Source organism: Dipteris shenzhenensis, chromosome 29, assembly GCF_047967505.1.
Source record: "Dipteris shenzhenensis isolate YYH24624 ecotype China chromosome 29, Dip_SZ_1.0, whole genome shotgun sequence".
NCBI classification, from domain to species: Eukaryota; Viridiplantae; Streptophyta; class Polypodiopsida; order Gleicheniales; family Dipteridaceae; genus Dipteris; species Dipteris shenzhenensis.
Genome location: NC_141624.1, coordinates 34,085,345 through 34,157,433, shown reverse-complemented (window position 1 = coordinate 34,157,433; position 72,089 = coordinate 34,085,345). Strand labels below are relative to the sequence as shown.

Here is a 72,089-nt window from a genome sequence, read left to right as displayed (position 1 = left end):
CAAAATAGGCCACTACTTGGCAAACGGGGTTGCCTCTAGATAAAGCCCTCAAGAGGGACAAAGCCTGCATACTCATCAAGGAAACAACACCATATCAACTAATTGCATGCTAGCTATACTGCATGGGCAAGGATGGAATCATGCATAGATGCGTGTGCAAGCACTAATACATCAAGGTGCTTGAAGAAGCACATTTCGAGATAGCAGGCGGTCACTTTGCCGTCCAACGTTATGACACGTAAAGTGTTGCAGGTTGGCCTTTGGTGGCCGACTCTCTTTGGAGATGCAGCTGAGTTTATCAAGCGATGCGACCCCTACCAAAGAATACAAATCCCACATAAAGTGAAAATGATGCCCCTAACAGGAATATTAACCGATCAACCATTTGAGAAATGGGGCATAGACTTTATTGGACTGATAAGCCTAGCGACTAAAGGAATAAGGGCCGTATATATTATCTTGGCCATAGATTATTTCACCAAATGGGTGGAAGGGAGAGCCACAAGAAAAGTCAATGCACGATCCACAACTAAGTTTTTATACGAGCAAGTCATCGCACAGTTTGGGTGTCCCTTAGAATTGGTAAGTGATCAAGGAACTCATTTCCTCAACGAAATTATAGCGATCCTGACCAGTGAATTCATGATCATACATAGAAAGTTGACGCCATACTACCCCAAGGCAAACGGCCTAGCTGAGAGCTCGAAAAAAGCATGCTGCAACATTATAACTTGCACTGTCAAACTCAGTTGTACCGATTGGGAGCACAAGCTCATCACAGCCTTGTGGGCCTATCGAACATCGTACGAAGTGGCCACGAATTGCACCCCCTTCAGCCTATCCTTTGGGGTGGAAGCAATTATGCCAATGGAATATGTCATGCCAGCCTTCATATTACAGTCAAGGAAAGGCGCATCGAAAATGCCTTGGCGGAGCGCTTAATCAATCTTGAACACTAGACGAGACAAGATTGCGTGCAACCTATTGCCTCCAGGTGGAGAAGAAAAATGGTTCGACTGTAACCTCAAAAACAAGGACCTTGAGGAAGGAGATCTCGCACTCCTCTATAGTGTCCACAACACCAAACAAAAAAATTCAATACAGTGGCAAGGGTCCCTACTACGTAGTGGAAATTACTCTGCAAGGGGAATGATGAATAGCTAACCTAGATGGAGTGGAAATGGACGACTATCTTAACGAGAGAAAATTGAAAAGATACTATGGCCCCCTCACCTTGCAGAACCTCAAGGCCATCCATAGGGAAAAGGAGCTTAAGGCCAAAGTTTGCCCGGATGAAATGCTAGGCCATCGAAGAAGCCAAGGCATGCAATGCCAAGATTAAACAATGTAAGCTATTGGCCTTACTCCTTAAGGCAACATCATTGATGAACTAACGGCCAGCTAGGTTGAATGTCCAATTGTAGGGCCCGAGCTTACGCATCCAAGCACTCATGGAGCGAGCCATAACTTCATCTCTTGTGAATTATGGGAAACATTGCAGGTACCCCTAAACCTATTGTGGCTTCAGTCCACGCCATCAACGGTCAACTTTTAAGCACATTAGGGTATGTGGACGTGAAACTAATGCTTGCTCACCACAGGAAGTAGAGATTCATTTTTATGTTCTCCCATAGAGGCGAGTGATGAACAGTACCTTTGGTGAACTGCCAAATCGACTGGAGGGCTAGAACAACATTTCTCACGAATGGGGGGAGGACTGTAGTAATTTCACTTTGTGAACTTCATCCCACCCCCCCCACAATACCACCACTTGCTAGAGGCATGGAAATTTTAAATGAAGACAATTCCAAGGCCCCAGCAACCTCCAACACTCCTAGTCCCCACCCTCGGAAGGAAGTCTAGGCCCGGACAATACAAAGTTCTAATCACAGTGACAATAGGGCTGTGCTGCAAGCTACTCTGCCACCCCTACCACCCACTTAGAAATGCCGTGAACAATAGCTACAAGAAGCCATTCTCTGTGCACAACACCACTTCAACAGTAGTTGACAACCCGAAAGGACCAAAGTAAGGGAATGGTCTCCGATCCCTTCTTGGCCTACACCAACACACGGGCAACCTCATCTAAGGGAAGAGCTTGACGCCACCAATCGCCTCGACTGCCAGGACCGACGAATTCACCCTCCAAGCACAGTGGCCACACAAGCGTTGGGTCGCCACAAAGATCTTGGAAGCTCAGTGCTACTACCAAGGCGAGCAGGCCACTTGGGTCCAGAAACTTTTGACGGCACCAAATGCGTGATCCCAACTCGTTGGGGTTTATAAGGTAGTAACACAAGAACTTGTGTCAAATCTAGATGTAGTTCCACAAGAACCTACCCTCGAGCCCATTGCGACAAACAGGCCCCCAAGCCCTTGGAGTGCCATGATTCCACGAATAGTGCAACTCAAGGAGAAGGTCGCCCAAGTCATCGAGGAAGCAACACGAGAACCGACCACTAGAAAGGGGGTAGCTACACAAGAACCTTCCTCCAGCTCTGTGTGCATGCCATTAAAGGACACCTTACTCACAATAGAGCACTCACAGTGCTACTCAGACAGCCCACCTACTACATCAAGGGTCACAGTACCACAAGAACCTGTTTCCACATTGGTTATAGCCACACAAGAACCCGCATACCTTACCTCAAAAGAGTTCCATCAGAGTGAACAGCACAGCACTAATACACACGTGACAACTAAGATGAGGCACAAACTCAAGAGTCAACACGTGCTCTACTTGGCTGACGACACGGTATGCTACTGCTTAGCATTCATCTCCATTGCATTCCACATAATCACCAAGTCCAGGTCTAGGTGAGTCTGTATGATAGGCGTATCACCACCAGCTCACAAGTCCCTAGTATGCCAATGCACCGAATCACATTCATGGTCAGCATTAGGTGAATACAACCAGTACCTCTCTTGTGCATTATCTTCATGTTCTGCATCCTGGCATGTTGACCTCACAAGTCTATTCGTCGACACCTAGTCCATTCACCTCCTTTTTCCCTTCGCACGATGCCCTCAACATCCACAACCCCCTCCTTTTCCTTTTTTTCCTTTTTTCCTTCTTCCTCTTCTACCCTTTTTTCCTCTCCCTCCCTCTTTCTTCCCCCACCCCCCTTCTAGCTATCCTCCACTCTCCTCTAGGCACAACTCAGCATGCATGACAGCCACATGCTTATAGTCACTGCACAAGCTACAGGGTAAACCACCATCGATAGAGTGGAGGAGTATCAAACCAAGGCCGAAGAGCTGGAAGTCTCCGTCACCAAGCTCAAGGACGAGCTTTCTGCTAGTGAACCAAACCCTCATGGACTAGTTGGACAAGAAAGAATCCAGCCTTCATACTGTGGAAGAATGCATGGTGCAAGCCTAGGAGCAGTAAGCCAGACTCATGGAGGGATTCGACTGGAAAATCCAAACCCTCCAATATCTCTTATCACAGGAGCGTGCCCTTACCATAACTGTGCAGGTAAAAAATGAGTGACTGCGTATCTCTAACCGCCTAGAGGAATTTGCATTGGAAGACAGAGAACAACAAGAGTTCTAGATGTACCAGGAGGTCTCCCCACAACTCACCACATACACTCTCGCCCCATGCATTGTCCCCCAAACACTCCAAATGCACTTCGATGCACTCCATGCACAAAACCTCATCTTCCACATAGACCTCACTGCCCCCCTTCCTGCCAAGACACTCCAAACATTCTTCGCCCTTGCAATCCCAACCATTGTCACCCCGTCCTCGCCATGTCATATTTCTCCCTCGATCTTTAGCCTACCAACCTCTCCCTCCTCTACCCCTCCGACCTTCAAACCCTTACTGCACACCCTATCCTGCTCAACTTTTAGGTATGGTGCCGGGTCATCACAGAGTCCTCCAATTATCCACAGATGATGAAGTGATGCAACTAGCCAATCCCGATGAACTCAGCCCATGGGTTTGCACTCTCAACGGCCTTCAAGCTGATATCAACTGGATGCAGACCTACCACTATCCAAACACAAGGGCACCTAGTTGCGTACCGCTCCACTACCTACCATCCCCTCGGCATAATCATTATGTATAACTGGGTGCTACAAGCTCTCCAAGACTCTCTCGAGTTCTTGGTAAGCAATTTTGACACTAATCATGTAGCATACCCCAAAGAGGTTGCCGAGGAGGAAGGGTAGGAAGCCATAGCAGTCTTCAACTCTAGCACCCCTTCACCCTGCCAAAATCCCACAACCGCCTCCTATTGATCCCGCCCAACCCCCACAACAACCTATCAATCCTGTCTCGCCTCCAATACCCTGCACAAACCTCCCCGAGTACTCCTCCAACATAAGCTCTGCACAACATTGGACCTCCCAGTCCATCTCCTCTAATGCTCCTCTCGACCTTCTGGAGGAGGCACTCAACACGCTCCTCAAGCCGAACACAGCTACATTCATAAATCTAGGCATTATCTACTTGCAAGTAACTAAAACCAAAAATAATTTCCAGGTCATAATAATCACTCTTCTTGCATGTTGATACAAAATTTCATTACCATTGAAATGTCAGCTTTTGATGAATTAGTAAACCTCTAAGGAGTAGAGGTCTTTGCTAAGGTTATGAAGGGGATGGAGGCAGTGTGCCATGTGGTGCAATTTGTGAGGAGCTTCTATGTGGCTGTATAAAAGGTGGCAGTCACCTTTTTTGAGGTGTGTGCAAGCATGGAAGGGTCATGAGCCCTTCAGCTGTCATGGGAGTCGACCTTCACGAGTCTCTAAGGGCAACCAACGGGTCGCACCTCTTCGAGCTACTGGCTGGCTACACTGGCATGAGTCTTCGGCTCTTCACGACTGCATGCAGATCATCGTGCCTCCATATAGCAATCTTGGAGCAGATGGCTTATGTGTGTAGAAGAGCTCGTAGTGCTGGAAACGCTTATTTTTCCATGTGATAGGAGAACCAGTTGTACAGAGATGCAACAAGCCCCATAGGGATGAGCATTTGTTAGTGTGTGTGGAGTGAGTTTGTATCAAGAAGATTGCAATAAAGTATTTCCATATTTTCGTGTTTATCTCCTCTTATCATTGCATGCATGCATCATTTCTAACATATGGTATCAAAGCGGGATGACTTGTAGAGAGAGTGTTGAAGAATTCTCTGTGTACTCAAGCGAAGGCCTCATGCACATGAGAAATCGACATCTACTTGTGAAGAAAACTATTCTCATAAGGTCACCATATTTTGAGATTATTAAAGCTCCTAGACATCTCAAGAGACCTTGAAGTAATTGGAGGAGAGAGGTACCTACAATCGATGTACTTGTCAATCTGTGTCGACAACTACTATTATAGTAATGGATGTATGGTCGAAGCCCACCAAGTTTGGTCTTCCCGATACTTCGGTGGTAAAGTTTGATGGCAGAAACTTTACCTCTTGGTAGTTGTTTGTTCGCTTGCTATTCATGGAGAAAGGCTTGTGGGGGGTCATGTCTAAGAAGAAGCCTACAAACAAGTAAGGGCTCGAAAAATGCAAGCATGGGATCTGAAGAATGAAAAAGTGTTAGGTATGCTGGGTCAAGCACTTGAGATGGACTTTTTTCATCATGTTGATATTACTAAGATTGCTGCTCGAAATTGGAGCATGCTTGAGACAGTGTTCAGAGCTAGAGTGCGCAATTCGAAGATAATGTTGAAGGAAGAATTGTTTGCATTACAAATGGGTGATGAAGATTCTCTGGCTACTCATCTGAATAGAATGCAATCCATTATGAAGCAACGGCAGGCACTCAACGTATGCATTGAGGATGATGATGCTAAGGCAATCTTACTCATGAGTCTTCCATCACGATATGCGTAGGTTGTCACAATCCTGAGGCTTAATTCTAAATCACTTACCTTATATGATATTGTTGCTATGCTATTAAGCGAGGAAAGGCAAGCGGAAATGATTCAACAAGCTACATGAGATCAAGCCTTCTTAGTGAAAGATAAGGCCAAAGGTAAGAAGAAGGATTCTACATGCAACTACTGTGGACAAGAAGGACACACTGAGAATAATTGTTACAAGAAAGCATTCGATCTAAAGCAAGGGATGAGCAAACAAGCATGTCTAGTAGAAGAAAAGGAAGGGAGTACATCTGCAACATTAGTGATTGATTTGGAGGAGCATGACAATTGTTATACTTTTTGATTGAGAGTAGTACTCTTGCTCTAGGTGGCAATTATGTGTGTAATAAGTCATACTTTTTTGTGTTTCACCCCTTCTCAGTTTATGGGGGGTATGTTAGCTTTTGATGAATTAGTAAACCTCTAAGGAGGGGAGGTCTTTGCTAAGGTTGTGAAGGGGATGGAGGCAATGTGCCATGTGGTGCAATTTGTGAGGAGCTTCTACATGGTTCTATAAAAGGTGGCGGTCACCTTCTCTGAGGTGTGTGCAAGCATGGAAGGGTCATGAGCCCTTCAGCTCTCATGGGAGTCAACCTTCACGAGTCTCTAAGGGTGACCAATGGGTCGCACCTCTTCAAGCTACTAGCTGGCAATGTTGGCGTAAGTCTTTGGCTCTTCACGAACGACTGCATGCAAATCACTGTGCCTCTATTATTTGGAGCAGACGCCTTGTGTGTGTAGAAGAGCTAGTAGTGTTAGAAGCTCTTATTTTTCCTTGTGATATGAGAGCCAGTTGTACACAGATGCAACAAGCCCCGTAGGGATGATCATTTGTTGGTTAGCATGTGTGGAGTGAGTTTGTATCAAGAAGGTCGCAATAAAGTATTGCCACCTTTTCGTGTTTATCTTCTCTTATCATTGCATGCATGCATCATTTCTAACATGAAAAGATATGAAAATTTACACACTATGGTATAAAAACAACAAGAGATCGTATATAGTGCAAAACAAAAGATATATCATTTTTAACATATTTAGACCACCATCAAAGACCTATAAAGTGCTACTTAAGATTTATATTAAAAAAAATTATACATGTTCCAAACAAAAATAATAGTATATTAATAGGTGACTTCAATATTGACATCTTACAAAAAACAACACAATCATCAACCCTATAACAAAACATGAATAATCTCAATTGCAAGGTGCAATTCAAGGTGACCATATCAATTTAAAGAGCACAACTAGATCGCATTCTAACCAACATAACAATCCAAGATATTAAAGTTGTAGCCGCATATGCATACTGGACATATCAAGCCATGAAAATAATGCAACTTGTCTTACAAAAATAATTCCTCACCACTGCAAACACATACTAATTTATATATTCATAAATATCCAAAAAATAAAAAAGGTAGGCCCATAGTGGTTGTGCCACCTTATTTTTTCGCAAAACTAGTGAGCTCTTGCAAAGAAACAACTTTGTGAAGCATTTGAGGGTTGAAAAAGACATAGATCCACATTTTCACCAAGCTTCATTTCCCACCATATCATTAGGGCTTCATTCATTTCCCACCATGTTTAGCTGAGATACAGCTTTAGTGGTTGTGAGATGTGCATGGGTAGATGCACACGGACGCTTAGGATATTCTTGAGATGACCACAGACTTTTATCGACAGCTATTCCAATCCGAGGAGTCTCCCTTGGTTCTTGTAGCCCAAGAGGCAGTGTGGAATTAGGTTCCAATAGTAATACCGTCGAGTTTGAGCAGGTAGTTAGAGGCATTGTTCGTTGATGAGGAGCTTTGGGAGGCCCTCAAGTCCCTCCCACCTCAAAAGTTCCCTCCCACCTCAGAAGTGCCTTGGTGAGGCGACTTCACCCCCGGCATTATTTCATAGCTTTTGGGAGCTTATTTTCACCCCACTGTGGCGCCTAGCTTGTCAAGAGATCTTTGCCTCATGCTCACTTCTCAGTCACTGTTGAGCCGGGGTTGGATTTGTTTGATCCCAAAAAGGTGAGATAGTTCAGACATTCACCATAGTGGAGGCTGATCACCTTACTGGACGGACACTGCATACAAGGTTTTAGCCAAGGTCTTGAGCTTGCGGTAAAGACCCCACCTTTTCAACATCATCCATGGCGGCAATGGATTGGGCTTGGGAGGAGTCACAACCTCTAGCTATCCTTCTCAAGAAAGGATCTTTCTTCAAGAGATCTGTGATAGGGGATGCCCTTTTGGCAAAGTGACATACGAAATGCATAAAGAAAGAGGAGGGAAATGTTGGCCAACTATTTAAAGATAGATGTGTGTGACTTTATCATGAATATGTCATGGATTGGCTCTGGGTCAATGACAATATAACATGGATATTATTGTCACAAATCAGCAGGAATGTGTATGACCGACATTATCTCCCTTAGTTGTGCAGTCATGGAAAAGGGCATGAAATGTGATATAATGGTTGTCAAATCTACTGTGTAGCTTTGGATTGAAGCATTAACTCATGGCACTACTTGCCGAGATGCAAGAAGGCTCTCCCATGCTCCCCCAAATCTAGCTGAAGATTGTTTGTGTTTTCCTTGGATCATTTTAACAAGCATATGATAATTAGAATTCCTATGTGGTTGTTGGCCTACCCTTGTAGGGATAGGTCTTAGTAACATTTCCAGGCTGTCGCTCGATCTCCACACGTGCTTCTTGTCTTCAGACAGTGGAACAGTGGCATTGGTTATAAGCGCAGTCGTGTTGTGGATGCTGCTAATTGCACATGGCGTCGTGCCTACGCTTCCAAACACAAGTGATCTCATTTATGTATAAAGCGAGGTGGACACGGTTGGCTGTGGTACGTTGTTGTTTGTTCGATCTTGCACGATATATTGGAGTGTCAAAATGTTTGCAAAAATGGCAAGCTTAGAAGCTTTTGGAGAGTCGATTGATACCAACAACGATAACGTGGGTGGCGTCTGTTCATCAAAGCATGGTTGTTGTTCGTAGCTTTCCATACATTCCTTAATTCATACCTCGTTTTTCTAAATTGTGCTATGCAGGGACTGAAGGAGGAATGAGAGAGGCTTGCGATGTGGGTTTCAAAGAAGTGAATTCAGACTTGGCAAAGATTGGAGGCGGAGGAGAAATGGAGCCAATCGGTGTAGGTATAGCCGAAGGACTTTGGATCCTGAGTATGTAGGACAGAGACGTGCTAATAGTATTGCGTGACGGTACATCCCGCTTTGTAATGTTTGGCAAAAAGCCTGCTGCTATTGCTTCACTCCTCCTGTGCGGAAGCTTCACCTTTTTGTGAACGTTGTTGTATATGCAGGCGGGCTAGTGTCTTGCTCAGCAAAGTGCACTATTCAGACAACATCGCCCGCTGCACAGAACAACATTCCCATAGACCTCACGAAAGGGAAGCGTCGAGCAAGCGATAACGTGGTTTTGACCATAAACGCCCATGCAAAAGCCTTCGTGAAAGTTTTGAGAGCGTCGCTTCCCAAGGGTATACCGAGGGTAAGAAGCTTTGAATTGCATATATATTTTTGATATTTCTAGATCGCGCATTGTTTTTTTGGTGGCCTATTTGTAAAGTTATTGTCCATCCCAAAGATTGACGTTTTTGCCTCATGTTAGTACAAAAAAAACTTACGCATCAAAGGCACCTGCAGGACTATGAAATGTACCATGGTGTTGTACGTAGGTCCTGTGAATGAAGCTATTGATTTCGAAGATTATATCGAGGATAGTGTATCTTTTGTTATGTAATCATACGACACAGCGGTGTAGAGCTAACAATCACCACTTGATATATACTATGCTTTTGAAATAAAGGCTTCTAGAATAAAGCATGGTTTCTTTTTTTTGGATGTGTGCACACAATTTGGTAGTCAAACATATGAAATGCTCACACAACCCCCCTACCAAAGAAAAACGTTGAAGTGATTCTGTCATTTATTTACTGCTCATAGATTATAGCAATGCCTTTGAATATTTCCAAAGGCACTTTCCTCGTGCTCAACAAGTATAAATGCATTAGGAGCGAGAAAGTCTAGGTTTCAAAATGATGTTCATGTGCCCCGAAGGATTGATTCCAAACCCTAAAGCATTGGTGCCTGCCATTCCTAAGGTTGGTAGCTCAAACACGCTACCGGTCCTAAAAATTGCTGAGTTGTCAAAGTATATCAACCACCGTTTTGCCTTTGACGAGTGTGTTGTGGCTCTATATGGAACACTTAAGGCAAGAGATGCTAATTACCTTACGTACATGCACGTTGACCTTACCGACTCTGCATGCTATGAGATGATTACTTTGCAAGTTTCCCACAATTATGTTTTCCAGCTAAGAGACATTGTGGAAATCGATGAGTTTTACCGTATTGAGGGCCCCTCCATAGCCAAGAAATCCCTTGGTGAGGGTGGGACTTGTGATGTGTCTTTGCATGTGGATGCTACAACCAGTGTTGTAAAAGCAGAGCCATTTGATTAAAAACTCTACTTTGTGCTTGAGAAATCCATTAGTGTGTATGTTCCATGGGTCATGCAACAAATGCAAAATGGGGGCATCCCATTCACTTCGGTTATGGAAACCATCGCTTTCGTGATAGTGAAGGTTGACTTGGATAGCCCTACAACTGAACAAATAATAATAGCCAATGGGCCTAGCCCCAAAGACCACACCATAGTAAGCTCCTGTCTCTTGAGCTTTTTTCTAGAATGCCGAATGCAAAAAACTATAGTTTGACAGTGCGTGTTTGCCTAGTTATCTTGTGTAGCAGATCGATGACCCCTTTTATCGCACTTGGTTCAAGAATTCCATGACATCGGTATTGTAATGTATATGGCCCGAAACATCTCATACATGCATGCAAGGCATGCTCTTGCCATCTTTGATTTTATGGTCCTTATTGCTGCAGTCCCAGAGGGTAGGCTACGCGAGAGGTTGTTGGCTGCCTTTGCACGGCAGGTTTTTGACCTCGGGTATGACCAAAAGGTAACCTCAACAAAAGAAAATTTCCTGCGAACTGGTCCACTACTAACACATCTGCGTTAACTATTGGTCAACTACCCCTTTCATTAACTCTTCTTCTCGGCCTTGCAAGTAAATGGTGTATTGCATTTCAATGACCAAATGACCTCAATGGTCCACTAGTGGAGTTCCAATGTGGTGAATGCACGGGTTCTCATGTGAGCCGTGATCACTCCCATCCATTTTGCTACATCTGTGACAATGCGCAAGAAATTGTTCGGAAGCAATTGGAGAGAAAGGGGCAAAATCCTCTTGGGCATTTGTTTTGCTGGGTTGCAAAGTTGAAGGCATGGTGTCATACAAGAGACAAAGAGAGCCTCCATCTTTAGAGAGAAATGCTTAACAAAAGACAAAAGCTTTAGGATAAAAGACAAAAACATTTAGGACCTCCACAAGTAAACAAAAACCTTAAACCCTAAACACATTAGAAGCCCTTAAACTTCTAGTAACCCACATTTAAGCCTCATACTGACCATAATTTGCAAGGTCAAATTGACCAAATGAACTAACTTCAAAACTATGGCCCTAATTAGCAACTCACTAACCAACTCATCCCTTAGGACCCTTGCAGGGCCAAAAAATAACTCAAAGACTTCATGTCACACGACAAACTCCAACAAATAGTAAAAGGACCAACTACAATATACGGATCCACTCTCGACCACATCTAGATAAACAAATCTATGACCAGCACACAAACTGGGACAAGAGTTACCTACTGGTTGGATCACTCCTTGCCAAACTAAGAAACACAAACCACGGCACCAACTATAAACATAAATTTAGGACAAAAAAAGAACTACACTTTACCTCTCTAGCAAAAAAACATTAACATCCATGGGCAGGCCAATTGGAGAAACTCCACATTGTTGCCCTGCAAGGGTCCTAAGGGATGACTTGGTTAGTGAGTTGCTAATGAGGGCCATAGTTTTGAAGTTAGTTCATTTGGTCAATTTGACCTTACAAATTGTGATTAGTATGAGGCTTAAATGTGGGTTAGTATAAGTTTAAGGGCTTTTAATGTGTTTAGGGTTTAAGGTTTTTCTTTGCTTGTGGAGGTCCTAAATGCTTTTTTGTCTTTTATCCTAAAGCTTTTGTCTTTTGTTAAGTATCTCTCTCTAAAGATGGAGGCTCTCTTTGTCCCTTGCATGACACCACATTTATATTACTTTTGCCAAAATAGGCACTCGTCCCCACTTTTAATTAATGGCCTCATTTACCTTTCTCGATATTCCTTCACCTTCACTTTTTTTGCTTTTCCTTTCCTTCTAATTTACTCCTATCGTTTCCTTTCACAGGTTATTCAAAATATTTATTGAGCTACTTACACTTGGACTTATAATGACACTCCAAAAGGCAGGGCCATACCTTGTTTTGATTACTGCTCTTTGTGTCTCGTCTTGGTTAAAAAGAAATTGGTTCTTTCTTTTGGCTTACCAATCTTGTTGTGAAGGATGGTGCAATATATCTTAGTAGCTGGCTGTGGTCTCTTCACCATTGTTTTTTCACCTTCCTTTTTTGTGCACATTTGGGGTGATTAGGATGAAAGACAAAATTTTGTCTTGTTTGTAGTTTTCCAATGGAGGAAGAGGAGGATTACTACTTGATCCTCGGCCTAATAGCTGGACTGCAAGGGGAGAATATCACTTCAGTTGCAGCAATACACAAAGCATACCATGCTCGAGCATTGGTTTGCCACCCTGAAAAAAGGCATGATGATCCTCTTGCAAGTAATTAAACTCTGTTGCGCTGATTGAATAAATGATTGTGTAGCTTGTCAAGATCTATCTAATGAAAAGATAGCTGCATCACCATGGTTTTGAGTTCAAGCCATATGTTCGATTCAACATATTTTGTTGCATAGTTTCCTAGTCATTTTTTGAGAAAACTGATTGCTGGTTTTATACATTTCACTCAAACTACATTGATACTATCTTTCTTTATAGCTGTTGAATTTCCTGAACTACAAAAGGCATATGATGTGTTATCTGATGAAAATCCTCGCAAAGCTTATGATGACCTGCTCAATGTCAAGAAGGCCAGATTAGAAAGAGAAAATCAGATCAGCTCCAAGCGAAGAAAGATGATGAAGGATCTCGCAGAGCGTGAGCATGCCTTTGAAGCCCAACATAAAGAAAAGGCTGAAGAAGAAAGGGCTTCCAAGCGTTTGCAAGAGAAAATAGCATGGATTTGTGGCATGCGTCGTTAAAAGGTTTCTCATGGCATGTTTCTTGAATCAGATAAACAGCTAAACACAGACAAGTCAATAACATTAGCCAAGGGAGTGGAAACGATAGACAGGTATCATGGCTGCCATGAGACAGTGGAGGTAGTGACTATTCTGCAGTTGATTGAAAAGTATTTTCCAGCGGTTTGGAAGGGTTGAAGACATTGTTATTCGACCAAAGAATGCCAATAAGAAAAGCTCTACATCGGTGGTTATGAGTTCAAAAGAAGAAGTGGTAAATACGATCAATGTAGACCTAGCCTGTCCTTGTTGTGGAATTTGATGTGCTTTGTTAGCTACTTTTAGTATGAGTAGTTTCTAATGTGCTTCTCGGCTTGTATGCTACCTATGATGTGAAAATAGTTTCTAATCCTGATCGCTTTCTGGCTTGGAGTAGGTTGCTGCCACAAAGAGTCATTGTGGAGATACTATAAATCCTTTGCTTGTTGTGCCTTTGGTAGCTCACAGTGCTTCGGGTGAAAACTTTGCCTCAGTAGTAGCTACTACATGAAATAGCACTCATGCAGAGGGGAGTTTGGGCAATATAATTGGTTCTGGTTACCATGACTATGAAGATGCCATTCTCAAAAAGATGCAAAAAGTAAGTTCTCACCGGCTTATCATCTACCATAGTTGCAACAGCTAGAACCGATAAATTTTCTGAAAAACTGAATGACATTCAGATTGCACCTAATGGAAAACTAGCAACAGTCAAATTGCACAATTCTATAGGTTCTCTCGTCAAAAAGAGCTATAATACAAGAAAAGTAATGAAGAAACTCTGCTCTATCTTGTCATTAGTCTTTAGTAGTTTGAACTTGGGTATGTTTAGGATCCTTGAATGTAGAATCAAAATAGGTTTGTTCTATTTTTAAAGGTCATTTGCTCTTAGGTACCTATTTAGTTTTGGTTTTTCGCCAGCCCCTTATATTATTAGAGTTAAATATTAATTAGTTAAATAAATGAATAACTAATTTAAAAATAACGAGAATAATTCTTTCCTTGTTGGTGTTTCATTTGTTTTATGATATGTGTATTGCTTTATCTTTGTTTCCTTGTGTTAACACGAGTGTTTCTTTTGTTTTGGATTTTTAACATAATTTAATTCCCGTCACAGACATCGGCCTTGGTAGGGGTAGGTTGTTGGGGTCTGTACGGCTCAGGTCAGATAGAGACAGGGTCCTTTGGGCCTGTTTGTAGGCCGCCTTTGAGAGGCACTGTTCGTGGCTATTACAGGGGGTGCGAGACAGTTTAGGCCTGCCCTCGGGCTCTTTTGCTTCTGCCAAGTGGTTGACACATGGGCACCACCTAGGTGCCTAGTTGGGGGGGGGGGGCAACCAGGCCCCTAACCATTCGGTGACTTGGCATTGGGTCGACAGCCTAGCCGGCTTGTTGGCCAGACTGGCTAAGAGGGTTTGATATTCCATTCAATGAAGCAATCATCTGCAGTCACAAAGGTCCTCATGCAAGAAACACATGCTCTTGAATAGACCCCTACATAGGCATTTGCCCAAATTTAGTGACGTTGCAGAGCTCTAGTGCATTTCCATAGCCCAAACTCTCGCCCCATAAAGGAGGAGACCACAGTCAAGTGTATTTGTTAAGGACATCTAATCCCCCTTTTGGATGCCACCTACAAGATCTTAGCTAAAGTCTTGAGTTTGTGGTTTGACCCCATCTAACTGACATTATCCATGATACTCGGACAGGTTTTGTCCAAGAACGCAGCAGCTTGAACAACATCTTCACTTTTAGGGAGGCTGTGGATTGGGCATGGGAGAAGTCTTAGCCTATCGTAGTCCTCCTCTTAGACTTCGAGAAGGCTTATGATAGGGTGGATTGATTTTTTTTGGAGGGCACCATGTAGAGAATGCCCAGGGAGTGTTCTTAGATGCTTGTTGGGATGGTATATGGGGAGGCCTTTCCTCTTTCCCATTCAGTGTGCCAAGCTGCACTCTTGCTCCATTTTTTCTCCTCTTTGTGTCTAGGCTATTTTCAGCGCTCTTAGGTGGTAGGCCTCACCGGGATGTGCCTTCCAATTTGGCAAGACGCTCTAGACTTAAAGTTTGCAGATGATACGGTCCTTTTTATGAGGACACATTAGAGAGAGTCTAGAGGGAGTTTGTACTGCCAGGCTTTTGGAGCCAAATATTAACTGGATCGAATTAGTCTTGTTGGTGTTTCACAAGGGCTTGGTGCATGCAACACAATCTCTTCTGATTCGACCCCAAGTGGAGTTGCAAGATTAGAGCCTTGGAAGATCTTGCTTCAACAAGGGCTTCTTAGGGATAACCCCTAGTCAGGAGGATAGTGGTAGCAATCTCATTGGTGGATCTTTGAGCGCCAGCCCCTTCTCTGGCATCCTGAGGTCTGTGATCAGGAGGGATACATATTGGCACAACAACAAATGCAGATTTTGTAGGGTGCAATGGGATAGTGGCTTGGCTAGATGCCTTGGATCGTTGAGCTAGAGCCCCCGAAACGGAGGCACATGCCAAGAGCCTCTCTCACCTGAGAGGGGCAGGTACGAGGATTTTGGAGCTATACGCGATGATCCCGCGTCCTATGGTCTATACAGAGTGGGGCCAAGACGGAAGGTGACCAGGGGACCCTGGATATGCTCAAGTGGCAAAGGATAAGGGTAGTACTCGAGTGGCAAAGGATAAGGTGACCAGGGGGCCCTGGATATGCTCAAGTGGCAAAGGATAAGGGTAGTACTCAAGTCCATGGCCCCTCCCTACGATTGGCCCTACATAGAGTGTCAGGGCCGTGCGTAAGGGTGTTGGAGTTTGCCACTTGATGTTCCAAATTAGAATTTGATTGGCCTTGGAGATGTATTCCTTGTGTACGCCTCTTTGTTTGAGCTTGGTTTAAGGCGGGTTTCACAGCCATCCGTGCGAACTTGCCTCGTGCAAGCTTGTCAGGGGTTTTCCACAACCGTTCGCTTGCCGTGCAAAAGAAGAATAAACTAGCAGGTAAGTGACGTGCAGGCAAGGAACAAAAGTTGGGCGGCGTCACAATCTTGGCCAAGAGAGTGTCTAACAGAATACTAGTGTATGATGTCTGATGATGTCATTTAATAAGCTTGGTGAAAGCGCATCAGCTCGTGGCGGACGTGCTCTCCGGCAGGCGAGCCCCTTTCTGTTGTGCAGAGATGATCAACAACCGCTAGGAGGAGATGCGTGCGAGGTCTCAACAAATCACAAAAGTAGGTTTTGCTCGAGAATTTGCCGATCTTTTTGCTAAAATATAACCAAATTGCCTAAAATTTTACAGAGTTTACAAAATTGAGAAAATATGTTTTAAGGGTGAAAATGAAGATGCTGCAGGTTCACTCAAAACCCTAATTTTGGGTTGTGAGTGAAAAAGGGGGACAAAATATCTGAGCAACTGAACTGACTCTTTTGTTCATCATCATCTTCTTCATCTTCTTCATTTCAATTTTTACATCTCATTCTGATGCATTTCTTGCTTCAATCTCCGTAGAATTTCTTCCATTTCCCCTCCTTTCGATCGTCGATTCCGTTTCGATCGATCCCTTCCATCTTCCTGCCTTCCGAAAATCCGTCCCTTTGATGGATTGACCTCCTCCCATGGAAATTAAATGGCCCCGAGAACACTCCCAATGGCTCTCCAATGTCCGAACCATGCAGCGCCGCATCAAAGATCGCCTCCGCATCACCTCCTCCTCCTACGTTTTCCTGCGCCAAATGCAGCGCTCCGGCAAGGCTGTCGCTTACGCCAAGGCTACTGGCCTCGTCGGAGCTCGAGTCTTTAAAGGAAACGTCGTCTTTTCCCGGGCTTTGCACAACATCGCTAGGCAGCTGAGGTCCACTCTGAAGCTCGCAGCGGGAGCAGGCTCTGGGGAATTCGTGGATGCATCCGTCTCTAGAAACCGGCTGACGGACACCCTGGACTCGCCCGGATCGCCGATCAGGGGCGGTATCACTGAACGGACAGGTTGTGCTTACAGGATTCTGACGAAACTGCATCTAATTTAGTGGTTATTTTACTCGAAAAGCCTAATATTGGAGGATGCGACGTGCAGAAGCCAATTACAAGGCCATTTTTGGGGAGAACTCTCATGTTGTCCGTTTGCTACAGGCTGTGGCCTTACCTATCATTGGAAATGTTTGCCGTGTATTTATGCACGGTTTCAACCATACAGAGGTACACTCAACCAGTTCTGCTGTCGAACATCATATGTCGAATCACTTCTGTGTTCGTCATTATCGTTAGTAATTCTCATAGAAAACAGCTTGAATGTTACCCTTGAAGCGCAGCTTACAACTTGGCAGCATAATCTTCAATGTGTTAACTGTACTTGGGCATGGTTCTGGATTCATCTACTTATGTATCTGTTACGTGTTCTTTACTGACAACATATTTTAAAGAACGAATTTATTTTGACAGGTTTATGGTGCCGAGAAATTCGTCGATGCAATATTACATCGCCCTGAAGGTCAGGCACTCATCACTGTAAGTGCACATTTTCTTATTCTAAGGCTGCTCATACTCATCGGTTCTCTATTGTATTCTCTTCTAGGAGCCTTTTGAATTGGTCAGGATAGCCAATACGTGTAAATACTCATCCGTACTCTAGGATTTGTCCTCGAGTATTGGGTAGATCAATCCTTGAAATGGGCATTAGGCATATGAACTCTTATTTTATTTGAAGAGCTCACGAAGTATGGAGATTGTTAGCTATGTGTAGAAGACTGGAGCAAGTTTTAGCGCTATCATGCTTAAAGGTATGGGATTACTTTCAATAGTGTGGGAATTTTGTTTCGCCCCAGTGGTATGGAAAGTTTCTTGCAACTGCTTACGTGATATCTTGTGGACTGAACTTCCTTCGTGGAAGTCACCTTCACGGGGCAACCGCCCTTCATACAGAACACTGGTCTCTTTGGATGCCTGTGCGTGCACGAAGAGGCTGTGTGTGAAGAGGCAAGGAGACCAAGGAGACTTGAATATTCAGCAGGCCTTTGCAAGGATGTACAAACCTGCTCTGCTGCATTACTCAGGAGTCATTTATATGCGCGCAGAGACCTTGCCCTGTAGCTTTCCAACAAGCATTCACATCAGTGAGAGAGAATGATAGTCTGTAGCAAGACTAACAATTGGATATTCTACCTGAACTGACCCTCCCGCTCGGAGTTGGCGTCATGTTTCGTTAGATCTATATGATAGGTCTGCTGATGTGCCCGTCGTGGCTTGATTTGTCACGCCCTCCATTAAGTGATGGATGCTTGAGTTCCAGTTCCCATTTGGCCTCTTGAGGTATACGTGGTTGTGCCAGTGTATTTGCCATTGTTTCCTTTATGCAGCATCCCAAGTGAAACACCCCATACAAGGTTAGCCTCAGCCAACTGGGACGGGCAAAGCTGATCTCGGCCATCAATGGTTAGCCGATCCCTGCAAGGGTCACCCCCGAGCTAGAGGTCATTCAACGTGTTATGTTTCGGTTGAATGTGACCTTGGAAGGATCAATCGATAGAAGTCTTTAGAGAGACCATAAGAGGTAATTGGGTTTTGTAAGTTGTACATATTGGTTTAATTTGATGTATGAAACCGTGTGGTTGATGTTTGGTTTGTGGATTACAGGTGCAAGGGGACTAGTTGGTATTGGCTATAGGGGGTTATGAGAGTACACTATGGGGAGGAGCATAAGGGATGGCCACGTGGCAAGATGCCAAGTGTGGTAAGGAGCTTCTAGGGTAAAAGGGGCTCACACAAGTGAAAGGACGGTTCTGGAAAGAAATATGCAAAGTGTGTATGCAAGTAGTGTTTGCTGTTTATGTGTGTCGTCTGATTGGGTGATGATACACCTTGCATACTTGTTGCAGCGATATAGATTTGTGTGTTTGTTTGGTTGGGTTTTGGTGAGTCTTGGTGGAAGTGAAGATGTTTTGTGCCTTTTATTGACGAAGGAATTGCAGAAGGTCACTTATCGTGGGTGGCAATGTAGTTGAGTTGGTTTGTGCTGCGCTGGGGGGCTTGCATTTGTAAGCATTTTTGCTTAGATGTCGCAGCTTGAGTGAAAAGAGTGTGGACTACATTTTGATTAGCCTTCTCCGTTAGTGCCAGCCTTTGTCACGGCTGAGTCTGCCCTTCACATCCGGAGTGCTGACAGAAACTCAGTATGAAGACCTTTGTATAAATGGATGCCCAAGTATGTGGGGGTGTGTGGTTTTGTATGTTTGAGAGCATATGTTTATACTATGGTCTACACCCACCCTTGGGCTCTGATGACAGCGGTGGGGATGCCATATTAGCTAGTCCCTGCTATGCGTGATGGAGTTTATGGTTGTCAACCTGGTGACTATAATGAGATTGAAATTGCAGTAAATTTTGTGCTTTAGAGGATGAGTTGAGCATGTTTTTGAGAATATGTTGTGTGTGTGTGTGTAGTGAATTGATGCGCCATTCATGAGAGTTCTTTTTGGGTCCTGCACTAACTAGAGCATGTCTTGGCAGATTTGGTTTATAGAATAAGTGTAGCTATAAGGAGTTATGTAGAGTCGCACAAGCCATAGGTTGAGAGGCGACTTGCATGTGTGTGTCACCGTGTGTGTTTTTATTTTTGCAAGAAAAGGAAACTTCTATTAATGCTTGAAAAACACCATACAAATCAGCTTCCAAGAGGAGCTAAGGATGGTAATACAAATGGAAAGAGCCCGGCTGTCAGAAGAGAACCCAGCCTATGTCTAGAGATCGTAGCTCACTGCCTAGGGAATCTCTAGAGCAGGGGCTAGCATCCAGGGTGGTGGTCTATACATCCAGTGGATCTCCACTGTGGAAAGGGTGTAGAAAACTCCTGCAGGCCAGGCCTTGCAAAACGCTCCTGTGTCTTGGTAATCACTCTCGATCCAGGAGTACTGTGCTCCCAAATAGCGCTCAAGGTAAATATGATGTCTTGCCAGATGGCCAGGAGGGTAGCCGTCCAAGTGATCTGCGACCCTAATGTTCCAGGCAGTAATGCTGGACATTGTCTCCCAAACCTTTGGTGAGGGCGTTGGGCGAACCCGGGAGATGAAAATCTGCAGCCTGACAGAAATGCAGATCTGCAACCCGGAATTGTGCTTCCTCGAAAAATGTATGTCGACTCTCTTCTTTGACAATAGTACAAGGCAAGAAAATTCTGCGAAAAGAGGAAGACCAGATTCATTGAGGTTGCAGAAATCATCGCTGTCATTTGCAGAGAATAGGCAAGTCTTCACAAGAGACTCTGCAGGTCTTTAGAAACCCAGTATAGCTGCTTATGCTTGGGCACTGATGATGACATAAGTGTTGCTTTGCTTGCTAAGTATATCTTCCTTTTGTTTTTCATAAAGGTTTTGTTTACCTCTTTTTTCTTCTCTTTCATTTTCTCTTTTATTTTCTGTGTAGATTTTTGATCTTTAGAACAAAAAAATCTAAATTTGTATGATTGGACTTATTCTAGTCTTACAAAGGTATATATAAGTCTTCACAAGTAGTCGGAGCTTGAATGAGGAGAATGTGGATTTCTTTTTGATTAGCCTTCTCCTTTAGTGCTAGCCTTTGTCACGGCTGAGTTTGCCCTTCACCTCTGGAGTGCCGACAGAAACTCAGTACGAAGACCTTGTATAAGTAGATGCTCAAGTATGTGTGGGGGTGTGGATTTGTATATGTGAGAGCATATGTTTATATTGTGGCCTACAACCACTGTTGGGCGCTGATGATGTCAGTGGGGATGTCGTAGTAGCTACTCCCTGCTATGCGTGATGAGTTTATGGTTTCAACCTTATGAATGACTATCATGAGATTGAAACTGCACACTGTGTTGTGTTTTTAAAGGACGAGTTTGGTCATCTTCCTGGATTCATCTAGATATATATAGATATAAGAAACTACTGAATGTCGATGAGCTTTTGGCAAAGCTCTGATATCACCTGTTGGTGATAAGGCAAACTACGGAGGCTCGAAGTAGACAATCAAGGCAAAGAGATAGGAGCAAGTAATTGATCTTTCCATCACAAGATGCTTTCTTAAATAGGCGTACAACATCTCTTCATCCATACAAGTACATGTGTCACTTTCATTGATGCAATCCTCTGTGTATCGGTTGATAATGAAAGACCTCAACCACCTTGATTTACATGGTGCCACACGTGAACAAAGTCGTACTTTGTCTTTGTGATTGTTCTTAATGAGTCTGAGAGGCCTTTGGGCTCTCCTGTCACTTACTTTGTGTCACATATCTTTTTTGACTTCAAAAGACGTTAACAAATCTCTCTCTTTGCTTTAGCCTTTTTGGACAGATTTTAGATAGGGGTAAGTATATCTTTGCAACATCATCTTTTCTTTTCTCAAAGTTATTACATGCACAAGTTTCTCTAAGCTAAAAGATCCCCCCCCCCCCTTTCCCTCCCCCCCTCTTGCCACATACGCACACACATGCATGTGAAACACCCACCTCCTTGCTGTTCAGTTCCTCTTATTTTAATGCTTAATACTTCATGTTGGTATGTTCCAAGGCATGGAAAAGGCTATGGCTGCAATAAGACCTTTTCAAAGAGCTAACTTTTTCTACTTATCTAGGTGAGCAATCATGTGGCATCCATGGATGATCCACTGGTCTTAGCTGCAATGCTGCCACCCCAGTTGTTATTAGATGCCAACTGCCTAAGGTGGACACTTTGTGCAACAGATCGGTGTTTTACCAATGCTGCCACTTCTGCATTCTTTCGTTGCGTTAAAGTTCTGCCACTTGCTCGTGGAGGTGGTGTTTATCAGAAGGTAATCTTTTTTGTCATCAGTATAAGAGGTGCATATGAAGTGCGATGTGCAATTTTGTGTAAAATAATTGTTAATAAACTGCCTGTCTTTTCAGTATTCAGTAGAATGTGATTTTGTTGTTTTGGTGTCTCTTGAATGCAAGCCTAAATCTGAAAATTCTCAATCAGTGTAGAAATTTGACAAATAGGTTCTATAGCCTTTGAGTCTCTTATTAGCATCAAAGATAGAGGTTCCTTTAGTCTTTTATGCTTTAAATAATTTATTCATTTTGTCATTCTTTCTTTCATTCAGACATGAGAGAGTGAGAGAGAGAGAGAGAGAGAGAGAGAGAGAGAGAGAGAGAGGTTTTATTCTGTTTTTTAAACTTTTTAAACTTTTTAAAAGTTATTTTTTGGGTCTCTTTTGTTTCTTGATTTGTTTGTTTATTTTTCTTTTTCACCTTCTTCCTTTCTTCTTGATTTCTCATTATCTTTCCCTTTTGTTTAATTTTGGGTTTGCCCAAGAGACTCCACGGGTCTTTAGAAACCCAGTATAGCTGCTTATGCTTGGGCATTGATGACGACATAAGCGTTGTTTTGCTTGCTAGGTATGTCTTACCATTTGTTTTTATTTTACTTCATTTTTTGTTTGCTCTTTTTTCTTCTCTTTCGTTTTCTCTTTTATTTTCATTGTAGAATTTTGGACTTTAGAATAACAAAAATCTGAATTTGTATGGTTGGATATGTTCTAGTCTTATTTTTGAATTCAATCAATCTCAATATTCCATGTCAACAATTTTTAGGAAAGGAGAGATGCAAACAGACTTCTCATTATATCCATGGAGAATAAGGTTCAAAGAAATATAAACACACACAAGGATTGGGTGTGAATGGGACCATCCCCCACAAGGGTTGGTTATTTGGTATATTGCCTTGCCCTTGCAAAATAACCCCCCTAGTAGGATACTAGGGTTGGTTATTTTGTCTCCTATAACAATCTAGGTGGAAGCGTGCAAATATCATACCAAAGGCACGACTAGCTATAACCTCACCAAGCCCAACCTAGCACCAATGAGGTGATGATCCCAAAAGTTATCTCAAGTGCCTTGCTCTACGCATATCCTTTGTAAAAACAAGCTTGTAATGGGTTGAGTGTCAATTTGCAAACTAAAGGGCACACCTTGTTATTGTGCTCGTGGAGCAAGTGGTCGAACAAGGACGGGGCTTGTACCTCAATGAGGAAAGATGAATCTAGACATGGGGATAGTAGTTTAAGTGCCCAAATTTAAAGTTGTATATTCCAGAAAGATGGATTCAAAGATCTAAGGGTTGAAAATACAGGTAAATTCTGGACTTGAAAACTTGGTTTCACACCCTCAGCTCTCCATTGGGTGAAATTCTAATGATTATGTTGTTAATTTAAGAAAATGTACAAAAAGATTCGTAGTGTTGGAGCTAAGGGCTGGTGCACTGAGGTGAGGATAGGCAGGGTGCTGTTAAAATGAATGGCGCTTTTTCGCTACTTGTTCAGCGCATTTGACACGTCTGCTCTTCCCGTGGAGCAACTCACATCTCCCTGTTTTGCATACTCAGTGATGAAACCCTGTTTGGGTGCTGTTAAAATGAATGGCGCTTTTTCGCTACTTGTTCAGCGCATTTGACACGTCTGCTCTTCCCGTGGAGCAACTCACATCTCCCTGTTTTGCATACTCAGTGATGAAACCCTGTTTGAATACACATGTTCACTCATCTTATTTATTAGGTGGCTTTTTGTCATACAAATAAGGGCTCTCTCTCTGCAAAATATATGATCTTGGAGCTCTCTGCACTGATGCGTTTTTTGTAGTAGCTGAATTGTCTGATTTTGTTTCCTATTTCCTTGTAAGCTCTCTTCTTCATTTTACTCGCAGCATATTGCGTCCTCCTGAGGTTTTGGTTAGAAGCTCTTCTCCATCTCATCTATTGACCCATTCGTTGCTGAATACCAGTCTGCAATAATCTGCTCTTAATGCTTTGTGCAATTAAACCTTTCTTTTTTGGGGTCGGGGGGGAAGTCTCTGCTCAGGCAGCTTCAAGTTTTTCTTCTCTTTCGTTTTCTCTTTTATTTTCAATGTAAAAATTTGGACTTTAGAACAACAAAAAACTAATTTGTACGGTTGGATATATTCTAATCTTACAAAGGTATCTGTGGTAGGGGAGCCACATTATACGATTCTTCTGCTCTCACTATGAAATGCTGTGTCTTGGTGCAAATGTTGTTCTGTTTCTAAGATTTGTAATGCATGTCCCCAATCCTGTCATCGATGTCTTGTACATTTTGTTGGTCACTCTTTCCCAATCCCCTATGGCTGCCCACCCAGGCAAAATTTTTGGTTTTTGAAAGGAAAACCCTCATCCGACAAAGAGAGTTTGGTGGTTTGTTTGGAAATGCGTGGCTAACTTGATAACGTCTGAGTTGTCTATCTGGCAGGGCATTGATTTAGCAGTAGAAAAATTAAACAGAGGTGACTGGGTACACATTTTCCCTGAAGGGAGTCGCTCTCGAGATGGAGGAAAGACTATCCAGAGTGCAAAAAGAGGAATTGGAAGGTGAACCTAAACTTTGATTTTGTGAATTTTTTTTTTGGTTTTTTTTTTGGGGGTGTGGTGGCTATGATTTCTCAAGTAAACAATTGAGATTTGTTCTTTGAAAAAAGTTTGTTTGTGTTTGGGTCCATGTGTAGGTTGGTGCTTGATGCTGGTAAAGTACCTCTGGTTGTTCCCTTTGTGCATTCAGGGATGCAAGAAGTTATGCCAATTGGCAGTAAGTTTCCATCAATACGGAAAAAAGTGAGTTTTGAAGGCCTTTTCTTGGTTGTCTTGTGTGTGTGAGCAATTGCTTTAAAAGATGGTTTTTTCTGAACCCTTTATTTATTTTTTGGGGCCGGGGGCTGTGTATGGAATGCATGCTAGGTTATAGTGCTCGTTGGTGATCCTATCGAAATGGATGATCTTGTGGCATCGTTTGAAAAGAACGAACTCCCAAGAGCTGCACTATATGAAGCAATAGCCTTGCGTGTGGGTCAGCATCTAAAATGTCTAAAGACAGAGCTTGACCGACTTGTTTTGAGCAGTAGTGGTGTTACAGAGCAGCAGCAGTTGCCCATCTCAAGAGAAACAGATGGTGACTGGAGAACAGCTGAAATCAGACCTGAAGAAGTGGTCAGCAGGGGAAATACTGTGCAGAAGTACCTGAAACAGAGTCACGCTCATGACCGTGAAGATGTAATTAACCAGTGTAGTGAGGACTTAAGACCAAGAAAGTCACCAATAGAGATGGTAGAAGAAGCATGGTTATTGGAGAGTAGACTTTTGCCTGGGTTAGGTTTGAGTACCCTGCAAGAAGGGATAGTAACAAGGCTTCATAGATTTTTGGATCCAGCAGTTTTTGTAGGTTTTGCTGCACAGGGATCACTTAGATGCAGTTGCTACTGGGGAACTGGGGGAGCAATGTTGAGGAACTAGTCACTTGCAATGCATTTAGAGAAACTCCTCTTCTACCATCTGTAGCATTTAATTTATTACATGTCATGCAAGGTGTGAAGTGCTCATGATGGGGTAAAATTGTGCATGCATGCGCGATGTATCTTTGCCTGCAAATGGTTTTGTTGTTCTCATCAGCATGCTTTAGATCTTTGCACATCACACAAATTTGCAAATGTGCCTTTTTGGGTATGTGTGTTTGTATTCTGGCAGTCTATAAAGTATATGGTTTTGGCTTAGTTTCTAAGCAGTTCTGCTTGCCTGGGACTGCAGTTGGATAGGGCTAGAAGAGGTTACAGCAGAAATTTGGTTTTGAATTAAGTTGAAACACATGGTATGTCCTTACGAACAAAATGAGGTTAGTGTGGTGAAGGTTGTCCTTGTGACCAAAATGATTCTGTTGCTAGGTTTGATATGCTGGTTGATTTGGATTTTTGTGAGAACAATGTTTATGAAAAACATAAGAGAATCCTAGCATAAAGCAATTTCAATTTACCACATACCAATTTGAATTTTGCACATAGCATTTTTCATTTTGCATATAGCACTTTACATTTAGCACATAATCACATGTATAGTGTGGGGGGAGAGTTGGCACACTTCCTCTGCAAAAATTATAAGACCAAGGAACGTGCCCATCCTTGGATTCATATCAGTTTCCATTTAGTACATAGCATTTTATATATAGCGTGTAGCAATTTGAATTTGGCATATAACACTTTGCATTTGGTACCTTGAGTTTGCTCGACCATTGGCCCTTTCCTTGAGCGACGCCCAAGGCTAGAAGCTTGTTGTGGGGATAGCTCGATGCTAGAACTTGGAGTACTTGCGGTGGGCTGGATGTTAGACTTTGGAATGCTTGTAGTGCTGTTGATGCCAGTTATGTTGTCAATATTAGGATCCGGTTTGGGTACATCGATAGGCCTAGTTTGCGCTAGCATGGGTGACTTGCTCGAGCTAACATCAAAGTACTTGGGAGCGGGGTGTCGTGGATAGCGGATGTGCAAATCTAAACAAGGTTGTGTGCGAATCGCATGAGTCGAGAAAAATATACTGTTGACATTCGTGATAGTGATTGAGGAAGGCGAAATCATTGCATGCCATAGCGTGATCGATCGTGAGTATTCCATGCCCCTACCTTGTTATGGAGTAACAACCCATGATGCAGAAGGGTAGTACTTGCCATCGCACATCATCTTAGCAAGACACTTATCCAACGTTGCTTCAAGCCTAGATCCCATTTTGTACTTCTAATACATGAATGCCCTCTCGAAAATTATTGAACTAGTCAAGCAAACACAACTCCTCACATCATCTGTGCCATATAGTATATAAAGGTCCATGCCAGTTTGTAGGTCCTTGGCACTGTCTGGAAGTGCGATTGCCCAAAATTCTTCATGCAGTGGCTCAACATGCCATGGAATGTATGAGATTCTTTTGCTTTAGGCTTCTACACATGATCAAGCCTCCGATTGGATGGTTCTTGTCCCAACCTATGTATCTTTGGATAGGCCGGTTCACTCCGCAGATGCTCTTGGTAGTAATCTGGCGAACTATTTGTAGATGTAGGTGAAATAATATGCCCCCCTCTCGATAGCGAAAAGATTCGAGACATGACTCTGACCAAAGTCGCTCTCGATTGGGCAGGACACCAAGGTCAATATTAGCCCCATCGACTCCTACTATGATCGTGAGCTTGTAAACCTAACCTTGGATGTGTCTGGCTTGGCGGCAGAGACTAGCTTCTTGGGCCTTCCCCTTGATCTTTTAACGAGGTTCGGAGTTTTAAAAAAAATACAAATGAGCCACAACCCATTTCCACGAAGTAACTACAGGGCATTCTACATTTCTCATTATTTTATTATACCATTATTATGTTGAGGGGGACATAAATCATAGGGCGGATATAATTGCCAGGTTTACCATTATGTCAATATCTTGAGGCATGAACCAATCTAACACTAAATCAATGGCACCGTTAAGCTGAACACTGGTCATCAAATTTAACAAAGGAAAGTCTACCATTTTCGGGACCATCCAATTTCATCGGCAAGCTTTGCATTCAATATAAAGGCAACATAGACATTCTCATTCTCTATACTTGTCGTTCATATTCGTTGCTAAGTCATTATGGAGGTTGTCATCGTTGAATCACGTAACCATCAGTGCCCAAAAACCCATATAGTGGGTCGTTGCACTAGCACTCCAAAATGCATATAGTGGCAATGGATTCGCAAGGCCTTCTTATCAGCTCGCAGGGCACACTTAGCTACTCAACGCCTTCCTATGACCTCGCTCAATGCACAAATATTTACTTACGGCTCTTTGTTCTCATCAACATCAGCAGGTGTCTTTGCATGTGCAATATTAGCATCAATGGCTGGGGCATCACAAAACTCAAAGCTTGTCAAGTCTATAAACTCCAACCTTCTTCCCACGGACCTTCTTCTGGCCCTAACTTCCCCCCTCATCACCTTGCAACATGCTCAAACTTGCAGGAGCAGTTTTGTGTGGAGCAATTTGCACTCCAACCCATTGCAGCCATTGAAGAGATGAGTAGCATGACTCGTCTAGGATGGTTTAGAGACCCGCTTTGTTGGGCCTCAAGGTGGGGCCTTAATTTTAAGAAAATAAAATTTCACGTCTCGAGACCCCTTTATCTCTTCAATTTGTCAATTGCGAGTGTTGTGATTGTGCCATAAGTTTAGTATCAATCTCATTCTGGTGCTAGTTAGGAATAGAGGAAGCAACTACTTCCAGGCAGGTAGCTCCATTGAGCTAAACTATATTTTAGATGAATTTCTTGCCATTCCCCAAACATTTAGAATTAATATTTCTCATTGAGAAAACCTTGACACGTGGGTCAAGGAGAGCTCAACTTTTCATTTTATGGCACAATGCTATTTGCCCAAAGATGATTGAATTTATAAAATCAAGATGTATCACAAAGATTGTAATTCATTAGAAATGAGATAAGCTACTATTGTATTATATAATTAGATGGCAATTTTGAATTTGTAAATAACAATTTCTACACCTTTTGTTTTTAGAGAATTGGATTTAGCAACTAGGAAATTGGCAAATAGTACCTTGCATTTAGCACATAACCACAAGTTTTTGTGGGCGTAGGGTTTGCACACTTTCTTTCCAAAACTTATAAGACGATGGAAGGTGCCCTTTTCACTTTGAATCGCATTCAAGATATATAAATTTGAATTTACTACATAGATAATACTTTGCATTTGGCACATATAACTTTCCGTTTAGCACATAACCTCATGTTTGTGTGGGTGGAGAGTCTGCACGCTTCCTATTTATAAGACCAAGGAACGTGCCCTTCCTTGGGCTCATTTGAATTCACATTCAAGGAAAATGAATTTGAATTTAGTATGTAGAAATTTCAATTTAGCACATAACCCTTTGTGTTTGACACACAGAATTTATAACACCTCTACCTTAGGTTCATAGCAAATTGAATATAGCATATAATAATTAAATATAACACATAGTAATTTGCATTTAGCACATAGCAATTTGCAAATAGCAAACAGCAATTTAAATTTGAGAAAATTTAAATTAAGCACATAGCAATTTGAATTTGATTAATAGCACTTTGTATTTCACACATTAGTTGATAGCACTATGCATTGTGTATATAGTAATTTGGATTCCATACATAGTACTTTGCATTTAGCACATAACGACACATTTGTCTTATTGACATATTTTGGTTTTAAAAAATTGAATTTAGCACCTTAATTTGAATTTGCTTCATAGCACTATGCTTTTTTGATCTAGTAATTTGCATTACGCCATATAGTACTTTGCATTTAGCACATAACCACACATATGTATGGGGGGAGAATTAGCATGCTTCCTCTCCAAAAATTATAAGACCAAGGAACGTGCCCTTCCTTGGGTTAAAGTCGACTTGGATTAAGCACAAAGTAATTTTCATATAGCATTTAGTTATTTGCATTTAACATACAACATTTTTCAATTTGCATTCAGCACAATTTGAATTCAGCACATACCAATTTGAATTTAACACATTTGCACTTTGTTTTTAAAAATTCTAATCTAGCATATAACAATTTGAATCTAGTTAATAGCTTAATTTTGCACATAGCACTTTGCATTTTGTACATAATGCTTTGTATTTAGCTCATAACCACACATGTGTGGGAGAAGAGCTGGCATGCTTTTTCTCTAAAAATTATAAGACCAAGAAATGTGCCCTTTACTCGGTTCATTCAACTTTCACATTATTATAAAATACAAAAAATGGCATTTGCATAATGTATTAAGAAATATTCTATTGTTTAAGAAATTTATTGATTAACTTCATTTGAATTGCCGTTTCCATTTTTGAATGCTAATATAAGAAGCTACTTTTTCTTTTTTACTTATTGATATTTTCATGTTTGTGAAATTAGTTAATGCTAACGTAGAAGTACTTATTGTATTTATGCTATCTCAGATCAAAGTCCAATGAATGACTTGCAAATTATGAATTAAATAGAGCTGCAAAATAAATTTGAAGACATTTTACAAAGATATGAATTCAAAAAGTGTGATCTTGACTTTAAATTTTAGAAATGAGATAACCAATTATTGTATTATATAACTAGATAGTACTTTGCATTTTATAAATAGCAATATGCTAAACTCAAAAACATTTTACAAAGATTGGAACTCAAAAAATGCAATATTGACTTTTATAACCAATTATTGTATTATATAATTAAATATCACTTTGCAACCAAATGTTTTAAAAAATTAAATATATCATCATTAAGTTGTACTTGAATTTTTCTTTTGCAGCATAGATTAATATTATGAAGAAGTAGATTAGCTGTTGGACACGACCAAACACGAGATGGAAGCGGTTTTACCTTCACATAGTGAGCAAACTATATAGCACAGGTTGCCAAACCTCCTCCTAATACATGTAAACTTGTATGGCTACTCTAGGTAAAGTGGATTCCAAATGATGGTGTCTACAGAAATCTGTGTGTAAGCTTCTCTTTGCATGGCCAAGTCACTGTACACGCTATCCAACCACTCCTATAGGTCGTAATGTTGGCACTGGAGTAATTGAGACCACTTTGTAAACCAGAAAACTATGATTCTTTGCAATGACCCTTGCCCTTAATGGAAAAAATCAAATGCTCTACCTATCTTGTCCTTGGCAAACTACAACTCGCTAAAATATTCCTCTAATATTAACCTGCCCTACCAAAACGTGCCAACTCTGGGCACATGTAGGCTGTAGCAATCATGGTACACCAAGAGACCACATTCCATTGTGCCATTGAACTTTAAACACTACCATCACATCATCTAGGCTCCTGCACTTGCCAAAAATATTGAGAAGGACTATCTCCACAACAACATCTGACTCCCATGCATTGCCAACCACAGTAGCATGGATCCGTCAACCCTGTTCAAAGGATATCACACTAGTATAGGAATCCACAACAGAGACATAGGTGACCTTATGTAGCTGAAAGTCTTCAGCCTCCATTTAAGCAAATAATTGCAAGGCCTCCTTGCCATGTCCATTCTGAGCACATATAGACACAATGGAATCCCAAGAGAGCACATATCCTTGAGGCATCTCTTTAAATAAACCTCTTGCATCATCCAAGCTCCCATTTTGGGCAGCAGCAGCTGCATCATAATACTCTAAAAGTACAATTTCCAATTAACTATTTTGTCAAAAACAACATGTGCATTCTCCAGGCTCCCGCACTTGCTATACATATGAATGAGCAGGTTATTGAAAAATGTGCTGCTTGTGTGTCCACGCCTACACATGTGCTCATAAATACATTTTCCCTCGCACACAGCTTGTTGGAAAGGTCAGCTCCCCATCTGTAAGCCCCCATATAAGGAGAGCATGGGGGAGGGAGACCTAGGATAGGATGTGCCCAAGAGAAAAGAAAGAGAGGGGGCTGCCACATGGGCAGCACCTCACATCAAAGAAGAGAGAGATCATGTACCTAGAGGCATCAAAGTGGCTGCAACAGATGTTGCCTTTGTGCAGGGGAGATGGCAGGGTATCCCAGGTTACAGAAGCCTACATGGCGAGTTATTGGGCGAGGTTTGTGGGCAGGCACATGGCCTGCAGCATGCTCTCGATATGGCACAACAAAGGCAGGTGTGCAGCAGCAGGGTTGGCATGTGTAGATAGGTTGGGTTGGGTATAGCCAGCCAACCAGACCTGGTTATGGGCCCTGCATAAGCAAATAAGGTAGTACCTTGCTCTTTATATAGGGCTAGCAGGCTGGTCGGCTGGCCATCCAAAGTCGGCCAGCACACAGCCCCAAAAGGGCAGCCCACAGCCCCTTATATGGGGAGCTGTGGGGTCGGTTGCTGGACAGACAAAGTCGGCGGCCAGGAGGCCCCTTCAAGTCGGTCAGTTTTGAGCCCCTTTGGGGCCTATAAAAGGAGCCCTTTGGCAGGGCATTTTGGTATCCAGCAGTGCAACCTTCCAGGAGCAGTAATGAGCAGCAGCAGCAGCAGACCTATACTTGGGCCTACTTCAGGGAGGCCAAGGAGGATCAAGCTGCAGACTAAGCTCTACATTGGCTGAGACCTAGGATGTCTACTAGGGCAGTAAGGTGCTGAGATCTGGAGAGAGAGTCTACATACGCTTGAGGTGGACCACGCGAGCTCAAGTCTAGAGATATCTGGCAGATAGTAGAAGTACTTGGTGGTAAGATCAAAGTACCACGCTCTGATGGGACTTTGAATCTATCTCTCTTTTGTATTGTGTCCATAGCTTTGGACGGAAATATATTCTCTTTTGGTAGCTTCTATATCTGGCTGGTTCATTGTTTATTTATGAGTCTGCACATCTATGTGATGCACATGAGTTTAAGAAGTTTGTGATTCCACTCCCACACACAAACCGTGTGAGCTCCTGGGCTATTCTATCAGTCTTTCGCTGTGCGTACACTCTGTTGGTCGATTCCTAACATGGTATCAGAGCCCAAGTAGGCTCACAGGTGTGGGAGCCTGAAGACATGAACGTTGTTGAAGGATGACCCTGATTCAAAAGCTCTTGGGAATTGACTTCCACGACTGGAGGATAGTGCCCTTGCGAGAAGGAGGGTGACTCAAGTTTAGTTAGGTGCGTATGGAGTTCTGGTCTACAGAAGGTTGATTTTGTTTGATTTTGCTGAGATGTCAAAGTTAGAAGCCTCTTCAACCCCTTCTCTCTCTTCCTCCTCCCCCAGATTTCTTTCTTTCAGCATCCCTAACTTTGGAGAGTCTGGGAAACTGGATGGGACAAATTACCCTATCTGAAGGTGAAGATCCGGAGTCATTTAGTGGCTCGAAAATTGTGGAAACTGACAACGGGAGTCGAAGCGAAGCTGGAGGATATGGTGGACAACAAGGGGGAGATACTCATACTAGTAGAGATGGAGAGGAACTCAAAGCTTGGGAAGATAGAGATGCCCACTTCCTAGCATTGATCATAGCAAGTACGGCGGACTCTATGCTTCTTCACATCCAGATGATCGACATGTCAATAGAGGTGTGGGCCATTTTGAAGGATATGTATGAGACAGATGACACATCCTGGATCTTGCTTCTTCAGCATCAGCTCTACAACTTGGATATGAATGAGGGAGATTCGGTACATGACCACTTGATGAAGGTCAAGGTGGTAAGGATCAACTATCATCAGTTGGGTCAGAAGGTGGACTCGTGCCAGCTGGCCTTGATGGTACTGAGGAGACTACCTCGGAGTTTCAAAAGCTTCGTTACGACTGTAACAGCAGGACAGAGGACCAAAACTTTGACTTTTGAGGAGTTGGGTCCATTACTGCTCCAGGAAGAAGCTAGGGAGGAGCTCTACAACAACGACAAAGATGACAAGGCATTGCTAGCAAAGGAAAGGGCAAGCCTAACGATGGCAAGTCCAAGAAGGATGACACTGGAGATGATGAGGACACTTCCAAGAGGAAGCAAAAGAAGAAGTGTTTCTATTGTGACACGCCAGGCCATTTTGCGAAGGATTCCACAAGAAGAAGGCGGATCAGAAAAACAAGGAGTCCGACTCAGATTCAGAGGGTGACACAAAAGCCAAAGCTAATGTGGTATCAAAGAACTACTCTTGGTGACATATCCATGTGTTATGGAGGTCATATATGCCAACCTAGAAACCACAGTGATGATGTCTGACATTGAGATGTGGGTCAACGGGGAGTCAGAGACCTTTGTGAAGTTGAAGGACAGCATGGAGTGCTTGGAATCTTCCACCTGCGTGGCTATTGATACTGACACGAGGGTGGATTCCATGCAGAGCCCTAGGGTTTCATGTTCAGATTAATATTGTAATTCAGAAGGGGGCAGTACAGGATTGCACAGGTTATTGGTATGAGCCTCGATGAGCTGCATGGCTTGCTTTTAGAGCACGCACACAGGCAGTACGATGATTTGGTATGTACTTGATGTTCTTAATTTCAGTCTTTACAGCATGTTGTGGAGAGAATCTGCTCTTCATATGTCTCAGGTAATATGAGATTGGAAGGAATGGGCCTTCTTCGAAGGCAGAAGGGGAACTGTGGGTGCTTCTTCAAATCTTGGACACATTGCTGGAAGGTGATGGACAAGGTGTACTGAAGCCAGAAGAGTACGTGCTTGAGAGATCAGTGAGAGTTTGTGGTCTAGGTTACCTGGAGATATTCTTGGGATTTCATTTCTCGAGATGGTTCTTTTGTTGCGGACCTAGCCAAAGGAAGGATGAGTTGAAACTGCAATGCCGTGCTTCCATCAGTGCCGCAAGCCTACTTAGTATCTCCACCAAATGCACCATAGGAACTCACTATGTACTTCAGTAGGTCCAAGCTGTCAAACAAAGCTTCAATTATAGCTACAGTTCTCTGTTCTAACACCATCTACCTTGTTTCATTGTGTCTACCATACCAATGTCCAGCTGCATGTAGCTTGGCATTCCCACTTTCTACAGCATGCTAGACCACCTTATCTCGAACAGGTAAATTTAGGAACCTGGAACTTAACTGTCACCCACCAAGGAGTTGTTTGCATAAAAAGTGGTTGGAAACATAGATGCAGTCCCAAAAGTCTCCACATTTACAATCCCAACTATAAAGTCCATTGCAGGCCCAAAATAAGCTCTCAAGTGTTTCCACTGGTTTCAGTTCAGATGCCTAGAGTTATGGCAGGCAGCCCTCGAGTCTCACTTGCAAGGTTCTACAACACATGCATCGACTTTTTCCCTTGGATCCCTGAGCTGCATGTCCAGCCTTGGAGGAATGGACCTTGAATCTCAAGGGATAGGCAAGGCTCCTTTATCCCCTATAGTGGTAGCTACACGACCTGAAGTGACAACCATAGTCACAGCTCTCGGGATTTGGGAGCTGGTTTGGCATTGTTTGACTGGAGTTGCATTAGTGGAACCTCGATGGTATTCAGCATACATTGTTGCTCAACATCTGCATAATAACCTTCCTCTGATAAAGAATAGAGATAGATGCTTGACTCATATAGATGTGGGAAAACACCTTCTACCTAAAGATCCTTCATTAGATGCCACTTCAAAAAGAGGTGGATCCCCAATAATCTGTTTCATAATGGGCCCCTTTTTGGAGAGCTGGTGGGGCTTACCAATAGCAGCTTGAGCATACAAAGGTTCATGGGGTTTCTTTCAATGGAACCCCCAGGACCTATACATTGTGCTAGGAATCAAGGATGAATTGACATTCACAACCCCCAAAAGGGGGGAATTACTGTGATCAAACAACTGCAGATCCTAGATCGCATACTATCTTTCAACAAAGCACGATTTTGGAGGCATTTTACAACTTCCACAGCCCACAAACAGGGGGAATTACTGTGATCACAATTACCAACCCTCCATTGCCTCAGATATGGAGCAGACATCAGCTTCCCTCACCAGTCCATATTCAGCATATAGTTTACTGCCCCTTTAGTATCATATTGGTATCAATTGAGCCAATCTCTCTCTCTCTCTCTCTCTCCCTCTCTCCTCACCTCCCAAAATTGATGGCCCCAGACCCTGCGACCTCAACGAGAGAGTTGGTATTAGAATGGTAGAGACTAACCTTTAGCAGTGTTTCACATGGGCTGCCACATGGGAAATGAATGGGACTGCTAGTCTACATGGGCTGCCACATGGACAGCTCTATGTGAGAAGCCCAAGTGGATGCCATCTGGGCAGCAAAGGAAGGATCCTTGTTGGACTGAATTACTTACCATGATTAGGGCTAGAACAATCTTGTGACAAGCAGGTCAAAGAGTTATTTACGCATTACAGGTTTTGACTATTGAGGAGTCGGGTTTAGGGCAGGTCTACTCGCAACCAGGTCAATCTGCCAGACCATCAAGCAGATCTGTTGGTGAAAAGAAAACAATCAAATTGGCAGCATCATGGCTGCCATGTAGGCATAATTATGGTATGCCATGTTGGCAGCCTGACAGGCTACTACATGGGCAACATAGCATACATTGTTCTTGGATTAGGCTGCAACCATTGATCAGGGCCAAGCAATGCACAAGGGACTTCCATGGAGTATGCTCATGTAAGGGTTCATGTGCCTGAGGGTAGGATACTGGGGCAATGCCCAGCCAAAGGATTAGCATATGGGAAGGTTTATAGGGTTTATAGGCTGGTCAGTACATAGCCTCAAAAGCGGCAGTTACAAGCAAGTGGGGCTCGCCAGATTGGTCAACCCCCACTAGACCAGCCAAGCACCAATTTTCCATTCTTCCAAAGTTTTAGTTCATCAACATATCAGCTCAGCATATCAGGTCGGTCATTATACACCTCGAAAAGGGCAGTTATATGTAGGTGGGGTCGACCAGATCACCCTAATCAGATCCAGTCACCCAAAAGAGGGCGCACGTATATATATATATATCATTTGCGCGTGCCACTAGATCGGTTACGTTGGAAGAGGCTAGAGCATTTCTTGCCCTTCACAAAAGAAAAAGAAAACAAGGGTTTTGTTTATCATAAATATGGAACTCCAAAAAGGTAGGCTGTGCAAAGCTAGGGTCTCAGAATATGTAATATAAAAATGCATACCGCTTGGATAGACAATGAGCCAGCAATCTCGATTGCCAACTTGAAATCGTTTGCTCTTGATACATAATCCTGTGACTTTTCATAGATCCTTCAACCTTGTAAAGTTTTCAATCCAAATGAATTTTTCTCGATGCCCGTCAGACTTTTTGGCTCCTTCTCTTCCATTGATTGATTCCATATTCTTAGAGAATTTCTTGGCCTCTTTCATAACATGAAATGAGGCACTGAATACTAGTGTTGTCAAGAAGATATGCCATATTTGGTGCTACAAAATCTAACATTTTCATGCAATCATTCCAACCAAGACCGGTATTGTCGCCACTTTTATTGTCTGCAACAAACTTGCCATACGAGTCCCTATGCGTGTGATTTAGTCCACATGTTTGGGATCATTGTTTGCTTGGGTGTAGCCATTTTTGTTGAGGTTCAGGGACTTTTCTGTATACAGGCATTTTGCATGACCCATAACTTATGCATTGCTCAATGGAATTTGGCAAACTTTGTCTTCAAGTTTTTGTACACATTCCAAACTTGAACATGAGACCAAAAAATTATGGAATAAGGATTTGGAATGAGATCGTTATAGCATTACAAGTGATATGTTGCATGTGAGGCATGCATCCTGAAGACTATAGGATATAGCAATTTATTCAAAAACATCAAAATTTTATTTTGTACATACATGCAACCAAGTAATCATTCAAAAGTACACTACGTGAGCTTCTCCTCAACCTAAGGACACACCTAAATGAGAACATTAGGCATGGATTAACGGGCCTCCAATGTTGTGCTAAAATGATGCACACCCATTTGAGGGCATGCTCCATAACTTTTTTTTGATTTGTGGAAAACCAAAACAGATTGAAAATTTGGAATTCAAACTAGTGGGACAACTGCATGTTGGTCTTAAAACATTGATAGTTGTTGGTATTGGTATCTAGATTCACCCTAAAATAGAAGAAGTTGAAAATATGCAATTTGTGCATGTGCAAATATCTTTTAATAAATCCAACACTATTTACAATTTTGAATTGTTTCTTTTTCCATGCACTTGCTTGCTATATGGCTCATAAGCATGCCAAAGGTCATTGCATTTCATAATACACAACATCAAACCCGATAGCATGCCCTTTGGCCTATTTGTATTTTGAAGCATTTGAGGCCACATTGCACTTTGTTTGGGATATCCAATTCTGTTGACGTGTATCACCGGAGAACAAAAAATTGACGGCTGAAAATTTTTCTAATCTCATGAATTTTGAATTTTCACACCTCCCACCTGTCAAATCTTGGAAGACTAAGTACCTACAACTTACCCCTGCCTTGCAACTCGCACGCACCTCGACGTGACCTTGTGCCATCTTTGGTTTGGCACTGTCATCTTTCGGGTAAGTTGTCTTCTATTCTTTGCTCCCCTCACAAGCTAGCTTCTCTCTATTTTGGTTTGGCATTGTTGTCTTTCACTGAGCATCGCCATAGCAACATGCAGCTCGCCATGGCTTGTAAGAGAAGCAGATAGAGGCTGCGAGATAGAAAAGCTGAAAAGCTTGCTCAGCACGCACTCGATCATTGCCATAAATTAAGGAAAAGGGAATTCAAGATGGAGATTTAGCCCTCAAATAGAATTGCAAACTGGATAGCACGTTTCATACTGCTTTTAGACTAAATGGGAAGGTCGATATATGGTGGAGAAGAACTTTGAGAATGGCACTTGCTAGCTAACTGATTTAGATGGCAAAAGACATAAGAAGAGAGTCAATGGTATCAATTTGAAGAAATATATTGCACAGTTGATGATAGCACTGAAAGAGTAGGATCGTGAACATAATGAGTTGTGGTAGGAGCAGTGGAAGCCAGTAACGAGTCAAGAAGAAGAGAATCTAGAAATATCATCTCTTTTTGACTCACTGCTGGACACGAATGTCACAGAAGATATGGGTTGCTAGAGATGTGTGGATAAAATTGTTTATAAGGATTTCACTTGTTGCATGCTGGTGGGTAGGCACATAGTCTTGCACATAGCCAGGTTTTTTGATTTTGGGCTCTTTGAGCACCCTTGTATCAGAAGGACCTTCTCTGATGTAAAAAAACTCTTGAGTTTATGAATGGGTTTTTTACGGGGTCATTGTGGGAAACGATGATGTGTAGTGTGGGTGCACTAGACATTCCAGAGCATGGTATCCAGAGTGTGATGGTGTTGTGGGATGACATACGTCTTTCATGGTTGTCCTAAGTCATTTGTGTATGAGGCCATGAGCATTTTTTGTCGTGGGTGTCTTGTAAATCCATTGTGTGTCAGGTTTGTGTTCATCATATGTGGTAGTCTATGAGCAATTAAGCACCAAATGCTTTGTGAGTCTAAGGTTGAAATGTGGCCCTTTAATTTGCCTTCATATAAGTTTTGAAAGTAGCATGTGAGTTGAAGGGGTTTCTTTATTTTGTGGAGTTACATACAAATAACAATAGTCCCATCCATGATATAGAAGCACCTCCTAGCAAAACCCATCACAAATAGAGATTTTTAGCTCATTAATTTTTATGCTACCCATATGATTTGATGCATTTTGTACATGATATGAACATATGGATAAAATGTTTAAACTATGGAACTATAAATTATTGATCACCTTATGACCATGATGCTAACTAAATATAGATCACCTTCATATGTACATGACCATGTATACACCTCTGGGATGGAGGGAGGAAACCAAGGACCTGAACTCTATATGAGAAAAATCCATGGTCATAAGAAAATATAGAGTTTGATAAGGTCTAGCTCTAATGAAACAAAGATAAGTACAAACTTTCTAAAGCTCTAGAATTTTGATACTTCAGCATGATAAATGGATTCATTCATATCTTTTTGATCATTGTGACTACAAACATGATCATATTTGGAGTCAGATTCCCATTATTTTTTTCCTTGAAAATGGAAATTGCATGAGAAAAACACACACTTTAACCCCTTTCTTTCACCCCTTCTTCTTCCTTGACCCTTGCAAAAACATAGACAAACATTTTTAGAAATTGTTGTTTGTACGGAAGACAATTCATTACTCACAATATCATGGGTAGGACAACAACCGTAAAAGTGAGCAATGCATAATACTTTTTGAACATAAATCATCAAACTAGAATGCCAATATTTATGAAAGTCTTTGCTCAAACCGCCGCCTTGCTCGAACGCAGTCGCTCGATTTCTGGTCATCGTCGATAAAGAGGAGCATGCTATCATTCCAGGAGCATGTGTCTTGCATTTTGATGGCTCATACTAGAAGATTTTACATCAGGCTAAAGGAGGTTATGTGATCAGTGATTCAAAGCGCAAGCTGATTCAGAAAGAGGGAGTACATCTAGAAATAATGACGCAAAATACACAGCATTATGTGTAGGGTTGCAAGTTGCTCTAAGGCTAAGAATTCAGAAGTTGATGATTAAGGGAGATTCTCTGTTAGTGGTGAAGTAGGTCTTGGAAAATTGGCAAGCAAGAAACCCGAAGTTGAGAGGGTATCTGGCCAAAGTTAGTAGGTTGCTGCATCAGTTTACAGCATGGAATATTCAGCATGTGCGAAGGGAGGATAATCAAATGGCACATGAATTGACTCAAGAAATGAATCATCAAGACTCACTATATAGAGGGAGGGAATACTTGGACCAGGTAGTAGATTTCTTACTCGTTGGTCATTTGCCTCAGGAGCTTAAGAAGAGTCAAAAGTATCACTTCATATGAAGATGTGGACAATATATGATGATTGATGATGAGCTCTACATGAGGGGTAGATCAGGTTCTGAAGAGAGTGCCTTGGAGGGAAGGGAAATGATGATGTGTAGTATGGGTGCGCTAGACATTCCAGAGCATGGTGTGATGGTGTTTTGTTGTGGGATGACATACGTCTTTCATGGTTGTCCTGAGTCATTTGTGTATGAGGTCATGAGCATTTTTTGTCATGGGTGTCTTGTAAATCAATCGTGTCGGGTTTGGGTTCCATCATATGTGGTAGTCTTTGAGCAATTAAGCACCAAATGATTTGTGAGTCTAAGGTTGAAATGTGGCCATTTAATTTGCCTTTGTATAAGTTTGAAGGAATAGAGGAAGAGTGGTAAAAAGGTAGGTAATGACGTGGGCAATTTTGAGGAGAAGGCCAATTTTGAGGAGAAGGCAAGGCATGCATGCAAGTTGGCTACGTAAAGAGGAAGGGTAAGCTTCTAGATTGCAAGAGCTGGCACATACGTGGAACGGGTTGGATATACATGTATACAGGTTGGTGGAGAATAAATGGGCTAAGTGAATATGTTTGGATGGGTTTTGGGTTGGGTGGTCGTTATATAAGCGCAGAATAGCTGACAAGGTTGAAGGTGGAGAGATTTGGCCACGCGGGTACTCAATGGAGAGATTGTGGCTATGAATAGCTCCATGCATGGCTTGAAACAAGGTGTATGCTTGGCTGGTGGCTCAAAAAACCCGGTGCTCATTGTCGATTATGGAAGAGGCCATGCTCTTGAAGTAATGGGCTTCATGCAATCAAAAGGATCAAATCCATAAGTGCTTGTGTAGCTACTAGTGTGGGTTCACTTACAGGGTAGGCTCTATCATTTTTGTCCATCCAACGCTGTCAAAAGATGTAAACTCGGGACTGATGAAATTGTTTCCCGACAAACGGAGTCGGTTAAGAGTCAGTGATTGAAGACCCATGACCATGCTTAACACCTCCTACAAAATCATAGCCAAGCCCCTTGCGATCTGATCAGAGAACTCTGCTATTTGGTTGTGGATGAGGAAAGAATGGTTTCGTGAAGGGCCATAATATTTTTGAAAACGTGCTAAATGTGGAGTTGACTTTGGACCACTCGTGTGCCTTCGATAAGAAGGCCGTAATGTTTGTCATAGATCTTGATAAGGCATATGACAGACTCAAATGGGAATCAGGATTACCCCAGACTGGGTCATGGATCTTGGTGTGGAGATAATCCCACGTGGCAAGATTGTGAGATACCTTGGGGTCCCTCTAGGGATAAAGGTCACCTTGTGCCAGAGGTTTGAGTGGTCTACAGCGAAGATCAAGAAAAAATTGAGGACATGGGTTAAGTTTGGGCTAGAATGCTCGTTGTTTCATCATCTAACACATTCTATCCGTGTCGGTCATATATGTGGCGTCAATATGGCATTTCAAGACAATGCAGTGGCAAGAAATTCAAGCCCTCTTTACTTGGCCAACTCTAGAGCGATTTATGAAACTCTAAAGTCTTGCAAAGCCATGTGGCATATTTGAAGCCGTTAGGTCAACCAAGCTATTATTAGCTACTTATAATAGCCCATATAGTTAGCTGTTGGCCCAGTTGGCCAAGCATTCTAGTTCGTGGCTTCTTGTGGGTAGAAGAGTCTGGTAAAATGAGGATGCACTACATACCTTTTGAAAGCTCCAAAGTTGAAGGGGAGGATCAAAATTCCCGATGTTAGGCTCAAGAATGTCCTCTTATGGGTAAGTGGTCAGCGCATATGTTTACCAGGCAGGCCCCATGGGTGGAAATCACCAAAGAATTCATTGTGAATGGTAAGGCCAAAGCAATGGGCCCATGAAGAGGGCTAGGCTGATGTTGCAATTTCCTTGCAAGGTGGGTGGCTCAAACTTGGCTGCCAGGTCCATTCAGGCCTAGAAGGAGTGCATCGAGCTTTTGTCTTGGAAAGGCAGGAAAGGTTTGAGGGGCGACAGAAGCCTGCTTGAATCCATTTGGTGGAGCAGGGCTCTGGACTGGAGGGGTGATGCCTTTGGTTTGTACAATGTCGTTAGAGCAATGAACCTCTACAAAAAGTAAATCTGGACTTTTGGCTAGATGTTTGTAACCAAGGCAAGGCAGACTAGAAATCCATGGACGAGTTGCGACCAACAGTATATTATCTCTAAGGGGGAAGCAGACCTCCTTCAGTCCATCCTCAAGAGGATTCCCGAAGGGTGGCCGACGAATTGTGTGTAGGTTAAGGATGGGAAAGAGACCCAATGGTGTCTGGGGAAGTCTCCCTTGCATAATCTGTTTGCTAGGTCAATCTACAAATGGCTTCTTGTGGTGCAAGGGGTTTGAACAAGATCTGGGGTTTGAGACGTAGTACAGCATGGTGAAATTCTAGGCTTAGAGATATCAGGAAAGGGTGCACCGTGGGGAAGATGAAATTCATTTTATGGAAGATTATCAACCAATGGATTCCCATGAGAGCCAAAAAGGTGAAGAGAATGCAAACGAACCCGAGACGCTTGCTGTGCAAGAACAGCCTCGAGAACATCATGCACCTTTGCTGGAAATGCCTTGTGGTGTGTGAGGTGTGGAGGAAACTTGAATCTGCCATCAGATGTTCTGGGTTCATGGCTCGCTTCTTGATTGGCATGAATTGGAGAGCCCCTATCTTAGGGGATACATCAAGGTCCGGGGGTGGCTGACAAGCCACCCCAGTTAAGAGCAGAAGTCACATCTACATGTGCAAGGGGTCACAATCAATTTTCCAAGACAGAGCAATCACCGTTTAACGAAGAAAATGGCCTGAAATGCTGCATTGCTGAGTTGCCACGTTGAAGATCATTTGTAGGTCACTATCTGTGTTAGCTAGCCGCCAGACCTCGACGTACGGGAAAAGCCTACCTTGGGCTTTTCCCTTATACTTCCAAGTTTTTGTCTACCCTGGTGGCAAGTTGGCCATACCTCAGTGTAGCATTCCTCCTGGGAATTTGGGAACAAAGAAGTTTTCAAGCATGAGAGTGACACACTCGGTAGTTAGCCATGCTATCCTTCTAGTGGAAGCCGATTTCATGGTAGCATAAGTGTTTAGCTCTAGCTATCCACAGCGTAGGCCCTAGGTTTACACCCCTAGTTGAGGCCAATTTTTGTATTAGGCCTTTTTTTGGGTTGACTAGCCTCCTTTTAATCCAATTAGTGGCTTTTTTCTTTCTTTTTAAAAAATGCAAAGATAGAACAAAGCTAGAAACTAGGACCAACATAGTGACACAAACTGAGAAGTCACCACAGTTCATGCGAACGACAAAGCACATATGCAAGAGCAATATGCAATTCAAATTAGAAGAATTGCAACAAACAAAAAGATGCAAGAAATTCTCAATCCATACAATGCAAATAAAATTTGTGTTGAGATACTAGCCCATGATTTTGAGATTGTAATCGATAATTTTGCAACATACTTGCTACTGTGCTAGATAGATCGATAACTATGATGCTTGAAAAAACTAATGCCAAAGTATATGTGTTTATCAATGCGGATTCCTGCAAGAGGGGCTGCCATGATGGACCATTGACTCATGCAGAAGTTGCTAGACAACTCCATAATTGTTTTAGCTTCAGGGCAAAGAAAATTAGAGTTGTGGTACTAACCCATTGTTTTGCAACATACTTTCTTTACTTGAATCCATATTTATGGATCATCCACTAGGTTGCTACATCTAGGACTACCTTAGTGATACACTCATATGTGTCAAAACACCCATGTATGATGACATACAATCTAGAATAGACAAACAACTGTTAATGTTCAAAGTTTAAAATGACCTTTTAAATGCAATGCACATAAGCAATCTATGAGTGAAGATGAAAATCAAATATTTACAAGTATTTGACCTAGGAGGGCAACGACAACAATAATAGCAATAGTAGCAACAGCAACAACAGCAACAACAGCAGCAACATCAACAACAACAACAAAAATAACAACTACTACTACTACAAAAAATTTGAAACATGCAAAGCGGTTTAATAAATTAACAAAACAAGAATGAATATCGACAATAGTCCAAGTACAAAGGTGAAGATTGAATCTCCCCTTCTTAAGATTAAGGGAAACTGCAATCAAATTGACAAGCTTCCACTTGTAATAAAAGTCATCAATATAACTAGAGGGAGCTTATCAAGATTTCTCCTCCATCTTTAGGTTTTGGATGGGGCAAATAAACTGTAGGTGCATCCGGATTGATGAGCTCCCACCTACAACAAGTCACCGATCAACATTTACACTGTCATACCCAAGGATTATTAGATTAAAAAGAGATGAGACAAGGAGACTACCCACTTGCATTTGAGTACAAGGTGGTGAATATAGGTAAGCACGCATGTCTTTGCAATGTTAATACCAATGCAAGACCTTGCCCCATATCCAAATGGTGTGAAGGAGCCAGTTGGTGCTGTGGACTTCTGCAATTGATGCCCAAAAGAGTTAAGAGTTGGAAAATGGTAATTTTAGTATAGATACAATTGGAAAATTAAGTGCAATCCAATCTGTTTGCATGTGGATACGTGTGGGCATACAACCATGTGTTCACAAATGTCTTTGATATGTGTAAATATACATGTGTCTATCATGTGTGTATCTATGTCTATATGCGTGCATATGTGTGTATACATATGCACATGGACATGTGTCTATGTGTTTTGATAAGTGTGGGCTTACACACCCGTGTTCACAAATGTATTCACATATGTAAATATCTATATGTACATATGCGCGTGCGTGAATGCATGCGTACATATGTGTGCGCATGCATTTGGTGTGTGCGCACATGTGTGTGTGTGTGCACATGCGTGTGTGTGTATGTGTGTGTGTGTGCGCATGCACGTGCATGCGTGCGTGTGCGTGTGTGTGTGCGTGAGAGAGAGAGAGAGAGAGAGAGAGAGAGAGAGAGAGAGAGAGAGAGAGAGAGAGAGAGAGAGAACCTCCCAACGATCAGGGTTGAAAGTGAAGGGGTCATCAAAGTACTTGGCATTCTTAAAAGGATCTCTTAGGTAAACCATCACCATCCAACCCTTTGGGAACAACTTATCTGGCATATAGGAAGATAAATCTTTAGAGTCAACTAACATGAACATCATCACCTCTTGTGTTGAAAAACATATCTACCATGTGACTACTGAAAGAATAGAAATGAAGGGAGTATCTAGTTAAACAACAACTGTCGTTGATGAAGGAAAGAATAATTAGCAAATAGTTTATCGTAAGATGAAGAGGACGATTGGTGATTTTACTGCATCCACTTGGCACAAGAAGAGCTAGACTTTATAAGTTATTGCACATAGTTAAAACGTAAGGATCAATTATTGCACATAGTTGAAATGTAAGGATCAGGACCAGGAAGAACAAGTGATTTTTACCATTGTATTCTAAGCATGGATTTTTAATTGTAGGATGAAGAGGAAGATTGATGATTGAAGGAGAGCTAGACTTTGCAAATTATTGCACATAGTGGAAATGAAAGGATCTATTATTGTGCACGATTGAAGATTGAAATGTAAGGATTAATTATCGCACACTGTTGAAATGCAAGGATCAAGACTAGGAAGAACCAGTGATTTTTACCATTGTATTTTATATCATTGCTGACCCTCCTGAAGAAGTAAGGTGATACATTCACAATTCGTTGTGTCTCATCAAACACCTGCACATGCTAACTCACATTGATGCTTAATAACAAAGGCGACAAGATGTCACATGCATGCAGCTACTATCAGATTTAGCACATGGAACTTATTTGTCATCATTATTCCCATCGTAGACTACTCGGACTAGGATGTGTCTTGATGTAGGATGGGTTTAAAATGAGAATAGCCACTTTTTCTCCCAGACTTGACTATGGGATTAAGACCTTAGGAGCTAGAACCTTTTTTTAGGGAAGCAAGGAATGATAATATGAACTCTTAAACACATGAAAATGATATCGAGTGTCCTTTCCCACCTAGTTCTTTTGATTGTTAGCACATGGTGATAGGATATAAATATATTTGAATATGGATGGGAGCATGTTTTCCCATCCTCATCCTATTTCCTCCCATGTGCTAAGACCATGGATGGGAAAGGACCCATGGCATCATTTTATGTGTTAGATGGGTTTAAAAATGGGGACAATGATACATGTCATCGTTTCATGCTTTAGAGATCCTAAAAATGGGGGTCCCATTCTAGTAAAGAGGGTCGTCATGCCATGGTCTATGATGGGAGAAAAAGTGGCTATTCACATCTTAAACCCATTCTAAACTAGTAATGACAAATAGATTGAGAAAAAGATTCCTATCTTAAAAATATGCTAGTCCCATCCATGTGATAAGACCCTATCGCTTATATAAGAGGCCAATGAAAACAGAAAAGAAAACCATCATCATGTGAAGTACATACCTTGTCCGAGTATTTTATTGCCTTCACATCGTCTAAGCTCAATGGTTCCCCTTCTGCTTTGTTTTCTCGAATCCTCAAATGCTCCTCCTACACAAGCGTCTTCTTTCAAATTTATCTACTGCTTTCTCCAAATGAGTATTCAGAAGCATAAAGGAGTTGCATAATATGCTTACGCGTAGTTTTTGGAGAACTGCAGGATTCCTTGCTACTAGCACCGTTATCCATGTCATAATGGACGCTAAAGGATCAAAACTTGCCCACATGACTCCAAACAAATTGTCTATGATCTCGTTGTCATTCAGCTTTGATCCTGAATCGTCAGTTGCATTCATGAAAGCACCCAGTAGATCCTGTTCGTCTGTGCTTTATTGGTGTTTGTCGATCGGCGCTCGTCCAAAATTCTTTGAAGAGCGGCATGCACGTTCTGTCGAGCCTGCCATTTTGGAATCAAACTTCAGCGACAGCATGTGGAAAGAGATAATGATCGAAAATAAACAAACTTCGCAGAGGCGGCTAATTACCTTCAGAGCTTTATAGAACTTAGTCCCTGGTAGTCTCAAGGGAAAACTACGAAGTCCTTTGCATGTTTCTTTATACTGCTTCTCGATATAAGCTGCCAGAGGACCTGGCTTTATGGTCAAATATGCTTCAAAGACATTACAAAATGTGGCCTGCATACTCGCCAAGCTTCAGTATCGACGTGTACCATCAATCTAATTAAGATTTTAATTATTTTTGTGCTTCGGAGTCGAATGTCTCCAAAAGTCGAATGTCTTGATCATGAAGTCGCAGAAACAGTAGTGAGAGAGGCAACGGAGATAGTATTAAACAAGGTGGGGATCCCACTAAGGCCCTGACTTTTGGAGTGACATTATAAGTCTAAGTGTAAGCTCCATAAATATTTCCAATAACTTATAAAAGGGAAACGATGGGTGTAAATTGGAAGGTAAGGAAAAGAAGAGAAGTAAGTGAAGGTGAAGGAATATGGATGAGTGAAAGAGAGAGAGAAAAGAGGTGAAAGAGGTGGAAGGACCATTAAGTAAAAGTGGGGATGTGCTTATTTTGGCAAGAGTAATATAAAGGCGGTGTCATAAAAGAGACAAAGAGAGCCTCTATCTTTAGAGAGAAATACCTAACAAAAGACAAAACCATTTAGGATTTCCACAACAAAAGACAAGAACATTTAGGACCTCCACAAGCAAAAAAAAAACCTTAAACTCTAAACACATTAGAAGCTCTTAAACTACTCCTAACACACACTTAAAGCTCATACTTACCACAATTTGGATGGTCAAATTGACCAAATGAACTATCTTCAAAACTATGGACCTAAAAACCAAGCCATCCCTTGGGCCCAAAAACTGTACTGGTTACGTAAGAATTGTTGGTTCGAATCTTCTTCGGAATTCATGCAATCGGGCTGAGGAACTCGCAGGGAAAATTACGTTTGTCTTGACAGCAAGGGATTACGATACAGGATTGAGCTTACCCAGGTGCATTCCTCTTTGAGATTGACGCGCCCCTTCTCGGTCCATCTTTTCAGTGTGGCCACGTACGTTGCTTCTGACCGCGCAACAATTTTCCTGAGCACGTTCGGCTTGTTGGAAGCTTCGGAGATCACCCGTTTGAGCTTTTTGAAGTGATCGCCAGCCTCCAGATTAATAACACTGTTCCTACCGATGACCTCCACTGTTGGCCAACCCACAGTGAAGTTCTTCGAGTCGTGGTTGAAAACAAACTTGTTGGCGTCCGCAGAGGAAGTGATGATGGTGGGCTTCCCGAACAAATGGCTGCGGTAAACGCCGCCATCGCCGTACGTCTTCTTCAATCGTTGGACGAAGGAGTCGGGGTGGCCGAGCAAGAAGCCGTTGGTGAACTCGGAGCTGTGGCCGAAGAAGGGCCAGCCCATGGAGCCAGGAGGGAGGGAGCCACGGCGACTGGTGGAGAGGATGTAAAACCAATCGTGGAGAGTGGAGCTGAAGCGGAGGAGGGCAGCTATGGCGATGGCGAGCAAAGGCAGTCCGGAGGCGACGAAGGGGAAGCTGAGAAGAAACTCCATGGATCGAGAAGAGAGCTGGTCTGTGAAGCTTGAAACACAATGCCCAGAAGAGAAGTTATCTGTGTTAAGCAATGCCTAAGAAGAGATTCAGTTGTTTCTGAAGCTTGAAAACAATGCCCGAGAACAATACCCAGAAGAGGAATTGTCTCTGAAGCTTGAAAACGAGAAGAGAGCTTGTCTGTAAGCTTGAAAAACAATGGCCATAAGAGAAGTTCTCTGGGAAGCTTGCCCAGAAGTGAAGACGTTGTTTCTGAAGCTTGAAAAGAACGCCCGAGAACAATACACAGAAAAGAGAGCTTGTCTGTAAAGCTTGAAAAACAATCTCCAAAAGAGTTGCGCTCTATGAAGCTTGAAAACAATTGTGTCCGAAGCTCCGACAGACTATCGAAGAAAAAACAATGCCCTCTTCACGTTCATCTAACCCCTTAATCCCACTCGGGTTGCTATATTTGGGACCAAGGCATCTTGCCCTCATCTTGCCCCAAGAATGTGCCCCCCACAAGAATCCAAACGCAAACTCTTGCATGCATGCACTCGCAGGTGATAAATGTAAACCAAAGTGAACTCTTTGCATCTCAAAAGCTATCGTTTTGCCACATAGCCAATATTTAAAGACTTGTAGTGAGTTCCCACGATATGCTACATGGGCAAAAATGTTGGGATTTGTCTATGCTGAAAGTGCTTGTTGCCCCGCAGCTGTCGGTGCCAAGATGTAGCAAAAAAATGCCCCATTAGAGACGGAAATCTCAGCTCTCCACCCTAGCATTTCGGGACTGAAAGCTGCTGGACAAATCAACATCACCACTTACTTGCAATGACCTGCAAAAACAGGCCCGTTACCTGCAATGACCTACAAAAATGGGGGAAATAGAGCATGAAGACCACGCAGGAACATTCGCCATCCTTCGCTGCACAACCAGGCATATTTGCCAGTGTATCCTGACACGGGAAAGGCCTCTTAAGTTGGTGCAAAAAACATTACTCTATGGTTTTTTAAAAGCACTAGTCTAGAAGTATTGCTCTAAATCCATAAGTTATTTTAGTCATACATTGACTATCTTTCAAAGTCAAAACCTTTCACCTGGTAATATTAAGATGGGCATCTTCCAAATAAGAACCCACCCCTATTTAGACTTGGAGAATGTCCAAGGAATTGGAACTCACCAAATGTTTTTGTACCTCTTAGGCAATCATGCTTCTTTAAAGGTTTTTAAAGCTTTGGTGGGCCTATAATATTAAATATATGCATGGCATGGGCTATATTACAATATATGAGATTTAGCTCTACTCTACCATCCCTCCCACTATATAAATCAATCATGGGTCCATTCCTTTCTTACACTAGTTCTCCTTGCATTCATTTGAGGCCTCTTCTCTAGTTAGCATGTATTATAAAGGTTTTGCTACCTTGTTCTCTTTCCTATAGCATAATCTCTTGCCTGGTATCATCTCGTGAGGCCTAAATATGGTTATTCCAGTTATGTAGCAAGCCATGCATCAAGATTATGACTCAGCTTCTGTAAGCTCAATCCTCATTTGTTTTTTTATTGATTGGTTTATAGATGGTATCAATCCCACTCAGCAAATCATGATATGCACCTCCCTATTTCATTTGAGGTCAAGTACACCATCTTCAACTTAGTCTCATTATTAACATGATTCTTTCAACATAATCATGTATTTCACATTCAATTGGGGTCAACGTTTGCTTGGGTGTAGCCAATCGTGGAACTATTTTTAGGGCCATTTTGGAGATGCGCTCCTGGGTGAAATTTTGAATTTTGTGCAAACCCCCGCTCTCACTATAAATTTTCCCGATGTCAGGATACCGCACTATTGTAATAGTGAGACGCAATCTATTTATTCTGAACACCACAGAGCTCAACACATGGCATCTCTGCACTACATCGTGCATCTCTGCATTGCTTCGCACAGCGCAGTATTTGGCCTGACGACTTATCATCGCGTAGTCTTTTGTCACAGCTTTGCTAGCTATCACTGGATAGCATGCCCATGCAAATCATTAAAATTCAAGGTTGGCTTGGAGAGACCACCGCGTTGGTTCTTGATGTAATAATGAGACACAATCTATCATTCTGAACACCGTTGCAACACAGTCCCTGGCTTTTGACCACCTATTATCGCATAGCCTTTTGCCGCAACTTTGCCACTAGGCAGTGCGCCCATGCAGATCATAGGTTAGCTTAGAGAGACTACCGCGCTGGTTTTTCGTGTAATAATGAGATGCAACCGATCATTGCCTAAACACAGTATCTGGCCTCACGACCTATCATCGCCCAGAATTCAAGGTTGTCTTGGAGCAACCACCCCGTTGGTTCTTGGAGTTATAGACCCATTACCTATTTTTATGTATTATAGGAGGAGGTCTATGATGACCATAGCATTGGCAAACAAAAGGATATATCTATGACAGCCACCGTGTTGGTTCTTGGAGTTATATATATGTGTACTAAGGAAAATGTATTTCCTTGTGCAACCAAGCAAAATGGAATTGACAATATGGCCTTGACGGGTCCCCTTTAGGGGCAAGGGCCATATCAACATGCCATATCTGTTGTCCAGTGGCATCCTGGATATTGTATAATGCATGTCAATATGACAGTGTAGTCAGGCTACAAACATAAGCCTCCGCTATTCCATTCCCTTGATTGATTTTTCTTTTATCCCTCTCAACCATTTCTATTTCCCTTGCACTCTTCTTGCAACTTCTATCCCTCTCGACCATTTCTATCTCCCTTGCACTCTTCCTGCAACTTCTATTGCCTCTCATAATGGACCTTGCATAGTCCGGGAGCTTGTCACACAATCTTTTCTCCCCCTCTGCAGCACAATGCGAGAGCCTCTCCTCCCCTGACCTTGAAATTGTGACATGTGGTAGCTCTTCACTCACTCTTCAAAAGCCCAATTTGGATGCTCTCAGCAACTTCACCAGGTTGGTATAGGAGGTGAACGTGAAGGAGGGGAAAATAGTCTGTCAAGGTCAGAAGATTACCGTCACTGAAAGCATGATTGAAAATGCAATAGGCAATCTTGGAGGCAATTTGCAAGCACACATCTTTGAGAAGCAGTGGAAGAGATAGTAAAGATGGTGGAGTCAAGCTCAAATTAGTAAAGATGGTGGAGTCAAGATTTTTAGCTTGCCAACAGACCTCAAAGATGTGTTGAACAAGACAATGCACTTCTTTCCTGATACGAGAGGAACCGTGAAGTTCTGGCAGGTTCAAGTAGCAATAGAGAAATTGAAAGGACGTGATGTATCTTTCTCAAGGGCGATCTCCAAGAGCATGATAACCAACTTGAAGAATTGCATGGATGGCATTTGAATCCCAATTGTCATCTCAGTCTGCTGGAAGGCAATGCACCTAATGATGACATCTACCCTCAAAGGGATTTTTGAGCAATATGATAAGAAGATGTCTCAGAAGATAAATTTTCTACAAGAGAAAGCCAATGATGCAGCAAAGGCAATGCAACTTGAGAAAATTCTTAGGGAGGGTGCAGAAGCCAAGATAGAGGAGGCACAAGCAAGGGCCTTGGAGGCACAAGAGCAAGCTAAGGCCACTGCAAAAAAGGTTGACATGGAAAGACATAGAAGAGAAGAAGTAGAGAAGCGCATCAAGGAGCTCTGAGATAGGCTTGAAGAAGTTACAAGTGATGGGGACAATGCAGACAAGGAGCTAGCAATGATGCGAAAGGAGCTTGAAGATCAAAGAGCCAAAAAGGAGGGTCTTTACAAATGGCTTTGCAACATGCAGAATGCATTGAACATTGAAATAGACCAGATGATGGAGGAGCTGAAAAGGGAGAATGTAGAAAGTAGAGCGGTGATGCAGGAATTGTGAGAGAGCTTTAAGGCCATGAAGGATGGGGCAGAGAGCAGCTGGGCTGCAGAAGACAATAAGACAGCTCTCTAGGTCAGGAAGGATGCAGAGAGTAGCCACAGTGGAGCAAGTTGCAGTAGCCACAGTGGGGGTTGTCTTTTCAAAACTTTGTTAGAAGGTTAAAGAGTAAGCTACAAGACCCTACAACAAGATTACAATAGGGTTGTGCATGAGCTTGCTGTGGCTTTTGACAATTTTGAAAAGCTGAGTCCGTCGTCATGAGAGATTTCCAAACTAGAGTGGAGTATTAAGACGGCCCATGTTGATGTTTTTGAGCAATTTAAGTAGCGTCAACAGATGTAGATGAAGATGTTGCATAAAGTGAGCAAAGAGTGGAGGAGATGAAGGAGAACATCCACAGCCTTAGGATGAGGGAGGAAGGAATCAAGAAGCAACTTCATCATGTACAGAGCAAGACTATGGTATTCGCGGCCGCAATAGTTAAATCGGATGCCTATCCTGCTATGTAGTAGGGTCTGAATTGCATGATCTGCCATACCCCCATCATAGATGACTGCATGATCCAATGGCCTCCATGCTACCACCCTGTGCACGTTTTTTGCTTTGGAGTGTTTGTGCATGAAAGATTGCTATGTAGAGAATGCCATTTTCCATTGCCTAGGTCATGGACAGATCGAATTTGCTTGCCTGCTGCAGCTATCTACTATGAGACAATAGATGCTACAGCTCAATTTGCCATTTGGGAAAAAAATGCAAAAGACAAGGAGCTCAAATTGAAGAAAGCCAAGCCCGAGGAGCATGATTGCGAGGAGCTTGAAGGGAGGAGCCAGCTCCCTTCAGGAAAGGAGTAAGAAGGGCTGAGCCTACAACCAAAAAGTTTAAATCAAGGAAAGAGGAAGTGACATAAAGGGAGGGTCTAGGCCCCTGAATGGAGGAACTAGCCCCCTTCAGGAAAGGAGCAAGGAAAGGAGAATGGAGGGCCGAGCCTGCAATTAGGGAGCTCAAAAAGGCGACTTGCTCAAAGCAATGTGGAACCAGCCCCCAGAAGGAAAGGAATCCTTGAGATATAATATGAAGAAAAGGAGTCTTTGAAATGTAATCTGTGTGTAATATAAATGGATTCATTCATATCTTTCCGATCATTGTGACTACAAACATGACCATATTTGGAGTCCGATTCCCATTATTTTTTTCCTTGAAAATGGGAATTGCACCAAAAAAACACACACTTTGACCCCTTTCTTTCACCCCTTCTTCTTCCTTGACCCTTGCAAAAACATAGCCAAACATTTTTAGAAATTGTTGTTTGTACGGAAGACAATTTATTACTCACAATATCATGGGTAGGACAACAACCGTAAAAGTAAGCAATGCATGATACTTTTTGAACATAAATCATCACACTAGAATGCCAATATTTATGAAAGTCTTCGTTGAAACTGCCACCTTGCTTGAACGTAGTTGCTCGATTTCTGGTAATCCTTGATAAGGAGGAGTGTGCTATCATTCCAGGAGCATTTGTCTTGCATTTTGATGGCTCATACAAGAAGATTTTGCATCAGGCTAAAGGAGGTTATGTGATCAGTGATTCAGAGCACAGGCTGATTCAGAAGGAGGGAGTACATCTGGAAGCCGAAAGCAATAATGAGGCAGAATACGCAAAATTATGTGAAGGGTTGCAAGTTGCTCTAAGGCTAAGAATTCAGAAGTTAATGATTAAGGGAGATTCTCTGTTAGTGGTGAAGTAGGTCTTGGAAAATTAGTTACAAGGTATCTAGCCAAAGTTAGAAGGTTGCTGCATCAGTTTACAGCATCATGGAATATTAAGCATGTGCGAAGGGAGGATAATCAAATGGCACATGAATTGACTCAGGAAATGACTCATCAAGACCCAATGATAACAAAGCTTGAAGATCCACTGTACAGAGGGAGGGAATACCTGGACCAGGTAGTAGATTTCTTACTCGCTGGTCATTTGCCTTAGGAGCTTAAGAACAGTTAGAAGTATCACTTCATACGTATCACTTCATACGAAGATGTGAATAGTATATGATGATTGATGATGAGCTCTACATGAGAGGGGTAGATCAGGTTCTGAGGAGAGTGCCTTGGAGGGAAGAGATATATTATATAATTTCATCTAGTTATGAAGGAGCTTGTGGTTTAAGATTACATTGCAGAAGATACTGTTATGTGTCGCCTTCAATATACAAAAATGTACAGCACTGGTGTAGATCATGCCATGAATGCTAGAGGATGGGAAGAAGAATTCTTAAGATGGAGCTGAGAAATATAATGTTAGTTTATGATATTTTTAAGAGATGGGGTATAGATGCAGTCGGCGGTCCTCTAGCCAGAACTACTAGAGGGAAGTAATACATGCTTACAGCAGGTAGTGGAGTATTTGTCAAAATGGGTATCGGTGAAGGTAGTAAAGAGAGTGTTCAGCAAAGGGGTTGTTGATTTTGTATATGAGCACATATGCTGCAGATTTGGAGTTCCCCTAGAGTTATTGTCAGATAATGGTCTTGGATTCAGAGGAGAGGTGACCGATCTGGACAGACATCGTACATACTTTGATGGCCGTATGGACGGGTATGCAGGGGGACTCTGGTCTTGATTTCTTTTCTGGCTAATAGAAATGGTGTGGCTACTGGGATCGAAATCTCCACGGCTAGTGGTGAATCTTCTGCTCGTACCGGTCGCATCTGCAAAACTGCACCATCTGTGCTCCTTCTAAGCTACTGCGCGCGCATTCGATTCACATGTCTACTGTGTTCGACCGTGCGACAGTTTTCTGGGCTGCTGCAACTTCTGGTCGCGGACATTTTTATCGCTTCGCGCGTCTACTGCGTTCACCCGCGCGACAGTTTTTTGGACTGCTGCGGCTTCTGGTCGTGGACAGTCTTCTTGCTCCGCGTGTCTACTGTGTTCACCCGTGCGACAGTTTTTTGGGCTACTGCGTCTTCTGGTCGCGGACAGTTTTCTAAGTTTCTGCAAAACTGTAACAGCAGATCCCGCATCCCCCTCTCTCTTCTCTTCTTCTCCTTCTCTTTCTCTTCTCCTTCTCCTCTCTTTTTATTAAAGAGTAGGATTTGAACCCAAGACCTCCCCCTTCACAAAAGGGAGACTTATCATTGGGCCAACAAGTTGGAAGTGGTGAAAATGTAATGATTTTTGTTCATATATTGAAATCTCGGGGACTGTAACTCTCTAACCGTGGGGAGTTTGCTCTTGCTGTAAAAAGCAAAAGTACTTCATTTCATGTGCTCTATTCACATCTCTTGCTAGATCGCCGATTCAGAACTTCTCCAAGCTCACTTCACGGACGCACGCCACACGAGGAGGGTGGATATTTATGTCACTTCTCGACACGTTTAAGGAACTGGTGCCTGGTCCTCCGCACCTGACGGCTACCAATGCACGAGATCTCTTCCTTGATCTTCATGTCGACCTTCAACGGTTGTCCAGTGCATTGTTCAAGGAGATGACGAATGGAATGATACACCGTGGATGATTCATGGTGAAGAACTACTGATACACTGGGAGAACTTTGATTTTACTTCTACTCATTGTGCGGTGATCAAACTACTTGCTGCTTCAGAGGTAATTAAAACGGTGTCCTTCATCGAAGGGTGGGATGCTCCCCAAGCTTGGGGGGAGATTTGGTGCATCTGCTTGTTGATTCCTGTGGATAAGCTCGTCCTGAATGGTTTATTCTCAATCTCACTACAAAGGTTTCTAGGCCTCGGCTATGGTTGGTAATGTTTCGACCAAGGAATCCATTTGTACCTAATCAACCTTTTGTGCCTCATTTCGAGCTTCAAGTTGTAATTCTTTTTGGTCTTAAGATAAACTATCAACAAAGGATTGCAAGTTTATTTGGTGCTGAACGTTTGGCTCAAGTCTTGAATTCTCCCCACCCTCTCCTCCTACCTATCTTGGACTACCGAGAAACTTGGGATGTCCGAATTTTAGTCTTGGTGTGATGACATCTTGGATCCTTCAATTTGATGGAGCTTACAAACCTTCGACCAAGGCTGCTGGCGTGGGTGTGAAGCTCACTTCACCAGGTGGTGAGGAGTATTGTTACAGCAAGCCTGCACCTGCAAGTACTTGCAATCAAGCTGAGTACTCGGCGCTCATTTTTGGGCTACAAAAGGCACAAGAACATCATGCCAAGCAACTTGAAGTGCAAGGAGATTCTCAACTAGTGTGTGAACAAGTTAGTGGAAGGTGGAAGGTGCGGAGCAAAGGCTTGGTTCCATGACATCAACAAGCATTGGAACTTTGCAACCAATTTGAAGAGGTAAAAATTCAGCATATCCCTCGAGCTCGAAATCTAGTTGCTGATTTCTTGGCACGTGAAGCTTGTACTTCAATCACGCATGACGCGAGTGGAAGCACTACCCCAAGAAAGCCGCAAGTCACGAAGGAGGGTGATCATTTGTAAGGAATGCAAAGGTTGTGGTCATCATGAAACTAAGTGTTGGGCATACTTGATACGAGTTCATCGACTTCGGAAAATCATCAAGAAGGTCCTCAAGAACATTGCTCAAAAGAAGGATGCCAGACCGCACACCCCTTGAAGAAATAGCATGGCGACTACAAGAACTGGAAGAAGCTGAAGGTGATGTGCAAGCTCTCCACCAACTGTTGACATTTGTCATGGCATTCTTGTTTGCCTTGATGAACAACCTCATGCAGCATCACATTTCTAATCCTCGCTTGTAAAGATGGATGTGATATCATGAGGGTTGGTCCTTTTAAGATTGTTTATGTGCTATTCTATGCTGAAGATTCTTCCCGTGTAGTATTTCACAATACACCAGTCACACCCTACCCTGCCTATGTGTGCTTTGTGGATGTATCTTCACCTGATTTTCAGTTCAAGCTTCCTCTTTCTATTGTTTGTCCATAGATAAGCCTCTCTTTTCCATCTTCCAAGCATGGCCGACATTCCCGTGTTTTGTGGACGGGTGAAAGAAAATCCAAATGAGTATCTTGTGGCCTTCAAGTGCCGTCGTGTTTCTCTCAACTTTCTTACTGAAGACAAATGGCTGTTGGTTCTTCCCACATTTCTAGAGGGTTTGGCTCAAGTGTGGTATGAGAAGCAGGCCGAAGACGTTCGCCAAAGCTGGCCAAGGTTGACAGCAGCGATGATTGAGTATTTTGGCAAAGAAGAGGAGTCGGAGAATGTGTACCTGCAGGTGGCAAACTTGAAGCGGTCAGAAGGTGAGACAACACATCGATATGTGGATCGAGCGACCGTGCTCCTAGACCGTTTAATTGCCATGCAGGAGGACAATGCCGGATTTCGAGCTGGAATGACTTAGCATGTGCTAGGCTACCTTGTAGCAAGAGCAAGTGATGAATTCCGCCTCAAGCTTAAATGGGAGAATCCAAAAACTATGGTGCTAGCACATGAGATTGCTCAAAAGTTTGATAAAGTTCAGTCTGACCCCGCTTCAAAGAAGATGATTGTCCCTCCGCAACCCCCTCAATTCCTGCAACAACAAGCTGGGGGGTCTAACTCAGGGGCATACCCCCACCCCTCATCAGGGATGTATCCATCGCCTCCACCTCAAATGTATGGTCCTCCCTTAGATGCTTACCCTCAACAAGGTGTATATCCTCACCCTCTGCCTCGAAGATTTCCCCAGCCTTGCCCACGAGCCCCCCTCCTCTCTACTCCCTCGGCCCCTCCAGCTAAAGAGGCCCCCCCTGCAATAGAACCTGGAGTCAATGACCTAGCCAAGGCCCTGAATGATCTTCAGCTTGAGATGGTGGGCATCAGAAATCAAGCCAACCGCCCTCCAAGAGACCGTGCTAATGTTGTATGCTATGAGTGCCACCAGAAGGGTCATTATCGGACAGAATGCCCCAATATTCCAAGGGTGAATCTTCTAAGTGAGTCGGGCACTGAGGATTCTGATGTAAAGATCCTTGACCTCGGGAAAAGAAGTCATGCCACCTCAGACCCCTCTCCAAACCGTGGACCGGGCCGCCCCAGGAAGAAGGTGTCCTTCTCAGAGCCCTCAGATGCTGAGATGGCAGACCCACAAACAGAGAAGACTAAAAGATCTCACAGGAGTAAGTGGTCACCCTCGGATTTTCCCATCGGCTCAGGGCAAGAGGACTATTCGGTCGTTCAAGAACTTGCTCATCGGTCTTTGAGCATCACGCTCCCTCAACTAATAGCATTAAGCCCTAAGGTGAGACGTGAGCTGCAGTAAGGTCTCTCAACAAGGAAGAGCAAGAAAAAGAGAAAGGTATGAGAGGTATCTTCTATCTCTAAAGAAATTGATCGGCACCCACATACAGTAGATGTCATCATAGATAATTGCCGTGTCAAAAATGTGTGTGTTGATGGGGGAGCTGCATGTAATATCATGGTGCCCCGAATCATGAAGAAATTGAATTTGAAATGTACAAGGCGTTCCTCCACTCGAATCAAGGTAGCAGATGGTCGACGACTTGCCACCCTGGGAGTCATTGAGGATTTGCCCATCACTGTCAATGGGTTGACCACCACTGTCAATTTCTATGTAGTGGACATTGAAGATATAGGCAGAAATTACCCAGCCATACTCGGGAGACCATGGTTGAGAAAGAGTGATGCAGTCAGCTATTGGAAGACAGGACACATGTCTTTTGGTGCTTCCAAGGAGAAGATCCCGGTGCAACCCGGTGCCATTGAACCGGAAGAAGAAGAGGAGCAAGACAGTGATACTCTCTCATCCTCGGTGTTTGAATCCATGGAAGAATTAGACGGGGGGAGGAATTCTCAGAGGAGGAAGTTTACATGATGGGGGTGTCTCTAACCCCGCCACCTACAGAAAAGGTAATAGGTAGTCCTCAACAGCTTGAATCTATGCTTTCCCTAGACCTCACTCCAAGTGAGAAAGATGAGTTCCTAGAAATGTTCAAAGATTTCCCTGACCTCTTTGCAACTAGCTACCACCTCCTTCGCCATGTGATTGCCATAGAGCACAAGATAGAGCTGAAGCCTGATGCGAAGCTTGTGGCTCAGAAGTATCAGAGATTAGGGCCCCTGCAGACCGATGCTTTGCGCTCAAAGTTGCAGAAGCTTGTAGTGGCTGGGTTTATTGTTCCGGTTCACAATACTGAATGGGTTTCACCAGTGGTAGTCACCCCAAAGAAAAACAACAAGTGGCAGGTTTGCATCGACTATAAGAAACTCAATGCAGCCACCAAGAGGGATCATCATCCTCTGCCCTTTCAAGACCTCATTCTTGAGAAGGTAAGTGGTCATGAGATGTATACTTTCTATGATGGTTACTTTGGGTTTTATCAAATCAGAATTGCCGAAGAAGATGTGCTTAAAACCACATTTGCCACACCCTGGGGGACATTTGCATTCAAAGTAATGCCATTGGTTTCACCAATGCTCCTGCTACCTTTCAAAGATTTATGCAGATGGTGTTTGCTCCTTATTTGGGGGATTTCTTGGAGGTGTTTCTAGATGATTTCTATACATTCTCGTCACGTAAGGAGCACGTCATGAAGGTTAGATTGGCCTTCCAAAGGGTCAATGATGCAAGTGGCAGTCTCAACCCTGAGAAATGCACCATTGGAGCCACTCAAGGGAGGTTATTGGGACATATTGTCTCATCCGAGGGCATCAAGCCTGACCCCGAGAAGGTAGAAGCCATCCTCAAGCTCTCCCCGCCTACAACCAAACGTCAAGTACGCTCATTTGTCAATCTAGCAGGATACTATCGCCACTTCATTGATCAATATGCTGCTATGACACAACCCATGACTATGCTATTAAAAGATGGGGTTGATTTCTCTTGGGATGAGGATTGTGATCATGGGTTTGCACAAATCAAGAATGCTCTGGCTTCAGAACCCATTCTATGCAATCCAGATTGGTCAAAGACTCTCTATATCAATCCTGGGTTTGGTGAGCACACTCTGGCAGGTATTCTTCTCCAGCAAGGGGAGGATCGGTTCATGTATCCCGTTCGATTTGCTTCTCGACAATTGCTCGACACTGAGCGACGCTATTCAGAGCTGACAAGCATGCCTTGTCTTTGGTGTTTTGCATTGAGAAATTTAAGCATTATGTGGCTGGAAAGTCCTTCTTTATACTCACTAGCACTGGTCTTGCAAAGCAGGTTCTTCAATCACCAAATCCCATGGGCCGGTTGGCCAAATGGTTGGCAGTTCTACAAGAATATGATTTTTCTTTCAAAATTGTAAAAGGGGGTTGTTCCATCTTGAAGAATGCTTTGATTTAGAGGAGTGCCTTGATGTAGCCCTTGTAGCAGCCATAGAAGTTGGGGATCCATGGTATGGTGGTATCTACAAGTTTCTGACTGCTTTCTCCTTTCCTTCAGAAAGTACTAGCTATGAGAGAAAGAAGATCTGTAGAGATAGTAGGCACTACACCCTCCTTGATGGGGTGTTGTACTGTCAAGGCATGGATGGGGTACTAAGACAGGCCATTGATGCAGATGAAGTGCCTAAGGTATTGAAGCATTATCATGATGGATTTTGTGGAGGCCACTATGCCAGTGACTATACAGCTAAGAAGATTTTACATGCTGGATACTATTGGCCGACCTTGTTCAAGGATGTCACTTTGTATTGCAAAACCTGTGAACCATGCCAATTCTTTGGTAGGAAGGATTTGCGTCCTGGGCAACATCACCTAGTGATGTCCATCCATCTGTTTAGAAGTGGGGAATAGATTTTGTCAGGCCCTTGCCCATGACTGCCCGCAAAAAGAAGTATCTTTTGGTAGCCACTCAGTATGTCACTAAGTGGGCTGAAGCTATCACCCTCCCTGCTGCAAATGGTAAGGCAGTTTCAAATTTCATATTTGAACGTATCTGCACAAGGTTTGGGACACCCATGGAAATTGTCTCTGACCATGGGAGTCCATTCTTAAATGAAGCAGTGGAGTTACTCATGGATCGCATGGGTATTGATCATCACACTTCTAGCATCTATTATCCAGCATCCATGGGTCAAACAGAGTGGACCAATGGCCTCCTTTGTAAAACCATGGGAAAAATGGCCACAGGGAACAGGAGCCAATGGGATTAGAAGGTCACTGAAGCCGTGTGGGCTTACAACATCACTCATAAAACATCTATAGGTCACACTCCTTTTGAGTTAGTGTATGGTACTGAGGCAGTTTTACCACTAGAGATAGAGATTCCGGCCTTGAGATTGGCACATGAATAGAGGATGACAGAAGATGAACATGTAGAGGCCAGATTGGTACAACTTGAGAAGTTAGATGAAACCCGATGCCTTGCACTACACCAAACAGAGATCCAAAAGAATCGACAAAAGGCCCGCTTGGATGCTAAGATTCGCAAGGGATGGGAAAGACACTTTGCTGAGGGGGATGTTGTGCTATGCTTTGATAACAGATTGGACCACCAAATGGATAAGAAGTTTCTGCCACTGTGGATTGGTCCATACAAAGTCATCAAGGAATGTAGCAATGGGTCTGTACAAGTTCAGGAGCTGCATGAACCATATGGCAAGAAGGTGATCAACAAGCGTTACCTCAAGCCTTTCTTTGTGTGTGATGGACCCAGGCATGGAAATGCTGTGCATTCCCTCCTTGGGGGGGGGGAACTGTTGTGGATAAAATTGTCTAAGGAAAAAGGCATTAATATGTGTGTGTGTTTGTATATGTGGCAATAGTATAATAAAATATGGTGTGCATAGGGCCCAAGGTTGAGGTGGCAGGGCATGACCATGTGCCACCCTTCCATGTAAGAGGACCCATAAGGTGTGTTGTACATAATCCATGATAGTAATATTATAAAATGTAAGGTTGCATGGCTCCTCCATGTGCCACCCCTCCACCTAGGCTGCATTTAGTGAGATTGGAACGTGGAGAGATTTGGCCAAACGGGTACTCAATGGAGAGATTGTGGCTGTGAGTAGCTCCATGCATGGGTTGAAACAAGGTGTATGCTTGGCTAGCTTAAAAAGCCCGGTGCTCATTGTCGATTATGGAAGAGGCCATGCTCTTGAAGTAATGGGCTTCATGCAATCAAAAGGATCAAATCCATAAGTGCTTGTGTAGCTATTGGTGTGGGTTCACTTACAAGGTAGGCTCTATCATTTTTGTCCATCCAACACTGTTAAAAGATGTAAACTCAGGACTGATGAAATTGTTTCCCAACAAATGGAGTAGATTAAGAGTCGGTAATTGAAGACCCATCACCATGCTTAACACCTCCTACAAAATCATAGCCAAGTCCCTTGTGATATCAGAGAACTCTACGATTTGGTTGTGGATGAGGAACAGAATGGTTTCGTGAAGGGCCATAATATTTTTGAAAATGTGCTAAATGTGGCGTTGACTTTGGACCACACATGTGCCTCCGACAAGAAGGCCTTAATGTTTGGCATAGATCTCGATAAGGCATATGATGGACTCAAATGGGATTACATCATTGTAGTGCTGGATCATCTAGGTTTTAGTCCAAAGTTTCTCCAAAAAATGAAGTGCAAGTGTGCTAGCACACTAGAAATGTTGTGCCCAAATGGAGGTGTAGTGGGGCGGTTTGTCTTTAGGAGGTTGGTCAGACAGGGGTGTCAGTGCTGGCCCCACTTTTGTTCATAATAAGCACAATCCCTCCTCTAATACACTGGTTGTAACTCTTCCATCGCCAAATACATGATCTCCTTCACTCAAGAGGATTATGACAATGTCAAGCAACTACTTGAGGTCATAGACAGATTCTACAAGGCATCAAGTTCCAAGTGCAATTGGGCAAATAAATTATGCAAAGATCTTCTTCAGAACCACCCCCAAACTGGGTCATGGATCTTGGTGTGGAGATAATCCCACGTGGTGAGATTGTGAGATACCTTGGGGTCCCTCTGGGGATAAAGGTCACCCTGTGCCAGAGGTTTGAGTGGTCTACAGCTAAGATCAAGACAAAATTGAGGACATGGGTTAAGTTTGGGATATAATGCTTATTGTTTCATCATCTAACACATTCTATCCATGTCGGTCACATATGTGGCGTCGATATGGCATTTCAAGACAATGCAGCAGCAAAAAATTCAAGCACTCTTTACTTGGCCAGCATTAGAGCATTTTACGAAACTCTAAAGTCCTGCAAAGACATGTGGCACATTTGAAGCCCTTAGATTAGCCAAGCTATTATTAGCTACTTACAATAGCCCATACAGTTAGCTGTTGGCCCAGCTGGCCGAGCATTCTAGTTCGTGGCTTCCTGTGGGTAGAAGAGTCTGGAAAAATGAGGATGCACTACATACCTTTTGAAAGCTCCAAAGTTGAAGGGGAGGATCAAAATGCCCGATGTTAGGCTCAAGAATGTCCTGTTATGGGTAAGTGGTTAGCGCATATGTTTACCAGGCAAGCCCCATGGGTGGAAATCACCAAAGAATTCATTGTGAATGGTAAGGCCAAAGAAATGGGCCCGTGAAGAGGGCTAGGCTGATGTTGCAATTTCCTTGCAAGGTGTGTGGCTCAGACTTAGCCGCCAGGTTCATTCAGGCCTAGAAGGAGTTTATCGAGCTTTTGTCTTGGAAAGGCAGGAAAGGTTTGAGGGTGATAGATACTAGCCCATGATTTTGAGATTGCAACCCATAATTTTTCAACATACTTGCTATTGTGCTAGATAGATCGATAACTATGATGCTTGAAAAAACTAATGCCAAAGTATACGTGTTTATCAATGCGGATTCCTGCAAGAGGGGCTGCCCATGATGGACCATTCACTCATGCAGAAGTTGCTAGACAACTCCATAATTGTTTTAGCTCTAGGGCAAAGAAAATTAGAGTTGTGGTATTAACCCATTGTTTTGCAACATACTTTCTTTACTTGAATCCATATTTATGGATCATCCACAAGGTTGCTACATCTAGGACTACCTTAGTGATACACTCATATGTGCCAAAACACCCATGTATGATGACAGACAATCTAGAAGAGACAAACAACTATTAATGTTCAAAGTTCAAAATGACCTTTTAAATGCAATGCACAAAAGCAATCTATGAGTGAAGATAAAAATCAAATATTTACAAGTATTTGACCTAGGAGGGTGACGACAACAATAATAGCAATAGTAGCAATAACAACAGCAGCAACAACAACAATAATGACAAAAATAACAACTACTACTACTGTAAAAAATTTGGAACACGCAAAGTGGTTTAATAGAACAACAAAACAAAAATGAATATTGACAATAGTCCAAGTACAAAGGTGAAGATTGAATCTCCCCTCCTTAAGATTAAGGGAAACTGCAATCAAATTGACAAGCTTTCACTTGTAATAAAATTCATCAATATAACTAGAGGGAGCTTATCAAGATTTCTCCTCCATCTTTAGGTTTTGGATGGGGCAAATAAATTGTAGGTGCATTCGGATTGATGAGCTCCCACCTATAACAAGTCATCGATCGACATTTACACTGTCATACCCAAGGATTATTAGATTAAATAGAGATGAGATAAGGAGACTACCCACTTGCATTTGAGTACAAGATGGTGAATATAGGTAAGCACACATGTCTTTGCAATGTTAATACCAATGCAAGACCTTGCCACATATCCAAATGGTGTGAAGGAGCCAGTTGGTGCCGTGGGCTTCTGCAATTGATGCCCAAAAGAGTTAAGAGTTGGAAAATGGTAATTTTAGTATAGATACAATTGGAAAATGAAGTGCAATCCAATCTATTTGCATGTGGAACATGAGGGTGGAATCCATGGAGTGCCCTAGGGTTACAAGTTCAAATGGAAGCTATAATTCACAAGGGGGCATTATAAGACCATAGGTCATTGGTATGTACCTCCATGAGATACATAGTTTGCTTTTAGAGCAAGCACATAGGGAAGACGATGTTCTGGTACGTTCTTGATGTCATAAATTTGAGCCTTTATAGCATGTTGTGGAGAGAAATCTACTCTTTAGGTGTCTCAAGAAATGTGAGATTGGAAGGAATCTGCATTGCTGGAAGGCAAAAGGGGAAGTAAGAGTGCTTCTTCAAATCATAGAAGGAGGTTGTGTGAGAAGGTAATTATGGATAGGGTTTCTTGAAGCCAAAAGAGTAATTGCTTGAGAACTAAATGGGAGTTCATATCTATATATATGGAGATATTCTTGGGATTCCATTTCTCAAGATGGTGGTTCTTTTGTAGCGAACGTTACCAGAGGAAGGATGGGTTGAAATAGACCCTGAGAGCATGGTGCATGGAACAAGCTCCATGTTGTTCACTCATTATGAGGGAGACAATTGGAAGATAGTGGCATCTAGATTGCTCGAGTTCAAAGGCAGGAACATGACTAAAGGTGGTGGTGCCATTTGGTGCTACCTGGGATGAACCTATGTACGAAGATGGTTTGTGTAGGTTTGGACCTAGAGGGGTAGGAGCCACTAGTTGAAAAGCCAAGAATTAGAATCGATATTTGATTGTTCTAGAGGGTTTCATCATGGGAGTTGCTGGAGCAACATCATCAATGAGTTGGCATTGGGCTGAGATGTGTCAGTGAGAGGGAGTGTTGGAAAGGTTATCTTCCCATCTGTAAGGCCTCAAATGAGGTGATCATGGGAGGGGAGACCCAGCACAAGATCTATCCACAAAAAAGGAGAGGGGGCTGCCATATGAGCAACACCTCATAGCTAAAAAAGGTGAGATCATCCCAAGGCAGAGGCACAATTTGGCAAGGTGTGTGGGTAGGATTCAGGCTTGCAATAGAGCCAATAGATTGGGTTTGGATGTGCGTAGAATTGAGGCATGCAACAAGGCTATTATATGGTAGGGAGCATAGTCCACAAGGGATAGGCCCTACATGCTACAAAGAGGGTTGCAAAGGAAACATTCCTTGCCCTTATAATAGAACCGATGCTGGCTAGTCGGCTGGCCAACCAGGTTGGCCAACACACATCCTTACTTGTGTTATAGTCTTTTGTTATAGTAATTAATGTTTCTTTTGTTTTGTTTTGTTTAAGATTAGCACTCATCTCTCTTAGGAGAGTTGTGTGTAGCAGTCTTTTAAGATTGTTTAATATTTATTTTGTATTGTATTTAAGTGTGTAGATAGGCTGGCACTCATCTCTCTTGCGAGAGTTGTGTGTTTCAGTCTGTTTTTGTCATGTGTTGCAATTTTAATTATAATATAAATAATTATCTTTTACCTGAGGCTGGCACTCATCTCTCTTAAGAGAGTTGTGTGTTGTAGTCTTAGTTTGTATAAAAATGTTTGTTTGTAGGAACTCTTGGGCTGGCACTCATCTCTCTTAAGAGAGAGGTGTGTTGTAGTCCAAGCTTAGTGATGTTTTCATAGATGCTTATTCTGGCACTCATCTCTCCCTTGAGAGTTGTGTGTTATAGTTTAAGGTTAGAGATGTTTTCAAGCACTTAGTCTGGCACTCAACTGTCCCTTGATAGTTGTGTGTTGCAGTCTAAGTTAGATATCATGCGACGTTGTCTTAGACATTTAGTTTGGCACTCAACTATCCCTGGATAGTTGTGTCTTGTAGCCTAAGCTAGATATCATGCGATGTGCTCTTAGACACTTAGTCTGGCACTCAACTGTCCCTTGATAGTTGTGTGTTGTAGTTGAAGCCTAGTGTTAGATGGTGAAGTCCGCGATTAGGTTATACCTAGGTCATTTTTTGTGTTTTGATTTTCTATAGTCTGTTACATGATTTGAGCTTGAGTTGAGAGGTTATACCTAGGTAATTTCTTAGACTGCTTGCATTGTTAATTGTTATGGCTTCATGAGTTTCTTATTGTACTTGGCATTGAATTCTTTTTTAAATTCTGTGTTGTAGCTTACTACATACGAGATGGCTCACGCAGGTGAGAAGAGGAAGTGTCAGCAACCTGATCTCACTAAGTTTTAGAGAAAGGTGCTGAAAAACGAGAATGTAGACTTCTTAATGAATGTCGATCAGGACATCATTGAGGCAGCTTTCCAAAATGGTAAAAGCGGTGTACAAAATTTGGTGAGGACAATGGTAGAGCATGGAGGGAGGACCTTGTGTGATTGATTTCCAGATGTTTTCACAATAGAGTCTATAGACTAGTATTTGTACCACTTAGCGATGGAGGGTCGATGATGCCTCAGTCAAATAGATTGAGACATAAACTCATGTGACACAAAGTGGGAGGGTCCTATTGTAGATGCCAGGGTCACGTAGATCAAGAATGCGTGGCGAGGTTACAAAGGCAAAGGAGCTGCCTCGACCTCCCTTCCATCAATGCACCCATGCCCCCAAGTATAGCCTCGCAACCACAAGCATCAATGCACCCATGCCCCCAATTAGATGCTGCATTACATCCACCACAACCACAAGCACCAATGCACCCACGTCCCCAGTCATATGTCACATTCCACCCAATGCAGCTGCAAGCACCACTACAACCACGCCACGTGTATGCACCAGTGACCACAACATGTCTTTCCCCGTATCCCTTTTTTCCAAGATCTTTCATACCTAGAAGAAGTTCCTCCTCCTTTTTCATATCTCCCACCACATGCACGATCACATTTTGCCACATCTTTTGTGCCCCATTTGTGCCTCCTACTGCACGCACAGACCAGTTTCCATCTCCCGCATTTTTGCCCATACCACAAATGCACAATCTATCGGCACAAGCAAATACATTCCCATATCCTTCATTCTCGCCTGCATAAGCACCACACACATCACATGGCTTGATCATGTAGCAGTGCCAAGACCCATGTGGCCCATACTGCTTCAGCGCGATGAGACATCTGATTCACGCCTAGTGCAGGTATGGGCGCAGGCACGAAAGGAACAGTCAACATGTGCAATATTCTTGTCACTCCCTTTGATCCACACAAGATTTATGCATGTAAGGTGCTGAGGGTTTCTGTGCCTGTTGATGCATTGAAGGCCAAAGCATTGGAAGAAGCCACATGCTTGGGTGATGTCATACATCTGGGCATCATCCAAGCAATAGGTCTAGTCCATGACGGTAACCCAATGATACTATTTCCGTTCTTGGAATGGAAATCATTTGGAAAGATGGCTAACCTACCCCCTTGTAAACCCAGAATTCAAATTTCTCTACTCAGCATCAGATGCAAATACTCAAGAGGAGTTCAATGATCATGCATTTATTCAGCATTAGGTAAATCCTCAGTACAAGGCACTCACATCTCTAGCCGCATGTGGGAGACACATGCCATAGCGCATTCAGCTCTTCAGGTGATTCCATTCTAGCATCCATCACTGATTCTTTTACCTCTAACATAGAGCATACTTTGGACACAGTTTTCACAAGTAGTACAGATCATCAGATCAGTCTTCAGGAAGTTCCAACATGGGTGCAGTCATGCCACATCGCACCACCCTTGGATCTAGTGATCACCACCTCCTTCGATCAACATATCATTCCTTAGCATGAGGATATCTATGCATCAGTGCGGTCCTACCCCAGTGTAGTAGACATCATCAGTGCAACCTGGGGAGACTCGGTGTTTCATCATGCACTTATGGTTATAGTATACAATCCTTACATGATGCAGATTAGTGGTTGGATCCACAACTATAGATCAGTCCCTACATCAGCATTCAGCACCGCATATGCCTCAGGGACACCTTATGCTTTCTTAGTGATCTTCTAGGCTTTTAGGCCTTTACACTGTCAACTCCTTCTTGATGAGCCTACGACAAATGCTACATCCCATGCCGATGGATGTTCAGCTATGCACATATCAGAAGACCTTCAGCTCATGACAATTGAGCATACAGGTTTGATAGGTTGCCATACCTTGTCAGTTTTAGGGCCTCTTTTTTAGCAGAGCAATGTATCACACCTGGACCTTCGGCCCCAGCTTTTATGCAGCCCTTGGGTCACTTTGTCCACACCAACTATGTGATCTTCTTTGACCTCACATCATTTGATAGAGATTACTCTACTCCATCATACCTCCGCTATTGTTGCCAATTCTTTTGGGTTGGTGAGACCCTCGTATGTCACAACTACCAGATTCTTTCTCCATAGCTACATTGATTAGCCTCAGATCCAGATGCCTCTTCTTTAGAGCAGTTGCACAGTCCACAATGACTCATGACATGCTCAACTTTGACATGTTCAGCAAACAAGTAGTCATACATGCAGTTCTCGACGCAGTCATCTTTTGATCGACCAATCTTTGATCGAGGTCTCATCCAGGTGGACTTTACTTTTTGCATATTTCCTTCCTCTTCCCTTTGGCCTATCTTCTAGGTTTTGTTTCCAAAGGTGACGGATGACCTACAAATTCAAAGGGGGAAATGCACATCATGTACAGGATTGAAAGTTGTACTCATTGTATAGGCTTCCGCTGTGCTCACATACGCACATACTACTTTGATTTCTTTTTAGTTTTCTTTTCAATTTTGGATGCTATCATATGCACCAAACAAAACACAAAAGATCTTGTACATCCTCTCTTTTGCATTTGATGAGAATTGCTTCAAGCCAGTGTAGGTGGCCTTGCTTGTTGAAATGGATGCACAAGTCATCCAAGAAGACTTGTAGAAACTTATTGATCAAAGACTTAAAGGCGGTGTACATGACTCTTTGGAAGGTCATACGGCCATTGCATAATCCAAATAACATGACTCTATAGGCAAAGATTCCCCATTTTGTTGCGAATGTTGTTTTAGATTGATCTTTATGATATATTAGCACCATATTGTAGCCACTAAATGCACCTAAGAAGCTATATATTTTTTGTCCTACCACCTTTTTGATACTGTTTCTATTAGGGGAAAGGGATAGTGATCCTCAATGGTGGCAACATTCACATTCTTTGAGTTCACACACCCACAACTTCTTGTTATGTTTAACGATGGGGGAAACCCAATTGGTGTCTCACAGATGAATCCTGCATCTAAGAGCTTCTCTAGTTTATCATACACCATGGTGCCATAGTTGGGATTTGTTTGATTTGGTTCACGTACCTTAGGACGGGCACCTTCCCTAATACGTATGGTGTGCACAGCCACTTCTAGTAAAATTCCTTTCATTTCTTTGTATGACCATGCTAGGAAGTCTCGATATTCCATTAGGAGTGCCTTGAGGTTTTGTTTCTTCTTCTTGGGTGAGTTGTTTCCCAATAAACTTTAATTTTTCTTTCTCTCCTTCAAGGGCAAGGTTGATTGTTCTAGTTTTGGTTAGGCCCTCATCTACTGGAGTCTCACCAATGCTATCACATTCTTGTACTTCTGATTGCCTTAGTGGTCTTGGCATTGTTATTGGGGCACTACCACTTGGACCTACCACTTGTATAGTTCTTCATGTAATCTAGTACTTCACGGATATCCACCTTTGATTGTTTTGAACTAGTTGAATAGGTGGCAAAATCACTTGGGGCCTTATTCGCACCATCATTCCTTTTACCTTGGGGCCCTTCATTCTCACTTATGATTTAAATTTCCAAAACTTTTTACATTGGGAATTGTGGGGTAAGTTTTCCATGGTAAGTATTCCCAAGTGTAATGGTTCATCTGTTGTGCACGCTACTTCAAGATCTTTTGGGTCCCATTCGTGTTTAGGAGGAGTCAGTTGTTGGTGGTCCTAGATTGGTGAGGTACAACTCCACAATCTTATATTGCACTCTTTCAAACTCATTGTAATGCTCAACCTTGGCTTTGTATCATTTCCTACCTTCAGTTTCTTTGGGGATCTCCTACTATTATGTAACTTTGGAGGTTCAACTCCATAGCCATCTAGATGGCTAAATAATTTTCAAAGACATGGTCTTCCAATTGAGCATTTTTAGCCTCTGTCTCAAGGTCCCATGGTCCATCAAAGCCATCACTGTCAATGATACTATCTTTCGGATCAATATCCCATTCAAGGTTTGCCATAAACATTGGAAATGTAGGATCAATTGAATTTTGAGTCATGAGTGGAGATCCTACTTTGCTTGACTTTTGCATCAATTTTTGGGAGGACTAGATTTAGTGCATGGAAATTGTCAATTGTCGCCAGTGCTTGGATCCAATTTTTTATATTACTTTGTGTATCACCTGCCAAGACATTTTGTTGTAGGAGGGATGATTTGCTGGATGCCATGGTAGAGAAGGTATTATCCAATGGTCTCGGCACAATGAGTTTTATTGCTCCTATCCCCACATTGATTCTCACCACTGTGTCACAATTCTGTAGTGTGAGTCAATCAGTACCCCAATCATGGACTGATGCTTCTCGTAGCCAAGGGAGTTTGAGTAAAGCTTAATAGGAAGTCTTAGGGAGATCCAAGAATGTGAAATGTACGAAAAAGTTTATCCTTGCTACCTTTGTGGATACCTCATCCACTATGCCCAAGGGATTTGAATGTGTATCATCTACAAGGCAGATGTTAAAATGAGCTTTCTTCATTGGTGGGAGACCCCATGCATCATAGAGATCCTTTGACTGAAAATTCAAGGCCTGAATCTCGCACTTACTTATCAGCTTCATTGATCTTTTTCCTTCTCCACCCACAAAACTACTCTGAAAGAAAGCACAAGTGCCAATTCCTTCACCAAGCAAATAAT

General features: G+C 42.7%; 2 protein-coding genes and 1 pseudogene across 2 annotated transcripts; 2 read left to right on the top strand and 1 right to left on the bottom strand.

Annotated features, from left to right (window-relative positions):
* The first annotated feature begins 12,475 nt into the window (after positions 1-12,475).
* Positions 12,476-16,295, top strand: LOC147882745 (uncharacterized; annotated as a pseudogene).
* Positions 16,296-16,503: 208 nt separating this feature from the next.
* On the top strand, positions 16,504-25,625 carry LOC147882744 (Phospholipid/glycerol acyltransferase family protein). Its single transcript, XM_087401012.1, has 7 exons — positions 16,504-17,083; positions 17,172-17,293; positions 17,537-17,602; positions 21,686-21,883; positions 24,332-24,450; positions 24,585-24,690; positions 24,814-25,625. Exons 1-7 carry the CDS (start codon positions 16,717-16,719, stop codon positions 25,363-25,365), a joined length of 1,530 nt encoding a protein of 509 aa, XP_087257138.1. The 5' UTR covers positions 16,504-16,716; the 3' UTR covers positions 25,366-25,625.
* An 18,733-nt stretch (positions 25,626-44,358) lies between these two features.
* LOC147882743 (ent-kaurenoic acid oxidase 2-like) lies at positions 44,359-46,960 on the bottom strand. Its single transcript, XM_087400493.1, has 6 exons — positions 46,802-46,960; positions 46,629-46,715; positions 45,816-45,894; positions 45,176-45,282; positions 44,535-44,656; positions 44,359-44,449 (listed from the first exon to the last, which is right to left on the bottom strand). Exons 1-6 carry the CDS (start codon positions 46,958-46,960, stop codon positions 44,359-44,361), a joined length of 645 nt encoding a protein of 214 aa, XP_087256619.1.
* Between the last annotated feature and the right edge of the window lie 25,129 nt (positions 46,961-72,089).

Bases quoted from the DNA above. Each gene is read 5' to 3' on its own strand.
- LOC147882744 (XM_087401012.1), top strand. From the start codon at position 16,717: ATGGAAATTAAATGGCCCCGAGAACACTCCCAATGGCTCTCCAATGTC. The intron at 17,294-17,536 runs GTACACTCAACC...TTATTTTGACAG, and splicing joins ACGGTTTCAACCATACAGAG to GTTTATGGTGCCGAGAAATT. The intron at 17,603-21,685 runs GTAAGTGCACAT...CTACTTATCTAG, and splicing joins AAGGTCAGGCACTCATCACT to GTGAGCAATCATGTGGCATC.
- LOC147882743 (XM_087400493.1), bottom strand. From the start codon at position 46,960: ATGAATGCAACTGACGATTCAGGATCAAAGCTGAATGACAACGAGATC. The intron at 45,895-46,628 runs GTATGTACTTCA...TAGCATGTGCAG, and splicing joins CAATAAAATACTCGGACAAG to GTGTTTGATGAGACACAACG. The intron at 44,657-45,175 runs GTTCTCTCTCTC...CATCAATTGCAG, and splicing joins TCAACCCTGATCGTTGGGAG to AAGTCCACAGCACCAACTGG.